Source organism: Talpa europaea, assembly GCF_964194135.1.
Source record: "Talpa europaea genome assembly, chromosome: 8".
Taxonomy (NCBI): Eukaryota; Metazoa; Chordata; class Mammalia; order Eulipotyphla; family Talpidae; genus Talpa; species Talpa europaea.
This window is the reverse complement of record NC_140075.1, coordinates 1,635,456-1,707,544: the sequence shown is the minus strand read 5'-3', so window position 1 is coordinate 1,707,544 and position 72,089 is coordinate 1,635,456. Positions and strand designations below refer to the sequence as shown.

The 72,089-nt window shown below is 42.7% G+C and overlaps 3 protein-coding genes and 2 pseudogenes across 5 annotated transcripts; 3 read left to right on the top strand and 2 right to left on the bottom strand.

The window, feature by feature from the left end:
• The first annotated feature begins 6,889 nt into the window (after positions 1–6,889).
• On the top strand, positions 6,890–8,118 carry LOC311175887 (olfactory receptor 7D4-like; annotated as a pseudogene). The gene has a single exon. The product of its transcript is annotated as an olfactory receptor 7D4-like (transcript).
• Positions 8,119–14,935: 6,817 nt separating this feature from the next.
• LOC311176136 (uncharacterized protein) lies at positions 14,936–23,441 on the top strand (the record flags this gene model as incomplete). Its single annotated transcript, XM_084241454.1, is given in 6 exon segments — positions 14,936–15,875; positions 19,752–19,923; positions 22,463–22,509; positions 22,512–23,002; positions 23,006–23,236; positions 23,238–23,441. Coding segments are annotated over 6 exon segments (2,004 nt in total). The 5' UTR covers positions 14,936–15,016.
• Positions 23,442–26,757: 3,316 nt separating this feature from the next.
• Positions 26,758–27,687, bottom strand: LOC311175888 (olfactory receptor 7E178-like; the record flags this gene model as incomplete). Its single annotated transcript, XM_084241060.1, has 1 exon — positions 26,758–27,687. One exon carries the CDS (start codon positions 27,685–27,687, stop codon positions 26,758–26,760), a length of 930 nt encoding a protein of 309 aa, XP_084097186.1.
• A 10,547-nt stretch (positions 27,688–38,234) lies between these two features.
• LOC311175889 (olfactory receptor 7E178-like) lies at positions 38,235–39,153 on the bottom strand (annotated as a pseudogene). The gene has a single exon. The product of its transcript is annotated as an olfactory receptor 7E178-like (transcript).
• A 5,529-nt stretch (positions 39,154–44,682) lies between these two features.
• Positions 44,683–68,114, top strand: LOC311176135 (uncharacterized protein; the record flags this gene model as incomplete). Its single annotated transcript, XM_084241453.1, is given in 6 exon segments — positions 44,683–44,795; positions 46,740–47,065; positions 47,068–47,667; positions 48,046–48,172; positions 67,146–67,297; positions 67,300–68,114. Coding segments are annotated over 6 exon segments (2,133 nt in total).
• Positions 68,115–72,089: the final 3,975 nt, after the last annotated feature.

Below are 72,089 nucleotides of genomic sequence, written 5' to 3'. Positions count from 1 at the left end.
CTTCTCTCCTCCCCACCCCAGTAGTGTATCCCTGGTTTATAGTTGCTTGTTGATTTTGATTTTTACTTTATTATAAATAGTCTTTTTCCTGGTCTCTTATTTAGGTTTTCTAAATTCCTGCTATGAGTGAGACCATCCAGTATTTTTCTTTTTCTTTCTGGATTATTTCACTGAGCATGATCCATTCCAGTTCCATCTATGTTGCTGCAAATTACATGAATTTATCTTTTTTGATTTCCAAGTAATATTCCATTGTGTATATGTACCACATCTTCTTGATCCAATCATCTATTTTTGGGCATTTGTGTTGTTTCCATAGCTTAGCTATTGTAAATAGTGCTGCTATAAACATAGGGGTGCAGGTGCCCTTCTGAATTAAGGTTTCTGTGTCCTTTGGGTAAATACCTAGGCATGGGATTGCTGGATCACATGGAAGCTCCATCTTTAGCACATTGAGGAACCTCCATACAGCTCTCCATAGTGGTTGGACCAGTTTGCACTCCCACCGGCAGTGCAGGAGAGTTCCTTTTTCTCCACATCCTCGCCAACATTTGTTGTTGCTAGTTTTTTTTTTTAATATAGAAAGCACTACACCTTTTAGAGAGAAAATCAAAGCCCCTTTGATTCACAAAAACCTCACTATTGCCTTGGGGAGCAGCATCATGATCTGCTGTCTTGTCTGAAGTTCAATATTCTTATTTCATTGACCATGTGTGTTTCTCTCTCTAAGAATTCCATCATTATAACATCTCCAAATTCTAACTGAGATGCTGATATTTATAATTTCAGACTATCACCTTTGCTAAATATTCTGGACAATTATTCTCTGCCTAGCATATACATTTTACTTTTTTTTTTCTTTTGTGGATTATCTTTTCAATGTAAGGTCTATTTTTGTCACACAATTTGATGTATTCAAAATTAAACATCTTTTGTGGTATATATACACAATGGAATACTATTCAGCAATTAAAAAGGAGAAACTTATGCCATTCGCAGCAACGTAGTTGGAGCTAGAAGGAATTATGCTCAATGAAATAAGCCAGAAGGTAAAAGAAAAATATCAGATGCCTTCACTTATAGCAGGAATATGGGGGAACCAAGTAAGACATCACTGTAAAAAATATAACAGTACAAAACACAACAAAGCAAAAACAGACAATTATAAATCAGAGACATCCTGCAGGGGAGGAGGTGGGAGAGGGATCAGAGGGAGGGAGGGAGGAGCACAGGGGACAGTGGTGATGGTGCACGCGCGCATTGGGGAAGGAAAGTCTATGGGGACTACACCTGAGGGGGTGGGGGGAAGCAAATAGTGTTGAAAAATGAACAGTGATGTAAAAAATAAAAAAAATTAAAAACAAAACAAAATGAAATATCTTCATCACCTGTAATTTTGTCCTATAATTATAATCATTGTCTTTATTTGAAAATAAAAACTTTTCTACAGTTTACTCCAAAAATTCAATTATGTATTAACAGTTTTTGAATTTACTCCTTTTATGATTTTTCTTCAGTAGGATGTAGTGACTATTCCTCCCCAAAACTACTTTTTCTAATGCTATTTTCCTTCCATTCTCATTGGCTAATAAATGATCCCATTTTTCTTTAAAATTGGTATATAATAATTTTCCATATGCTCTGAATTCAAGATCTGGTCCAATTCCAACTGCCATTTACAACACGTGTTCTCAGTAAACCTCTCAGTTTCTGTTTACTCTATTAATCATCTCGAGAATGGAAATAATAACACCTCAGGAGTATCTGTGCACATCAGTAAGCTAAAAATGTACAGGTTGTGGTGCTCACATTATATTTCTTAGTTATGCCACAGTATTCTGTTGTTCCAGTCACAGCTAATGGGATGAGACGGAGCAGACCCTGCAAAATTGTTAACCAGATATTTTGATTTATAAGCACTAGGTAGCTCATGCTCTAGTGGTAAATTTTTGGAAAGAATGGTACAGTTAGATCATACCTAGGGAAGGTAGAGCTCCCAATGTAAAGAAAACATACCTGAGCTTAAATTTCCCACATAGGAATAAAAGTACAGTTTTCACTTTGTTATGATTCTCACTCAATCTCCCTAGGGGTTAAGTTATTCAGAAATAGATTAACAAAAGAATTTCTCTTTAATTAGGAGGTTTGGAATTCATACCTGGATGTCCCTGAAAAGATAAATGCTCCTTTCCTACCCCTTCACCCTAAACTGACTGATCTAAGACCAAGAAAATCAACAATGTTACTGAGCCTGGTCTATTTACCTCCATAACTAGAGTCATTTCTGTGCCTTTTCTGGGATCCCCCGCACCCTATGTTATCCCACCCATCAACGCCGGGGCTCCTTCTCCCTGCTGTGGTCTGGAGCCATGTTTGGACTCAGTAAGTGTTTGGCAGAGGAGTGTGTGTCCGCGTGTGTGTGACAGGATTCTGCCAGCAGTGGCCCAGGTACAAGGACATGGGTGGTGGCTCCAAAAATCTAATTAAAACTAGTAAAAAGTTTAGGTTCACGACTTTTATTAACTTTTGTGTGGAAGTAACAATTATAAATTATGTAAGGTTCAAGTGTACATCATTATAAACCATACCTGTATATGCTACCTTAACTTCACAACTAAAAGGTGATCTTAGTTCTATCTTATATGGTGCAATGACTTCGTTCCCCTGATTTATTGACCTGACTTCCCCTTCCCTTCTGGATAGGTTTATGATGTTGAAAGGGACTACACATGAAGAGAAAATTCAACATGAAGATGCCAACAGAATTGCTATCTTACTGATAACTTTAATGGTGATGTGACTGTCATTTCATTGCTTGGCATGATATTGCTTATTAGACTAATATGGAATTCTATATTTAAGTAAATATATATTGAGTAAATATTGGATGAAAACATCACATAAGCACATAAGTTTTTGGAGTACAACGTTATAATTCAAGATCTGTACGAAACACTGTTTCTATCCTTATCCATACCATTGACAGCAATTGATCTTTTATCATTTAAGAACATATTGTTTATTAATGTACTTACTTTACTTTATATATTTATTTATTTTATTGTTAAATTTTATGTGATAAATTATTGACTGTAAATAGCCTGTGTCAGACCATAGAGTGGAGTATTTGAAATATCTCAGTAACATGGAGAACACTTGATGGGGATACTGTACTCTGGCAGCTGATAGAGGTGAATCGGTGGTGGTGGTGGGGATATGACCCTCTATCTCCACATCATGCAATGTGTGTAAGCCAGTGTGATCTCAATGAAGAAAAATCTCATTGCACACACAAAGAGCAGTGGTTTGAATTTGCCCTAATTTCCTTTCACATATGTCTTGGTTAGAGAGGAGAACATTTTATCCCCACAACATGAAATTCTGACAATAATGTCATTTTACTTACGTTCCTAGGTGAGTAACATGGCGTAACTGAAGAAGCGCAACTGCTGTGAGTGGTTGTACTGAGTTTTTACCAATGGACAAGCAAGAATGCTGAGATGTGGGTCACCACAGCCTGCCCCACTGCGGGACACTCCACATGGATATCAGGGTCGGGGGTGCCTGTTCATGTGTCTAAGGCTGAGATGAGATGCGTTTCACTATGGCCATCATGGGCTCCTCAGTAAGAGGGGTATCAAAAAAACGGAATTAACTGAAATATGGGCTGAATTTTTAACAATATCTCTTTGAAATAAGCATTATCAATCAGTAGTTTTAGTTTTTGATTTTTCTTTGTGCATAACACTTAACTTGTAGATGTTTCTAATTCTTACTATCTTCCTCAAGACTCAAGACTTCCTGTGACAGATCCCACAGTCTAATTGGAGGCCTTGGTACAAAGCATGTAATGATAATGATGTGGTAAGTCGTACACACACAGAACATACAAACACAGTGACAGCGTTGTGACGTGAGCCAGCTCCCTGGGTGGGGTAAGGCTGATATTCAACAGTTTCTTCCTGAATGCACAGGATTTTATCAGGTTTCTTTTAAAGAAGAAAAAAGTGGGTTGAGGAGTTACTGTTTCAATCTCTTTACATTCATGTGTGTATTATGTCATTATCATTACCTATACTAATGCCTCAGAGAGGATATAACTTCCAAAGTCATAAATCTAAGAAGTGGTGGGTTCACATTTAGGTCCATTGTCTGGATGAGACAAAATACAGTCTTCCTACCCCTGTGAAAGAATATGTTAAAATAACTACCTCTAAAAGATGCAATGTCAACTGGTCAAGGATATTTCTAGAGACCCACATTTTTTAATTGAAACAAAAATCATTTAGAGCATCATTTTTGATTAGATTACAGGATCTCCCCTTCAGGTGTTCTCAACATACCACACCCAGGACCAAAGCTCCCACAGTCCCTGACCACAGCCCATGGGGCTCCCTCCCCACTGCCTATCTCCACCATCTCCCCTTCCCTGTGGTAGCCTGAGTTCTACAGTCAGAATTGTGGGTTGTTACTGCTGTGACTTTAACTGAACATTGCTTTGCTTCTCTATATAGGCCCACCTTTAGTCAATGATTTCTTGAATACAAATTATAGAAGTCAGTAATGCCACCCTCATAAAAAAGGTAAGTTATAGGAGGAATATGTGACAAAGCCAGGGAAAATGGTGAGCAGAGTCTTTCTTTACAGTTCAAGGTTCCTTTCTTCAGTTCCGTGCAGCTCTATATGCTGCAGAGGGCCATGTAAGATTAAGGTGCCTAGTGTAAGGATTTGACTTCATCTGCTGGGAAATGGTCACCAGAATGACTCTAGACCAGCAGGCTTCAGCGACTGATCCCCAGGTTGGAAAGCCTGAAATCTTTCATCATCATCATCATCATCATCATCATCATCATCATCATCATCATCTTTCTGTTCCTGTCTGTTCTACATTGAATCACAGCCAGCACTGTCTGATACCCAAGTCTAAGTGCCAACCTCACTCTCCCCACCTTTGCAGATTATTTCCCTGGTTATCAAATTTATTGAACCATAATATTATAGATTAATGATTTTCAAATGGCTATAAAGTTGAGAAATAACATTGTAGAAGCTAATGAATTTATATATTTATGGATATAAATATATATTTAACTTTATAAAATACAGCAATTCTTCATGTTGAGTAGCTGACATTTCCATCAGTTTACAGAGCTGTCATTTCTTATAGTGACAACCTTTGAGACCTGGTTTCCCAGCACCTTTGAAATGCATGGTCATGGGGTTGGCTGTGATCCCCATGCGTGCAGGAGGTCTCCAGGATTTATTTGGTTCTACTTGCCAGTTGGCGCTCTTTAATGTGCACACATTGTTCTTTAAAACATTAACACATTTAATATTCTCAGAAGTGTTATGCAATAGTGCAATTAATAACCTTATTTCACAACCAGGAAACAAAGGTATTCATAGATTATGTCATTCAAGACCAAGGTGATGTAGACCTAGGACTCGAAGCCAAGTAGTCAGACTCTATGTGAATCCTTTGACCAGGGTCCTTATTGCCAATCTTGGCTTGATGGTTAGTCACTAGCTTAGGGGCCACTTCACAATTCTAGGGAAGGTGTTTCCTCATCCCAGATCTGTGACTGATGTTTCCCATCAAGGATTACCCCTGAGATCATTATCCAGAATCTCAGTGTCATTTCCACTTTCCCAGGGGAAAAACTGTTGGGCCTGGTTGGACCAGAACCACTGCCTGATCCACTGGGAGTGGCACCTGGTGCTATTCCCACCACAGAGCAGAGTATGGTCAGGGTGTCTGCAACGCACAGGAACTGCCAAATGCTAAAGTGTAGGGTGTGGGGAGCAGAATTACCCAGGAGGCAAATATTATCATCATAAAAGGAAACTTTCATCTAGGTCCTGACATGGAGTGATTCTCAACTGGACACCACGGAGGTTGATGGTCTAGCAAATAGATCTGGGAGCAATGGCCAATTTGTGATAAAGGTCAGAGGAAATTTGTTTTCCCTAAAATGCTCATTGTACAAGGTAGTGACATCTGAAACCTCTTTTAGAGAATGACTATTATTAGTAAGTTCAGATTCTAAAGTTTCTTCTAAAGAACATCTTCTCCAATTCTTAGTGCCTTGTTCTCTCTCATTTTAGAATCTCAAACCTCCCTCCACAGGAATTATTTTGTGGGGAATCCGCACTTCTATTATATTATTTTCCATAGCTGTAGACTCTCCTTAGATTGTCTGTGTCCTGTCATTTATTGGTGACTGACTGGTGGTGACAATGAGTATTGAATCACTAGTAAGGCAGAAAGTAGAATCGGACAGCACTTTGTCTAATGCACAGGACATTAAAGGTTTCTTCCTAATGACTGTACTTTTTGATTATATCCCACTATAGTATATACTCATCAGTTAACAGTTGTTTTGACTGGTTTGTTGTTTGATCTCGTGTCAGTAGTTTCATGGAAAAATATTGAGAATATTTCAGATACTCAGTAAAACTCACCCATTTTCTCGTCACATCTAGCATTCTCTTTAAGCATTCAGGAGACTCCTGAAATATAAATTGCAGCGGATTGCCTTAGGTTATTCATGAATGTGACACACCTATTTTAGTGTTTTCACATAATATGACCTTTTGACTCTGTGTTATAATCACCATTAACAATGTTTGATGAAACTGCCTTTGGTTTCCTCTTTTAGTAATGACTCCTATCAGGCTGTTAACTACAGAAATGGGTGTTGCATAAACCGAATGTAACGCTATTGTGATTGTCATTATGAAGTCTCTTTATTGACCTTTATTTATGAATGAATGTGTTAATATCCATAAAAGAACGAAATCAGATCCCCATTCTTAGAACATTTGGTTTAGTTTCCACTGGTTGTTCATCAAACTCTGCTCCTTCTCTTGCAGTAGACACCCCAACTACATGGAAACAGGAAATCATTCAGGAGCATCTCAGTTCCTGCTCCGGGGCCTCTCCGACAATCCTTCCCTGCAGCCCCTCCTCTTTGGACTGTTCCTGTCCATGTACCTGGTCACCGTGACAGGGAACCTGCTCATCATTCTGGCCATCAGCTCTGACCCCCCACCTGCACACCCCCATGTACTTCTTCCTCTCCAACCTGTCCTTTGTTGACATCTGTTTCACCTCCACCACTGTCCCCAAGATGCTGGTGAACATCCAGGCACAGAGCAAAGACATCTCCTACACAGGATGCCTCACTCAAGTATATCTTTTTATGATTTTTGCTGGAATGGACAACATCCTCCTGACCGTGATGGCCTATGACAGGTTTGTGGCCATCTGTCACCCCCTGCACTACATGGTCATCATGAACCCCCGCATCTGTGTCCTTCTGGTTTTGATGTGTTGGCTTGTCATTTTCTGGGTTGCTCTGGTTCATATTCTTCTGAATATGCAGATGAAATTCTGTGCAGGCACTGAAATCCCACAGTTCTTCTGCGAACTAGCTCAAATTCTAAAAGTAGCTTGTTCTGACATGCTCATCAATAACATCCTCATGTATGTGCTTACTGCCTTATTGGTTGTGTTTCCTGCTACTGGGATCCTCTATTCTTATTCTCAAATTGCCTCCTCCTTAATGAAGATGTCCTCCTCCACCAGCAAGCGGAAAGCCTTCTCTACCTGTGGGTCTCACCTCTGTGTGGTCTCCCTGTTCTATGGGACAGGCCTGGGGGTCTACCTCAGTTCTGCTGTGACTCATTCTTCAGAGAAAAGTTCAGTTGCTTCAGTGATGTACACAGTGGTCACCCCCATGCTGAACCCCTTCATCTACAGCATGAGAAACAAGGATGTGAAGGGGGCCCTCGGAAAGCTTCTCAGCAGAGTATCCCCTTGTCCTTTGTGGGTGTCTGGGCTCAGAAGTTACTGAACATTGTGGGTCTTAATGGTATATATTGCAAATCTCAATATGTTGATGGCCCACCCCCTAAAATAGATGTTTATTTCATTTTGAAAATATTTTTTCTCTTACATATATTTTTTTCTTTTTTATCAGTTACTCCTCATTGACTCATTCATTGTTTTTGTTTGTTTGTTTGTTTGTTTTTTCCCTTTATGGATCCAGTAGGTTTACTTCTGGTCAACTTTCCAATGAGATTTACAACCTCTGACTTGAAGCACTGATAGAGAGTGCTGATATATTTTCCCTAATAACTGTCTTCAAATGTTGAAGTTTTTGGCCCTACTTAATAGTACATTTTTCCATGAATAAAAGAATTGAAAATAACACTAAGATCATAATAAACTGCTTACCATTTCTTCATGTGTATTCAAATTTTCTGAACAAGATCTTTGACGTATTTTCTTTACTAACTTCTCTTTTCAGAAGAGTCTAAGTTAATGCATAATAAACTAGCCATTTAAAACTGAGCCTTCAACCTACCTTTGTTCTAATCTTCATGTGAACAGTGAATTGAAATCTCAGTTCCTGCTCCGGGGCAGGAATCCAGATTTGAAAGATGGGTTGTTTATATGTCCCATAGTGTATTCCAACTGGGAGAGCTCTTGAGAAAATAGCTTCATTCTTAGAGATGGTTCTTTTCATCCATTTTTTTTTTCATTCTTCCCTTCCATTTCCTTCTTTCCTCCTTCCTCACCCCATCTTAGATTTAACTTCTTCCAGTTTAAACACATACTGGTCACAAAACAAACAAAAACTGCAAAAGCAGTTCTAAGAGGGAAGTAGATAGCATACAGCCCCCCAAACTGGAAAGAGTCCAAACAAACAACATTGCTTCTCAACTCAAGGAACTCGGAAAAAAAGAACCAAAAAACCCCAAAAATCCAGCAGGAGGAAGGAAATAATAATGATTAGAGGAGAAATAAATGAACTAGATATAGAAAATGCAATCCAAAAGATCAATGACACCAAAAGTTGGTCTTTGAAAAAACAAAATAGACACCTCGACCTAGGCTCACAAGCAAAAGAGGGAGAGAACTCAAATACAGGCTCAGTAATGAAAGAGGAGAGATTACGGACACTGTGGAAATTCAGAGGATAAGAAGTGATTACAAAGAACATTTAAATGCAAACAAATTCAACAACTTAGATGAGATGGATCCAGTCATCCAAGACAAAATAGGAAAGAAACAGAAAACCTGAAAACCAATCATAAGCAAGTAAACTGAAAATAATCAAAATAATCAAAACTCCCTGCTCAGACACTTTAAAAAAAATCAAGAATGAAGGAATTCTCCCAAATACATTTTATGAGGGCAGAAATATTCTAATAACAAAACCATTAAAAAAAAAGACAACACAAAGAAGGAAAAATACAGTCCAACCTCCATAGTTAACAAAACACAAAAGTCCTCACTAAAATCATAGCAAACTGAATACAACGATGGATTAAAGAGAGTATATACCATAAACAAGTGTGATTTATAAAAGGGATACAAGGATGGTTCAACTTCAATATAATTCACATCAATTAAAGAAAAAATACATATGAACATATGAATAGATTCTGAGAAAGCACTTGATAAGATTCATTGACATTTATTATAAAAATCCTGGAAAAATCAGAGTATGTTGAATGTATCTAACATAATAAAAGCCACATATGAAAATAAACCCTTAAAGCTGACTACAGAAGTGCAACATCCAGAGAGGGAGGGGGGAAGAGGTGAGGACAGAGCAGGAAAGGAACACGTGTCTGTGTTGTGGACTCTGGGTGGTTTAGTGCTGGGTCATGACCGTGCTGACCTGAAGGGGAGTCTAAACTCTGAGACACCAGCAATAATGAAACCCAATGTTACCTCAATAAATAAATTAAATAAATACATAAAAAGTAGGTTTTATTATTTTATACAATGAAAAAATTTGTTACCCTGAGTAGATTTTTTCCCTTTCATTATTTAATGTGAGAAATATGAGTAATACAGTAAGTACACACATTCCAACTCCCATCAAAAGCTATATTAACATCTAGAAGTATTTTCCTTCAGTCACTTTTCTCTTTTACAGACTCACTGCACAGGTAGTGTGACAGTAGAGTGTGTCTACATTATGAATCCTTTAAATAAAGCCCAACAGCTTTAGGGAGAAAATGAACTTCCCTTTGAGACACAGGAACCTCACTCTTGCCCTGGGGAGCAGCAGCAAACTCTGCTGTTTCGTCTTCCAGTCCAGGCTTCTTGTTTCATTGACCATGTGTGTTTCTCTCTCTAAGATTCCATCATCCTCATATCTCAAAATTCTAAATGAGTTTCTGATATTTACTTATAATTTCAGACTATCAGCTTTGCTAAACATTGTATGCAATTATTCTTTGTCTGGCATGTATATTTCAATGTCATTTTTTTTCTTTTTTGGTATATCTTTTAAATGTAAGGTCTATTTTTTTGTCACACAATTTGATGAACTCAAAGTTAAAAATCTTTATCACTTATAATTTTATCACCATAATTATAATCATTATCTTTATTGGAAATAAAAAATTTTAACAGCTTTCACCAAAAGTTCAAATATGTATTTACAATTTCTGAATTTACTCCTCTATGATTTATTTTTCTTCAGTAGGAAGTAGCAACTAATTATTTCTCCAAAAAAAAAACATACCTTTTCTATTGCTATATACCTTCCATTCCCAGTGGCTTATAAATTATCTCTTTATTTCTTTCAAATTGTGGTGCAACAAGTTTCTATGGACTATGAAATCAAGAACTGGTCCAGTGCCAACTGCCATTTACAACACATGCTCTCAGGAAATTTCTGTTTCTGTTTACTAAGTTACTCATCTTAAAATTAGAAGTAATATCATGTCAGGAGTGTGTGTGCACATCAGTAAGGCAGTAATGACACACGTTATAGTGCTCACATTGTATTTCTTAGTAATGTGACAGGTTCTTTTATTCCAGTCTCATCTTATAGGACAGGTCTACTCAGGATGCTGCAGAGACTCAGAGACCCTGCCAAATTGTTATCTAAATGTTTTGATTTACAAGCACTAGGTAGTTCACACTCTAGTGGGAAATTTTGTAAAGATCCTTACAGTCAGATCACACCTAGGAGAGGAGAGTTCCCAATGTAAAGAAAACAGGCCTGAGGGCCTCCCCGGTGGTGCAGCGGTTGAGCGCTGGGTTGCAAAGCTGCCCGCAGCCTCTGCGGCGCCGGTTCGATCCCCGGCTGCTCCCCGGCCACCGGAGGAGGGTCCCACATGGCGCGCAGACCTCTCCTGCCGCCCACTGCTCCCCTCAGCAGTGTACTTCGGTCCTTCTGCCTGCTCTGCTCCCCGCTCTGGCTCTGGTGAATTCTCTCACCCTCCCACGTCTGACTGTACCCAGTGCATGTATAAACAAAACAAACAAACAAATAAATAAATAAATAAAACATGCCTCTATTTAAAAAAAAAAAATTAAAAAAAAAAAAAAGAAAACAGGCCTGAGCTAAAATTTGCCACGTGGGAATAGAGAGTATTCTTCCCTTTGTTATGATTCTTGCTCTATCTCCCTAAGGGCTAAGTTGTTCAGAAATAGAGGCCTTTTTTTTTAATTGAAAACTTTGAGAATTCAAACCTGTATTTCCCTGAAAAGATAAATACTCCTTTTTTTGCTCCTCTGCCCCAAGCTGACTGACCTAAGACCAGAAAAACAATAATGTTACTGAGCCTGGTCTATTTCTCTCCATAACTAGAATCATTTCTGTGCCTTTTCTGGGACCCTCTCATCCTCCATCATCCTCTCCCTCAGCACCAGCAGCTCCTTCTCCCTGCTGCCGTCTGTAGCTGCATTTGGACTTAGTAAGTGTTTGGGCAGGGGAGCGTGTGTCCGCGTGTGATAGGATTCTGCCAGCAGTGGCCCAGGAACAAGGACATGGGTGGTGGTGACAAGAAGCTAATAAATATTAATAAAACATTTACATTATGATTTTGTTTTTCACTTTTAATTTTTTATGGAAGTAACATTGAATTATAAATAATCTAAGTTCCATTATAATCCACACCTGCACATATACTACACAAAGTTCACCCCTAAAAGTTGATCTTAGTTTGGGCCTCCCCGGTGGCGCAGCGGTTGTGCGCTGGGTTGCGAAGCTGCCTGCAGCCTCTGCAGCTGGTTCGATCCCCGGCTGCTCCCCGGCCACCGGAGGAGGGTCCCACATGGCGCGCAGACCTCTCCTGCCGCCCGCTGCTCCCCTCAGCAGTGTACTTCGGTCCTTCTGCCTGCTCTGCTCCCCGCTCTGGCTCTGGTGAATTCTCTCACCCTCCCGCACTTCTGACTGTACCCAGTGCATGTATAAACCAAACAAACAAACAAATAATAAATAAATAAATAAATAAATAAATAAATAAATAAATAAATAAGACATGCCTCTAGAAAATTAAAAAAAAAAAGTTGATCTTAGTTCTATCTCCAATCATGCAGTTGGCCCCATTCTCCTTGTTTAAGCACTGCTCTTCCCCTCCCCTTCTGGAGAGGGTTGTGACTTTGAAGGGGATGGCAGACTGGAGAGAAAATCAAACAATTCAACACGATGCTGTCAACAGACTTGCTTCTCTTACTGTACCTTTTATGGTGATGTGACTGTCATTGCAATGTGGTATAATATTGCCTCTTAGTTTGGGATGGACATTATATATTTACATAAATATATTGATAAATATTGGATCACAATCAACAAGCAACTATAAACCAGAGACACACAAACGAGGGTGGAGAGGAGGGATGAGGGTCAAAATAAGGGAGGTGGGAACTGTATGGGGACTATAACCAAGATGAAATACATCCCCTGGGAAGAGGGGGATATTGGGATCTGGTGGAGGATACGGGTGCCTTTGTGGTGTGTGTGGGGTGTGACCCTGTATCTCTGCATCATGCAGTGTGTTGTAAGCCAGTGTGATCACAATGAAGAAAAAAATCTCATACAGTGTGCAAAACCGATGTAAAAATATATAAAAAAAAAAACATTGGGTTATAACATTATCTACGTTTCTGGAGTACAACACTATAATTCAAGATCTGTATAAAACACTAACAGTGTAATTTCTATCTTTATCCATATAGTATTGCCTGCAACTGATCTTTTATCATTTAAGAACACAGTTGTTTCTTAACATACTCACTTACTTATTTACTTTATTTATTTATTTATTTTTAAGACTTACTTATTTTTATACAAGAGCTGGGGTACAGGCCAGAGGCACGGGAGGGTGAGACTATTCACCCGAGACAGAACGGGGAGCAGAACAAGCAGACGGACCGAAAATACTGCTGAGGGGAGCAGTGGGTGAATCAGGAGAGGTCTGCTGTGCCATGTGGGTATCTCTCTGGCCGGCTGGGAATTGAACTCGCACTGCAGAGGCTGCAGACAGCTCCACAGCACTGTGCTCAACCCGCTGTGCCACCAAGGAGGCCAATTTACTTTATTTATTTATTATACTGTATTGTTAAATTTTACATGAAAATTATTGAGTTTTAATAGCCTATATCAGACCATGGAGTGGAGTATTTGAAATATATCAGCAACATGGAGAACACTCTAGGAAGAGGTGATATTGGGATCTGGTGGAGGATATGTGTGTCTCAGTGGTGCGTGTGGGGTATGACCCTGTATCTCTGCATCACACAGTGTGTTGTAAGCCAGTTTGATCACAATGAAGAAAAAAATCTCACTGCACACAAAGAATAGAAGTTTGAATTTGCTTTAACTTCCTTTCCATATCTCTTGGTTAAAGAAGAGCACTCAGTATTCCCACACCGTGAGATTTTGACAATAATGGCATTTTATTTATGTTCCTCGGTGAGAAACATGGCATAATTAAAGAAGCTCAACTTCTGTGAGTGGTTGTACCGAGTTTTTGCCAAAGGACAGGACAGGCAGGAACGATAAGACTCAGGTCACCCCAGCCAGCCCCCCTGAAGGACACTCCACGTGGAAATCAGGCGGGGAGGCCCATTCATGTTTAAGGCTGAGATGAGACACATTTCACTAGAGCCATTATAGGCTCCTCAATGAGAGGGGTATCAAGAAAATGGAATTAATGTTGAAATATGGGCTGAAATGAACACTATGTCTTTAGAATAAGCTCATCAGTCATAGCAGTATTACTTTTAAATTCTTCTGGATGCATAAACTTATCAGTGGTTCTAATTCTTATTATCCTCCTTAATGACAGATCTCACAGTCTAATTGGAGACCTTGTTACAAAGCATGTAATGATAACAATGTGGTAAGTCATACACACAGAATATACAAACACAGTGACAGCACTGCAACATGGGCCACCCTCACGGGGTGGGCTGAGGTTGGTATTCAATAGTCTCTTTCTGAACACACAGGATTTTGTCAGGTTCTTTTACAGAAGAAAAAGGTGGGCTGAGGAGTTATTGTTTCAAGTTCTTTACATTCACGTGTATATTGTGTCATTACCATTACCTATACTAATGCCTCAGAGGGGGTCTGTCACTGGCTTAGGGGTCATGCCTCAGAGGGGGTTAGTCACTGGCTTAGGGGTCACTACAATCCTAGGGAAGGTGTTTCCTCATTCCAGATCCTAGACTGATGTTTACCAACAAGGATTAGCCTTTGATGGGATAATTATGCAGAATCTCTGTGCCATTTCCACATTGCCAGGGGAGAAACTGTTGGGCCAGTTGGGCCAGAACCACTGCCTGATCCACCAGGAGTGGCTCCTGGTGCTGTTCCTGCCATGGAGCAGAGTGGCGTTGGGGTGTCCACAACACACAAGTCCTGCCAAATGCTAAAGACCCAATCAGGCTGCTGCCAAAGAAGTGGGTGTTGCATTAACTGAAGCTAATTACTATTGGTGTTATCATTGGATGCCTCCTCATTGCACTATATTTGTGCGTAATTGTGTTAACATCCATCACAGCATGAAAGCAGATCTCCTTTCCCAGAACATTTGGTTTAGTTTCCACTGGTTGATCATCAAACTCTGCTCCTTCTCTTGTAGTAGACACCCCAACTACTTGGAAACAGGAAATCATTCAGGAGCACCCCAGTTCCTCCTCCGGGGCCTCTCTGACGACCCTGCGCTGCAGCCCCTCCTCTTTGGGCTGTTCCTTTCCATGTACCTGGTCACCGTGACAGGGAACCTGCTCATCATCCTGGCTGTCAGCTCCGACTCCCACCTACACACCCCCATGTACTTTTTTCTTTCCAACTTGTCCTTTGCGGGCATCTGTTTCACATCCACGACCATCCCCAAGATGCTGGTGAACATCCAGGCACAGAACAAAGGCATCTCCTACCTGAGATGTCTCACTCAGGTGTATTTTTTTAATGTTTTTGCTGGACTGGATACTTTGCTCCTGACCGTGATGGCCTATGACCAGTTTGTGGCCATCTGTCACCCCCTGCACTACATGGTCATCATGAATCCTCGCCTCTGTGTCCTCCTGGCTTTGATATGTTGGCTCGTCATTTTATGGGTTTCCCTGGTTCATGTTCTTTTGATTGCACAGCTGACATTCTACACAATTACTGAAATCCCACATTTCTTATGTGAGCTGGATCAGATTCTAAAAGTAGCCTGTTCTGACACCTTCATCAATAACATCTACTTGTATGTGACTTATGCCCTGTTTGTTTTTTTTCCTGCTACTGGAATCCTCTATTCTTACTCTCAAATTGTCTCCTCCTTAATGAAAATGTCCTCCTCTATCAGCAAACATAAAGCTTTCTCCACTTGTGGGTCTCACCTCTCTGTGGTCTCCTTGTTCTACGGGACAGGCCTGGGGGTCTACCTCAGTTCTGATGTGACCCATTCTTCAGAGGAAAGGTCAGTTGCTTCAGTGATGTACACGGTGGTCACCCCCATGCTGAACCCCTTCATCTACAGCATGAGGAACAAGGATGTGAAAGGGGCCCTCGGAAAGCTTCTCAGCAGAGCAGCCTCATGTGTTTTATTGGCCTCTGGCCTCAGAAGTTAGTGAACATTGTGGGTCCAGGTGGTATTATTGCAAATAGTAATATCCTAATACCCCCGTTAAAATATATATATATATATATATATATATATATATATATATATATAGTTTTGTTTTGTTTTGAAAAAATGTTCTGTTCATCATATTTATATGTGTGTGTGTGTGTGTATTTCTATAAGCTTCTACCCATTGTCTCACTCAGTGTTTTTTTTGTTTGTTTTATGCCATTTATGCAGTCAGTTATTTTCTTCTGGACTGCTTTCTTATGAGATTTACAACCTCAGATATGAAGCACCGATACACACTCTTGATTCGGTTTCCTTAATAATTGTCACCAAATGTAGAAGTTTTGGGTTCAACCACAGGTAAAAATAAGGACATAATCACCTTAAACAAAGAACTAGAGGGTATGCATCTCATATATATCTATAAGGATGATATACTTTTTTTTTTTCAACTGCACATGGGTCATCCTCTAGTTTAAACACATACTGGTCACAAGACAAACATCAGCAAATTCATGACAATTGAAATCATACCAAATATCTTTTCTGTTCATCAACATACTTAACTACAAATCAAATACAAAAAGAAAGCCAGGAAATATTGTTATCCTTTGAGAACTGAACAGCAGCCTACTGTGACTGCCGGGTTAATGAAGAAATAAAAAAAAAAAAATACCTCAAGACAAATGATGAAGACAAAATCTTTCAGTACATGTGGGACACAGCAAAAGCAATTGTAGAGGGAAGTATACAGCAACACAGGCCAAATTAAGAAACTGGAAAGAGCCCAAGAAAACAATATTGTTTCTCCTCTCAAGGAACTAGGAAAAAAAAAAGAATAAAAAAAATCCAATATCCAGTAGAAGGAGGGAAATAATAAAAATTAGAGATCAAATATATATATATATATATATATATATATATATATATATATATATGGCAGTGCAAAAGATCAATGACAACAAAAGTTGGATCTTTGAAAAAACAAAAATAGACACGACTACCTTGGCTCCCAAAGAAAAAGAATGAGAAAGCTCAAACATAGGATCAAACATGAAAGAGAAGAAGTTATAAAAAGACACTGCAGAAATTCAGAGGATAAGAAGAGATTACTGAGAACATTTAACACAAACAAATTCAACAACCTAGATGAGTGGACAGATCATTAGAATGATCCATTCATCCAAGACCAAATAGGAAAGAGACAAAATCCAGAAGACCACTCATAAGCAAGGAAATTGAAAGTAATCAAAACTCCTCCCAACCCCCAAAACAAAAGTCCATTACCATATGGTTTCACCAGGGAATTTTACCAAACCTTCAGAGATGAAGTAATATTATCCTGCTCAGACACTTTCAAAAAATCAAGAATGAAGGAATTCTCCCAAACACATTTTATAAAGGCAACATTATTCTAATAACAAAACAATTCATAAAAAAAGACAACACAAAGAAGGCAAACTACAATCAACCTCCCTAGTGAACAATGACACAAAAATCCTCAATAAAATCATAGCAAACCCAATGCAACAATGGATTAAAGAGCGCATATGACATGACCAACTAGGATTTATAACAGGAATACTAGGATTGTTCAACTTCTTGACTAATATAATTCACATTAATTAAAAAAAACAAAAATACATATGATCATATGAATAGATTCTGAGAAAGCACTTGATAAGATTCATCATACATTTATGATGAAATCCCTGGAAAAGTCAGAGTAAGTTGAATGTATCTGAACATAATAAAAGCCATATATGAAAACAAACCCTTACAGCTGACTATAGAGGGGAAACATCTGGCAGTGGGAGGGGGAGGGGTGAGGACAGAGTGAAGGGAGCACATGACTGTGCAGTGGACTCTGGGTGGTTTGGTGCTGGGTGCAAGACTGTGCTGACCTGAAGGGGAGTCCGAGCTCTGAGACACCAGCAGTAATGCAACCCGATGTTACCTCCATAAGGAAATTAAGTAAATACATAAAGAGTAGATTTTACTATTGTATACAATGACAACATTTCTTATCTTGAGTAGATTTTTTTCCCTTTTATTATTTTGAGATATTTTAATATGAAAAAAACAGAGTAATACAGCAAGTATGTACACTCCAACTTGCCATAAAAAAAAAAAAAACAAAAAAAAAACTATGAACATCCAGAAGTATTTTCCTCCGTTCACTTTTCTCTTTAATACACTCACTGCACAGGCAGTGTGGTAGGTAGAGTGTGTCTACGTTATAAATCCTTTAAATAAAGCCCAGCAGCTTCAGAGAGATTTTTATGTCCCTTTGAGCCACAGGAGCCTCACTCTTGCCTTGGGAAGCAGCAGCAAGCCCTGCGGTGTCGTCTTCCAGCCCAGGCTTCTTGTGTCATTGACTGTGTGTGTTTCTCTCCCTAAGATTCCATCATGGTAATATCTCCAAATTCTAAATGAGGTTCTGATGTTTACTTATCTTACTTATAATTTCAGAGTGTCAGCTTTGCTCATTTTATTTTATACAATTATTCTTTGGCATAAACATTTCAATGTCTTTTTTGCCTTTGTGGTTTATCTTTTACATATAAGGTCTAAGTTGTCACATAATTTGACGCAAAGTTAAAAATAGCACCTGTAATTTTATCACCATAATTATAATCATTGCCTTTATTTGAAATAAAAACATTTTACAGGGCCTCCCCGGTGGCGCAGCGGTTGAGCACTGGGTTGTGAAGCTGCCCGCAGCCTCTGCAGCGCCGGTTCGATCACCGGCTGCTCCCCGGCCACCGGAGGAGGGTCCCACATGGCGCGCAGACCTCTCCTGCCGCCCACTGCTCCCCTCAGCAGTGTCCTTCGGTCCTTCTGCCTGCTCTGTTCCCCGCTCTGGCTCTGGTGAATTCTCTCACCCTCCCGTGCTTCTGACTGTACCCAGTGCTTGTATAAACAAAACAAACAAACCAACAAATAAATAAAATAAAACATGCCTCTATAAAAAAAAAAAAATTTTACAGATTTCACCAAAAGTTCAAATATGTATTTATAAATTTTGAATTTACTCCTCTTATGATTTATTTTTCTTCAGTAGGAAGTAGAGACTAATTATTTATCAAAAAACCTTCCTCCATTCCCTGTGGCTTATAAATGATCCCTTTTTACTTTCACTTGTGATATGTTTTTCGTTGTGGTCTGATTCAGCCCTGGTCCAATTCAAATTGCTATTTAGAACACATGCTCTTAGTAAATTTCTGTTTCTGTTTACTAAGTTACTCATTTTAAAATTGGAAATAAGATCATGTGAGGAGTGTCTGTGCACAGCAGTGAGCTAACATGACCCAGGCTGTGGTGCTCACATATTTCTTAGCAATGCGACATGTTCTGTGGTCACCGTCACTTCTGACAGGACAGGTCTGCTTAGGATGCTGTAGAGACTCAGAGGCCCTGACAGATTGTTATCAAAATATTTTGATTCACAAGCACTAGGTAGCTCACACTCTAGGGGGAAATTCTGTAAAGATTCTCACAGTAAGAGCATACCTACGAGAGGAATTCCCAGTGTAAAGAAAACAGGCCTCTATTCCCTGCGTGGGGACAGAGAGCACAGTCTTCGCTCTGTTATGATTCTCGCTCTATCTCCCTAAGGGCTAAATGTTCAAAACTAGAGTAACAATAGGAGGTAACAATAGGATGCTTTTATAATTGGGAGCTTTGAGAATTCAAACTGCATGTCCCTGGAAAGATAAATGCTCCTGTCCCAGCCCTCCGCCCCAAGCTGACTGACCTAAGACCAGAAAAATAATGTTACTGAGCCTGGTCTATTTCCCTCCATAACTAGAGTCATTTCTGTGCCTTTTCTGGGACCTTCCCCACCCTCTATCATCCCACCCCCCAAGCGCCGGCAGCTCCTTCTCCCTGCTGCGGTCTGGAGCTGCATTTGGACTTGGTAAGTGTTTGGCAGAGGAGCGTGTGTCCCCGTGCGTGTGATGGGATTCTGCCAGCAGTGGCCCAGGAACAAGGACACGGTGCTGGGGACAAGGAGCTCATTGAAATGATTAAAAAGTTTAGGTTTGTGTCTTTGTAACTTTTAAGTTTTTTTATGGAAGTAACACTGTATCTAACTTTCAGGTGTGCTTATTTATAATCACCCCTGCATATTATATTCATATTAAATTCACCCCTAAAAGTTGGTATTAGTTCTATTTTCAATCATGCAGTTGACCTCATTCCCCATTCTTCGTGCATACCACTTAACTTGCAGATGTTTCTAATTCTTATTGTCCTCCTTAATGAGAGATCTCACGGTCTAATTGGAGACCTTGGTACAAAGCATGTGATGATGACAGTGTGGTAAGTCGTGCTCACAGAATTTACAAACATGGCAACAGCGTTTTGACGTGAGCCACCCTCCCCGGGGTGGGGTGATGTTGGTATTCAACAGTCTTGTTCTGAACACACAGGATTTTGTCAGGTTCTTCTTAAAGAAGAAAAAAGTGGGCCGAGGAGTTAATAGTTTCAGGTTCTTTACATTCATGTGGCTGTGTCTTTAGCATCACCCATACTGATGCCTCAGAGAGGGGCATGTGCCCACAGTCACAAAGCTAAGAAGGGGTGGGTTCAAATTTAGGTCCAGTGGATCAGAACAGGGGTGGGAATGTGTTCTCACACAAAGACTATGGTGATGTGCATGAGTGAATTGGTGATGGGAATGTCGCGGGCACTGCACCTGAGAGGAGAAAGCTTATGTTGTACAAAAAGGAAAAAAGATGTAAAATATATATATTATAAAAAACAACAACAAATTTAGTTCCATGATCTGGATGAGACAAAATACTGTCTTCCCACCACTCTGAAAGCATAAAATAACTACCTCGAGGGTTACAATGTCAACTGATTGAAGATGATGTTTCTGAAAACCCACATTTTTATTGATGCAAAATATGTTTACGGCATCCTTTATGATTATAGGCTCTCCCCTTCAGGTGTTGTCACCACACCACACCCAGCTCCAAAGCCTCCATAGCCTGTGACTACAACCCATGGTGCTCCCTCCCTATTCCCTTCTCCTCCCCCATGGTAGCCTCAGTTCTACAGTCAGAATTGTAGGGTTCATTACTGGTTTGACTTTATCTGACCATTTGTTTGCTTCTCTATAGAGAACAGTATTTGGTCAACATCTCTTGCATACAAGTTGTAGAAATCAGTAATGTCATCCCTATAGAAAGGGTAAGATTATAAGAAAAATTTAGAAGAATATAAAGCAAAGCAAAGGGAATTGGTGACCAGAAGAATCTTTGTTCTACTGCAAGTCTGTACCATTTAGCGCATGATCCTTTCTTTCGTCTGTGCAGCTGTCACTAACGTCACCGTGACCTAAGATGAAGACTAGTAGAAAAGGATTTGACTTAATCTGTTGGGAAATGATAACCACAATAACTTAGACCAGCAGACTTTAGTGCTGATCCCCACGTTTAAAAACCTCAAATCCATCATCATCATCTCTCTGAGTTTCTCTGTTCTACACGGAAACACACCAAGCACTCACTGATACCCAAGTTTAAGTGTCCACCTCGCTCTCTCGATCTTTGCAGACTACATTCCCCAGCTTATAATATTCACTGAGTCATAATATTATAATCATTTTCAAATGGCTATAAAGTTGAGAATTAACACTGTAGAAGCTAATGAATTTTATATTTATTGATATAAATTTTTAAATTTATATATTACAGCAATTCCTACTCTAGCATTAGCTAAAACCACTCCAGTTCAGAGTGGTCAATTCTCTTATAGTGACAATATTTGAGATCTGGTTTCCTAGCACCTCTGAAGTGTATGGTACAGTGGTGTTGGCTGTGATCCCCACACATGCAGTAGGTTGACAAAATTTATTTTGTTTTACCTGAAAGCTGGCGCCCTTTAATGTGCACACTTGTTCTTTAAAACATTCTCAGAAGTGTCACACAGTAGTGCAATTAATAACCTTATTTCACAACTAAGAAACCAAGGCATTCATAGGTTATATTGTTCAAGACCAAAGGGATGTAGACCTAGGACTTGAGGCCAAGTAGTCAGACTCTATGTCCATCCTTTGACCAGGGTCCTTATTGCCTCACCTGGCTTGATGGTTAGTCACTGGCTTAGGGGCTACTTCACAATCCTAGGGAAGGTGTTTCCTCATCCCGGACCCGTGACTGATGCTTCCCATCAAGGTTTACTCCTCAGATCATTATCCACAATCTCAGTGTCATTTCCACTTTCCCAGGGGAGAAACTGTTGGGCCTGGTTGGGCCAGAATCACTGCCTGATCCACCAGGAGTAGCATCTGGTGCTGTTCCCGCCACAGAGCAGAGTGGGGTGTGGGTGTCCACAACACACAGGATCTGCCATGATGCTTATGAACCAATCAGGCTGCTAACTCCATAAATGGGTGTTGCATTAACTGAAATTAATTACTTGGGTCGTCACTGATGCTTCCTCATTGACGTATATTAGTGAATAATTGTGTTAACATTCATTATAGAGCGAAATCAGATCTCCATTCCTAGAACATTTGGTTTAGTTTCCGCTGGTTGATCATCAAACTCTGCTCCTTCTCTCACAGCAGATATCCCAACTACATGGGAACAGGAAATCATTCAGGAGCATCTCAGTTCCTCTCCGGGGCCTCTCCGACGACCCTGAACTGCAGCCCCTCCTCTTTGGGCTGTTCCTATCCATGTACCTGGTCACTGTGCTTGGGAACCTGCTCATCATCCTGGCCGTCAGCTCTGACCCCCACCTGCACACCCCCATGTACTTTTTTCTTTCCAACTTGTCCTTTGTTGACATCTGTGTCATCTCCACGACCATCCCCAAGATGCTGGTGAAGGTTGAGGCACAGAGCAAAGGCATCTCCTACACAGGATGCCTCACTCAGGTGTATTTTGTAATGATTTTTATTGGACTGGACCATTTCCTCCTGACCCTGATGGCCTATGACCGGTTTGTGGCCATCTGTCACCCCCTGCACTACATGGTCATCATGAACCCCTGCACCTGTGTCTTTCTGGTTTTGATGTGCTGTTGCATCATTTTCTGGGTTGCCCTGGTTCATGTTCTTCTGATTATGCAGATGAAATTCTCTACAGTCACTGAAATCCCACATTAATTCTGTGAGTTGACTAAGATTCTGAAAGTAACCTGCTCCGACACCCTCATCATTAACATCTACTTGTATGTGACTTCTGCCCTGTTGGGTTTGTTTCCTATTAGTGGAATCCTCTACTCTTACTCTCAAATCATCTCCTCCTTAATGAAGATGTCGTCCTCTACCAGCAAGTATAAAGCCTTCTCCACCTGCGGGTCTCACCTCTGTGTGGTCTCCCTGTTCTACGGGACAGGCCTGGGGGGTCTACCTCAGCTCTGCTGTGACCCGTTCTTCAGAGAAAAGCTCAGTTGCTTCAGTGATGTACACGGTGGTCACCCCCATGCTGAACCCCTTCATCTACAGCATGAGGAACAAGGATGTGAAGGGGGCCCTCAGAAAGCTGATCAACAGAGGAGTCTCTTGTCCACTGTGGGTCTCTGGGCTCAGTAGTTTGTGAACATTTGGGTCCAGAAGGTAGTTGCTGCAGTTTCAGTATACTGATACCTCTTAAATATTTTAATTTATTGCATTTTGATAACATAATTATATATATGCATTTCCATTTCTATTAGTTACTCCTGTGACTCACTCAGTGTTTTTTGTTTTATCTTTTTACAGCTGGCAAGTTCTATTTTTGGTACACTCCTACACAATTAATATTTCCAACTTTGGGGCCTCCCTGGTGGCAGAAGGGGTTAAGTCACAGCGCTATGAAGCTATCTGCAGCCACTGCAGCATGAGTTCAATCCCCAGCCAGGGAGCTGACCCACATGGCACAGCAGATTTCTCCTGTCTGCCCGCTTCTCCCCTCAGCAGTGTATTTCAGTAGATATGCCTGACTGCTCCCCACTCTGTCTCTGGGGAATCCTCTCACTCCCACACCTCTGGCCTGTACCCTAGTTTTTGTATGCATAAATAAATAAATCTTTTTAAAAAAGAAACAATCCAAATGCCCAGAAATAAATGACTGGATCAAGAAGATATGGTATATATACACAATGGAATATTACTCAGCAATCGAAAAAGATAAACTCATGCAATTTGCAGCAACATGGATGGAGCTGGAAGGGATCATGCTCAGCGATATAAGCCAGAAAGAAATAAGTCAGAAACCGGATGGTTTCACACATAGCAGGAATTTAGAAAACCTAAATAAGGGACCAGGGAAAAGACTAATTATAATAAAGTAAAAATCAAAATCAACAAGCAACTATAAACCAGAGTCACACTATGGCAGTGGGCAGGAGAGGAGGGAGGTGGGTCAAAATAAGGGGGTGCAATCGTATGGGGAATATAACCAAAATGAAAATGCATACATTGTGCAAAAATGAAATATGATGTAAGAACTATATTAAATAAAAAAATATATATATATTTTGTGGGACCCTCGCTTGTGGCCGGGGAACGAACCTACGCTGCAGAGGCTGAGGGCAGCTTTGCAGCCCAGTGCTCAACTGCTGCGCCACTAGGGGAGGCCCTAAAATAAAATATATGAAAAAAAAAGGATTCCAACCTTAGCTTTAGCATGGGTACAGAGTGCTGATATGCTATCCTTAATAACTGTCCTCATTTGTTGAATTGTTGACCCTACCTTGGTTGTACATTTTTTCCATGAAGAAAGCAAATGCAAATAATACAAATATCATCCCAAAATCATAGCGATGTTTAAGCGTTCTTGAAAATTCCAATGGCAGCGGACCACCTTGGGCTATTCATGAATGGAATGCGACTATTTTAGTGTTTTCTCACAATCCGACCTGCTGGCTCAGCGTTAGCATCACCTTTCCTGCTGCGTAATGAAATTGTGCTTGAGTTCCTCTTTTAGTAAGGACTCCCCCGGGCTGCTGCCTGCAGACGTGGGTGTTGCATTAACTGAAGATAATTGCTTCTGGTAAATGTTTCTTGGTATGTTTTCTCTTTCGCACTAGCCTTTTCAGAAGAGACTGGGACTAGCTTGACCAGAACCTGGCATCTGAAACTGAGCCTTCATCCTCTCTTTGTGCACCATTCCAGGAGGAGACTGGTCTGATTTCAATCTCAAAGTAGGAATGTAGGTTTGAGAGATGGTTTGTTCATATGTTGTATAGTCTCTCCCAACTGGGAGAACCCTTGAGAATTGCTTAGCTCTCTCCACTTTCCTTTTTTCCTCCTTCCCCACCCCACATGTTTTTTAAGTGTTATTTCTTATTGCATTTGTACAGTACAACAACTAAGCTCTGATAACATGCAACAGAATAAAGCAATAACGTGTCTTTCAGTTGTTTTTTTCATTTCTATGGTTCTCTGACAATACCCGCAGAAGGGGCACATACACATTTGCAGCAATTGTTCATCAATTAGTTCAGTTTTTGAGAAGACTGTTGATAGGATTGAGTGTGCAGTGAAGTCTGCAGTCGTAACTGTTTGGAGTAATAAATGCCAGCACATCTACAATTCCCAAGCTCTTCTCTCAGTTGTTACATAAGGGCCAATGTTTAGCACCAGCTGGAACTTTGTTTACCTGACACATGGTGGCAGGAGTGACAGGAAGTACATCCCCTCAGAGACAGACTTTGGAAAGAGATTTGGGGTGGACCAATTCTTCAGTCCCTAATATGGGATGATGCCGAGGTTTCCATTCTTATCATTTTCCAGATCTCCCAAGAGGACAAAACCTGGCTCATTGTCTACTGTATCCCACATAAAAGTTTTCCTTAATGTCTTTCTTTCCTCTTTCCCATTTGTGTTTCTTTCTCCTTTCAATAAAATGCTTGCATTTGAACTTTGCCTCTGCTTTTTGTGTTGACCAAGACTATCACAGAGGATGGAGCCTGTTCAAGACAATATTAGGGAAGGAAAAAGGATCCAGGAAAAGAAACTACTTATGGAAAAAAAAGAACTATGCCTCTCTCCCCTGCTGAATGCTGTCTCTGATCCCCTGGGTGCTCCTTGTTGTACAGTGGCACAGGTGCACTGTCACAGAGAATTATGCTCTCTCCTTTCAGGTTGGAGGGGAATCCTGGGGGATTGCTGGGCACAGAGCTGAGAGCCCTTCCAGTGAACTGTCCCCACTGCGGTCTCTCTGCTCTCAGTTTCTCCTTCCCTTTCCAGTCGTCTCTGGCTTTCATTCTTGCTGTTGTGCTGGTTCTCTTTTCCCAGCGCTGTATCAGACGTGCCTGTCCCTCTGGTGCCTGTCTGCAGTGTTCCTGAGGATCACAGCTCCAGAGTCACGCTGGTCTTTCCCCCCATCTAAGTAGATATTTTTGTAGGAAAGTCACATTTAATAACTTTATTCAAACCAAGCATAATAACACCCCTTTTTAAAATTTTAAAAAAAGCATTTCGACCAAAAGATTAAATAGTAACCCTACCTGTTCTGAATCTACTCATGGTTATTGAAAGACAAGAAATTAGTAGATTGAGTGTTGCTAAAGATAGTGTTTATAACTTTCTAGTAAATATTTTTAAAATACTATGAACAATATGGAAACAATGACTAGTAAGAAAGGGAAAGGTATTGTTATTTCTAATTATATAAATAAGACTGATCATTATTAAGATAGGTGGGTAGTGGACGAAAATAATGAGAAAACATACTATGTGACTTTGTCATAATGGGGAGTCCAGAATGAAGAATTCTGTTAGAACTATGCTAAGATAAATAAATATGTACACAAACATCAGAGTCCTGTGGGTTATACCAGGTGACTGCGGGTTCGGGAATTTTGTTTCCAATGTTTTCTGTCACTGCCCTTCTCAGTGGCTAATCCAGAAAGACGGCACAGCTAGTGATGTCAGGTTATTCTGCTGACAACCTTCCCCAGGGCGCTCTTGATGTCTTTGTTCCTCAGACTGTAGATAAAGGGGTTCAGCATGGGGGTGACCACAGTGTACATCACAGAGACCACTGCGTCCTTCCTTGGGGAAGATGACACAGCTGAACTGAGGTACACCCCAAGGCCTGTTCCGTAAAATAAGCAAACAATGGACAGGTGAGAGCCGCAGGTGGAGAAGGCTTTGCACTTCCCACCTGAGGATGAGACCCTCAGAATGGAGGAAACAATCTTAGAGTAAGAAAAAATGATTCCTGCAATAGGAATAAAGCCAGAGATCGTCCCGACAAGGAAAATGACAATGTTGTTGGTGGAAGTATCAGAACAGGCAAGATTGAAAAGTTGAGGAACATCACAAAAGAAATGAGGGATTTCCACATTTGTGCAGAAGTTAAGTTGTGACACCATCCAACAATGAATCTGGGAGTCCAGAAGGCTGATCAAAAATGACACCAAGACCAATAAGCCACAGAGGTGGGGGTTCATGATGACCCGGTAGTGCAGGGGGTGGCAGATGGCCACCAGCCGGTCATAGGCCATCATGGCCAGGAGGAGACTGTCCAGACACCCAAAAAGGAAGAAAAAAGACACCTGAGTCAGGCAGCCCATGTAGGAGATGGATTTGCTATTGGTCTGGATGTTAGCCAACATCTTGGGGACGGTGGTGGTGTTGAAGACGATGTCAGCCAAGGACAGGTGGGAGAGGAAGAAGTACATGGGGGTATGCAGGTGAGGGTCAGTGACAACTGCTAGGATGATAAGCAGGTTTCCACACATGGTGACGAGGTACATGAAGAGGAACAGCCCAAAGATGAGGGGCTGTAGTTCCAGATCTTCTGAGAGTCCCAGGAGGAAGAGCTCAGAGAAATGTGTTTGATTCTGTAGTTCCATATAGTTGAAAGCCCTTATTTTTAAAGAAATAGAGTGTTGGAATAAACTAAATAAGTATGGAGGCACACAGCTACACATGTGTATTTTTTATAAACAAATTAAAAAATCTTTTTTGAGGAACATAAGCATTTAGCAATATTTCTCAATCGTGGGAAATTCATTGTTCCTAGACTGATGCCTGCGACATCACTTGTTTCTATGCAGTCATGTTAGATCATCTGAGGCACAGATTATTAGTGTGACAAGGATGTGTTAAGGTAACAATTCCAAGAATACAGTGAAATACAAGTTTTGTACTTTTAAAGGAAATGTGTACAATTACTGGTAGCTGGGAGAGAAAAACAGTCATTGTTTTCAATGACTATAATGGGTTTTCAAGAATGTGTGGTTTTATACATCAACATTCCAGGGAGCTAAGTGTTCATTCAAAAATGCTTGTGTTGTCAGGGAAGTATTTTCAAATAATCACAAATATATAAATGATTAATCCTGGTTAACTTGGCATGTTAACTCAATAGATATATTTTTACTCAATACATTGAATCACACAGCATTACCTATTCTGAAGATTAATTTATAATGCACTGATGATAAAACAGTAATTGCATTTTGAATGCTATCATTTTAAATGTTTTTCAGTATTATCTTCAATTATAACACAATCCCAGGAAAACCTCTGAGATTGAGCTTATACAGTAAAATATTTGTGTTATATTACATGTAAATTATTTGCTCTTGCTCACAACTGCCTAAATATATTTTAATTATAAATATTGGCAAAGTATTTTTTTTATCAAGCCTAAACTTCTCAATTTTATTTAAAGAATGTGTTAGCTTGGATATCCCAAAGCCGGATTTAAAAACTTTCATTGTTCCTTAAGGTGGCTTAAGACATCTTAAGGTGTCTTTTTGCTGAGTTCAAGATTTATTCCTACTACTCTTTGCATATGAAAGGTTTTATTTTATTTACAGTCCACACATGAGTGAAACCATCCAATATCTCTGCTTTACTTTCTGACTTATGACACTCAACACAATCGCCCCAGGGAACGGGGTGAGAGAGGAAAGGGTGGGGGAGGGAAGAAGATGGGTATGAGGAAGGACGGTTGGGTTGGGTGAAGGATGAAAGAAAAAGCATAACAGAATGCCTGACGCAGTGTTTTTTGGAAAATAGATACTTTCAATACCATCTTGAACTATTTGGTAAATGTGAAGTAACCAAATGGAAGTCTTAAGGGAATTAATAGAAAAAGTAAATTAATTAAAATTAAAAAAAATAATTTTCAAGTCAGTATTTTCTCATAGGGGAATTGAATTATTTTATATTTAGCTCCCTAATTTCAACAGGCCTTCACTGTCTGATGGGTAAAAACATTATTGAGCTCTGGAAAAATTAAAAAGGAAAAATGAGAAGCAAGGAAGAATAAACACCTGGGTATTTTTCTCATAACTAAATGAGTAGATTAATTGAACCTACTGAACGGTCCCAGAATATATCACCCAAAACAGGCCACTTTGGCATAAATATTGAGCTAAAAGGAAATTGAGAACAAAAAGATATTTGAGAGAGAGAGAGAGAGAGAGAGAGAGAGAGAGAGAGATTTTTATCCAATCCAGTTTTCCTGTATCATTTTTTTTTTTAAAATATGACCTTCTCTACCAATTTTTGGATAATATTATCATGAGGAAAAGAGAATCTTTTTAGTGTAGTCAAGCTGGCTAAAATTAAATGATTTACTCATTAATTATAAGGTTCAACATTTGAGATTTTTATATTGATAGTGTCCCTATCAAACTAGAAATTCATTTTCTTCCTATATTTAAAGGAGATTCTTGCATCACTGTAAACTATTTTTTTCTAAATGTTATGTGGTTCACCTGTGTCTGATTCTGTGTCTTATCAAAATAATTTTTGGATGTCATGTTTTCTTTATCGTGTCTATGATTACTTAACAAAACCAAGTCTTCTCATTATTAAAAGAACTATTATATTTTATTTTCTCAAGTTTATTACTTCCTGTACCTGTCTTTAAAATATTTTGTAACATTGGTAAATGGAGGGGTATTCTTCATAGTGACCTGCCCATTTATTTGGTCAAGAGTTTTAAACTTTGGATATTTGTAACAGTGTCCCATGATAAATTTGTCAACAGAAATTTTTTAATCTCAAGTTGACTTAGGATTTACCAGAGAACTTCTGAAAAATCTCAAAGAATCTGTTCTCTCATCTTGCAAAAAATTACACTTCTGAATGTGTTATATTACAGGTAAAATATTTGCAAATAGAAGGTAATGTTTCATATAAAATACATTTTTATAAATATATGCTATTATTATATTTCAGAGGCTGTGTAAAGTCCATAGTAATTTCATAATGTCTTTACCATGTGTGTTGTCATTAATAATCTCGTTTATTACCTCGAAATGTTGTATGTCACAGAAATGCCCGGGTTTTCTTATTGATTATTTTGTCATATTCCCTACCCTGGCCTTCTTAACTATGGTCATTTTAAGTTATTATTTGTTTTTGCTGCTGAGGCAACTGTCATTTGAAACCTCAAATCCAATCACAATCTAAGTTTTGCTTCATTTTTTTTTTCCTAAAGGGCATTTAGTTGCATTTCATTGTGGCTTTAATTTGTATTTCATTAATGATCTGTGATGTTAAACATCTTATTGTGTGCTTATTTTACCATTTCATTTCTCTCTCTCTTTCTCTCTCCCCCACCCCGCTTCTCTCTCACACAGACACACTTTGTTGCCACAATTCTTTAAAATTAAATATTGTAGATTCTGTTCAATGGAACATGGTGGGTCCTTTAGAAGATCTGTGACATTAGATACACAAAGAACTGATTTATTTTTGTCTAGTCCTCAAGAATATCCCTTGAAAGACATGAAATTACAGGTAGGACGATTGAGTGTTGATAAGGCACACCGATAACACTCTCTTTCTGTGAATCAAGGAACAATCTATTTCTTTAAAGGATTTTTTTCTAACCTATTCTGCGCCAAACATAATATATGCTCTTGGAACCAGAAATAAATAAGACAATGGAAACTACGCAGTTATTTAAAAAGATGAAACCTTGCCTTTTGCCACAGCATATGTGTGACTTTGAGATAACAACCCCAAGTGAATTAAATCAAAAAGAGAAAGGCAAATATTACACAGTTTTACTCACATTACAAATTTAAAGAACGAAAGCACACTAGGCACACAGCTCAACAGAAAGCACTGTTAGACCCTGACTACAAAAATGTGGTTAGGGGCCTCCCCTGGTGGTGCAGGTGTTTGAGCACCGCGCTGTGAATCTGTCCTCAGCCTCTGCAGGCTGATTCGATCCCCGCCAGCTGGCGAGGGTCCCACATGGCACAGAGACCTCTCCTGTCACGCCCGCTGCTCTGCTTAGCAGTGTATTTCATCAGTCTGCCTGTTCTGTTCCCCGCTTTGGCTCTGGTGAATCCTCTCACCCTCCCATGCATCTGGCCTGTACCCTGGCTCTTTTGTAAATAAATAAATAAATCTTTTTTTTTTTTTAAATGAGGTTAACAGAGAGGAAGGGGGTGACTGGAGGTGTGAATGGTGCTGGGAGATATTGTTTTGTAAACCAATGGTAAATCAATAAAAACAGTTCATATGAGAGAAAAATAAATGCTTTCTTAGTCTCCAGAGGGAACAAAGTTGCGACTTACATTATAACCTAGGTGATAATTATAGTATCAATAACCTGAGATTTCCCATTACTCCATGCACCCACCACACGTGTAGCCACGGGCTCAGTCCCCACCAAGCTACATTCTTGTGCCATTGTCCCGGCTGCACATCAACTCACATGTCAATGTTGAGGCTGAGAGACAGAACAACGTGCTCAGAGTCACACAGATAACAAATAGAACAAGAAGATGCAAGATTAAGTGGGGGCCACAGTGCCTTGGTGGAGGGTGTGGTGACACCCTTGGTGCAGGGTGTGGTGACATCAGGGTGTGGTGATACCTTAAAGGCATGACCCTGTCAATCACACACAGCCCACAAACCAATTAACAATTAAATTAAAAGGAGAAAAATTCTGAATGGACCAAAGATTTAAATATGGAAAAACCTGTAGGCCTCTGAGGACCATGCACTGAAATTTTTCACTGTTTAGCAATAAGGGTTCAAACACACCCAGAAGTCTATTCCAAACTTGCTCATGTCTGCTATTCATCTGTTTTCTGAAAGAAAGACTGGAAACTAATACTGTGAACCTAGCACTCCCTTAGACCAAGACGATAGATGACAAGAACTAACGAGGAAGTGGAATAGCTGAAGGCAAGTCAAGAATGAGGAAATGCCCCCTGAATCATCGTGTGTCAGCAATTTCTGTGACTCCTGCTTATGATCTCAACCTGCTGACCCCTGATGCAGGAAGAGCCCGCTGGCCACTGTGGGTGCACTAACCCAAGGGAAGAGCACCATGGTGTGGGGATGTCAGTTTGGGCCAGAGAGGAATGGACAGAGGAGCCCACCCAGGAGCCCTGGGACTGGAAGAGACAGCACCCGTGTTCAAGCTGACTTCCGCCTGCTGTTGACCCAGGATCTGGGAACTAATATTACATGAAAAATTTGACAACCCCCCTTCAGCTGCCACATGAAAATACATGTTTATATCCTGGGGGGAAATAACACCAATAAAAGTTAACAAGGTGTATGATGAATAAGAAGCTTCTGCACCTGGAATGTGCAGGGGAAGGTTTGTAACATTGTGCGACTGGGATATTTCCAGTGTTATAATCATCACCACCTTCCTGATCTGTTTTTCATGTTCAGGAACAAACCTTTGGTGTTATAACCAGTGTAAACAAAAAGCAGGCTCCTGGATGAGAGTTTTGGGAACCAAGAATTAAACCATAGGGCTGTTCTAAGCTAAATTTTGCTTATCAGTACTTTCCTATCGGTTCAGTCCAACTCTCCTATTCGTCTAGAAACAAAGCACTTGACAGTCCGTTCTCCAACCAATCTCTCCACGGTACTCACAGGGCTGCCCTGTTTCTCTGCTGGAGCATGACAGAGAGCAAGGTCCTAACTCACCTGCCCGGCAAGCAGCGCGGCTTCAGAATCTGTTCTCAGGCCTGGCAGGAGTATGAGAGCATCACTGACTACTGAGGTGGATGTGACTCTTCTTCTTGGAGAAAACACAACTGCAACCTGTGGCACTGGGAGCAGGACCTGCACTGTTGGCTGCACAGCCTGGTTATTTACAGCAGTATGGCTGTAAGAGCTCAATGCACAGAGGTTGTAATTAATGAAATTGGTCCCTGTTATCACAATCTCAGAGGACTTCATAGTATTAATGAAAGAGGAAAAGTGAAAAGTGAGTGTATTTGGAAGAATCTGAATCCTCCCTCTGTGTGTGTGTGTGTGTGTGTGTGTGTGTATACATATATATTAAAAGTCAGTAAATAAACTTACTTGTTAAAATAGGTCCTGCTGAATTTTCATTATAATAAGTGCAAGCCATATATTCACTCAAGACTCTATACAGAAATATGTCAAAAGTCCAGTGGTTCTGGAAAGAAAGGAAATACTAGATGTATCAATGTGAAATGCCTTTCACCTGCAAGATAATGAATAATTCAAAATTTTATAAGGGAGAGGGGTCTGGCAAGAAGGCCACAGATTGAAGACACCAGACTCACCTCCAACAAAACAAACCCAACAAAACTGATGCAAAAAAAAAAAAACTCCTGAGGGAAAAACTAATTATTAGCATATACAATAGGAGCATCAGCCCAACTGAGAGGGGAAAGACAAATGCTACATGAATCTTGTTTAATGTAATAAATGGAGTAGTTCAGGCAACAAGAGGGAGGAGTGACAGGGTACAGAGCCCTCTGCAGCTATAGGGTTGGGCACATACAAATATCAGAGCTTCTAATACCGACACTGCTGGATAAGAGGGTACACAAGCAGACACCCAGAATGGAGGGTGCATGGAAGGAGGGCTACAGTGTTTAGGACACAGTGAGGACCACTGGCTCACAGCTGAGACTCATAACTCACAACAGCTATGTCCTGAACCAGGTCGGATCACACAGACTCCTTTGTAGAAAAGGCTACTACCAAGTCCAGGCTGAGATATCTGAAGTGCCTGCCACCCCAGCCCAGGCTGAGACATCCAATCACCTGCCACCCCCACACCAGGCTGAATATCTACAGCACTTGCCCCACCCACCACAAAGAATTCCTTTGCAATAGGAATTTCTAATTTCAAAGACAAAACATCACACAAATAAGAGAAAATTTCAAACCAATATCCCTGGTAAACATAGATGTCAAAATACTCAACAAAAACTTAGCACATTTAATTCAACAATGCAGTAAAAGTTTCATATATCATGATCAAGTGGGGATTACCTACACATACAAGCAGCACTGTTTACAATGGCCAAATCATGGAACCAAGCCAAGTGCCCTTCAACTGGTGAATAGATAGAGGGACTGTGGATCACACATTCAATGGAATATTACACAGCTGTGAAGAAAGATGAAACAGTGGCATTTAGGACAATTGGATGAATCTTGAGGTGATAATGTCAAGTGAAATCAGTGGATGACAGATGTAGGATGGCCTCACTTATCTGTGGAATATAAATACCCCCAAAACAATTACACACAAATAGAAGAAATAAAAATTTGCTTGATCTTATGCATGGCATTAAGAACAAGCCTGTGAAGCCTCAGCCGGTATCTTGCATTTGCACAGCTACAGAAGTCAGAGCTGGGTGTTGACATGTCCCCAAGGCAGTTGGCATCTGGGAAGTGGTACCACATGGGGGGAAATGCTGTGACTTCTGTAGAGGGTCTTTGTGACTATTGCTGATCTCAGTAGTAAGATCTCCTTTGCAGAGGTGGTGACTTGTGGTCAAAGTTGCTTCTTCTCATGGCTGGTATTGGTAGTCCTGGTCTTCTTCCTTGTTACTAGCCATGTCTACATGGCTGTTTGCCATCCTTGCTGGACTGAGACTGAACTGAGTTCTTCTTGCAGTATACTGAAAGGCCAGAGAAACAAGTAACAAGCTCCTTCTTCCTTTACCTCTGTGGGAAAATCTAGCTGTTGAGTTCCCTCTGGCTGCTAACAGAGCTCCCCTGAAGGGTGGGATAATAAAGTCAACATGAAGTTGTTCATTCTTCCCTTTTTGTGAAATTACTCTCAACTGTGTTCTTTTCCTCAGTGTATTGCTAACATTTCTCATGTGCACTCCTGGGGGCATCCGGAGCTGTTATTATTCATGTGTAGCTACCTTGTTTTGTATCTTTGTGGGAGGGGCAGCATGTGAGGTCTCCTACCTCATCATCTTGGTGATGTCAAATTTCCTTGATATCAGTTAATGACAAAAACTCTGAGTTCCATATTCAGGGAATTCTGACCAAGGAGGAACACACAAGCAGATATGAAAAGTTGCAAAAAACCATAATTTCCCTATAATTCACTTTTTTAAGCTAGAAACAAAGACAGCAAAAAGCACACATACCTGAACTCCAGAATCTTGGAACACAAAATAACATAAAAAAATACATTCTCAGTTAAGACATATGTCTCCAAGAAGTTCCTTATACCCTTGTTTCATGGTGTGCATCTCTGTCCGGGAGATATATTTTATCACTGGAAATGGATATTTTTGCCACTTTGAATGACATCCCAGGTTCTAATTATTCTATTGAACTGACAAATGTACATCCAACAATTTGTTTTCATATATTTATCAGTAAATTGACAGTTTTTTAAAAATACTTCATGCATGTGTTCTCATGGATAACAACATTAAAAATGCAGGCTATTATAGCAATCATCTCAAGTACAATTATGGCAGGATTTTAGCAGTTTTATAGCTGAATACTATTCCATTGTAGATCATAGATAGCACATCTACTGTATCCAATCATCTGTCAATTTGCATTTGGGTTTCCAAATCTTGGCTGTTGGTGCACAAATCTCTTCAAATTAGTGTTTTAATGTCTTTTCAGGGAAAAACCTGTGAGGGGAATAAATGAATGATATGGAATGTCTATTTTCATTTTTTAAAGATTTATTTACTTATGCATACAGGAACTGGGGTACAGGCCAGAAGTGTGGGGGTGTGTGAGAATATTCACCAGAGACAGTGGGGAACAGAACAGGCAAACTGACTGAAACACACTGCTGAGGGGAGCAGCATGGAGACAGGAGAGGTCTGTTGCACGATGCAGGTAACTCCCTGGTTGGGGATCGAACTCATGCTGCAGTGGCTGCGATAGTTTCATGGGTTATGTCTCAACCCCTTGCGCCACCAGGGAGGACTTATTTTTAATTTTTTGAGGAATCTCCTCCTAACAACATTGTGCAAGAATTCCCTTTTCTCCATTTCCTACTCAACACTTGCTTTATTTTGTCTGTTGGATAAATGCAATCGTCACAGGTGTGAGGTGATTCTTCATTTTGTCAATTTTATTTTCATGAGTAATAAGAGATGATGCCCATTTTTCACCTGTCTTTTTGAGTCCCAGTTTCACTGCTTAGTAGTTTTATAGCGCAACTTCCTGCATAAATGTGAGGGATTCATTTCTTTTGTGATGTTACTCAACTTCTTTACCTTACTTATTCTGATATCTCCTCAAAAAGAGTAACTTATTTTTACTTTTTTTTAAATTTTATTTTTATATTCCCCATATAATTGCAACCTCTTATTTTGACCCCAACCCCTCCTTTCCCTGCCCCCCCCATAGTGTGTCTCTGGTTCACAGTTGTTTGTTGACTTTGATTTTTTCTATCTTACAGTTATTCTTTTTCCTGGACCCTTATTTAGGTTTTCTAGATTCCTGCTATAAGTGAGAACATCCGGTATTTTTCTTTTTCTTTCTGGCTTATTTTGCTGAGCATGATCCCTTCCAGCGCCATCCATGTTGCTGCAAATTGCATGTGTTTATCTTTTTTGAATGCTGAGTAATATTCCATGGTGTATATGGACCACATCTTCTTGATCCAGTCATCTACTTTTGGGCATTTGGGTTGTTTCCAAAGCTTAGCTATTGTAAATAGCGCTGCTATAATCATCTTTGTAGGAATTCCATTCACAGGGATCCACTACTCTACATTTTTTTGGTTTAAAAAAAGAAAAGATTTATTTATTTATTTATACAAGCACTGGGTACAGTCAGAAACGCGAGAGGGTGAGAGAATTCACCAGAGCCAGAGCAGGGAACAAAACAGATAGACGAAATACACTGCTGAGGGGAGCAGCGGGCACTGCTGGAGAGGTCTGCCCACCATGTGGGACCCTCGCCAGAGGCTGGGGATCGAATTAGTGTTGCAAAGGCTGTGGGCAGCTTCGTATTCCAACACTCAACCACTGCACCACTAGGGGAGGCCCAGGGATCTACTACTCTTATACTCAATTTGTTTCCTCCATTAGGACAGTTCCAACATTGGTGGAACATAAAAATATTTTCTAATTGTGTTTCTTACATCTTAGATGCTAACTCATTTATGGAAAAAGACATGGGGCTTATGTGTGTTTATCTGCATCACTTACATGTGACATGCAATACTATAGGCACACTAGACCCTTTCATTTAAAGTCCTAGAGTCAGAGGCATCAAGAGGGCATGGAGGAGGATTATAGCAAACACCCTAGTATCAGTATCTGTGTTACCTTGTTTTGATTGGACTGAGAAATACAGAAAAATGAACATGCACAAAAGAAATTCTGAAATGAAATTACATATAACATATATTCTGTAAGTTCTTTTGTGCATTTGTATTTCATTATAAAGAATCAGTTATGCTAGATGGATAAGTTGTAAAGACGAGCTGTTTCACACAATGTTTATAGGTAATAATACCATATGCAATATTTTTTGCATACCATACATCTGATAAAAGGTTAACTTCTGAAATTTACAAAGGACATATAAAATGATACAACAAAGACGCAAATGATCCAATTAAATATGGGCAAAGGAATTCAACAGGTACTTCTCTAAAGAAGATATTCACATGACGTACAGACATATGAGAAAAAGTTCAACATTATCTATTACAAGAGATAGACTGGCCCATAGGAAAAAAGAACAGAATAAATAAATGTGGCAAGTTTGCAGGGAAAAAGGAACACTCATGCACTCCTGCTGGGAATCCAAACTGAGAAAGACCCTGTGGAAAATGGTACAGAGATTTCCCAAGAAATTGATACTGGAATTCGTATGATGCAGCAATAGCACTATTAGGTATTTATACATAAAACATCACGAAAAGTGTAAATGAAAAGATCTGTGTACACCTATGCAAACAGCAGCACTACCAACAATTGCCAAATAATGGAACCAACCTAACAGGTTGAGTGAATAGAGAACAGGTGAATGAATAGAGAAACCATGGAACAAATATTCAGTGGAATAATATACAGCTGTGAAGAAGATGTAACAGCCGTACATAGGTCAAATAGATGAATGTTGAGGTGATTTCTGAAAACACACATGGACACTAGAAGTACTGGCATCATAGACAAAAAGGAGGCAGGTGCTGAGATTAGACTTTTCTGCTGAGAAGCCTCTGCAAGGCCGTCTTGATATCCCTGTTCCTAAGGCTGTAGATGAAGGGGTTCAGCATGGGGATGACCACGGTGTACACCACAGAGGCCACCACACCCTGCCCAGGAGAATGGGGGACAGCTGAGCTGAGGTACACCCCAATACCTGTCCCATAAAATAGACAAACAACTGACAGGTGAGAGCCACAAGTGGAGAAAGCTTTGTACCTGCCACTGGTTGACGGGACCCTCAACACTGAGGAGACAATCTGTGTGTAAGAGAAAAGGATCCCAGAGACAGGGACACCACCAATAATAGCCCCCAAGAAATACATGACTGTGGTGTGGAGGGAGGTGTCCTCACAGGCAAGCTTGATCAGTTGAGGGGGTTCGCAAAAGAAATGAGGAACGTTGACATGTGTGCAAAATGTGAGCTGTGAGATCAGCAAGCAGTGCACCTGGGAGTCCAGAAGGCTGACCGAAAGAGACGCCAGCACCAGCAGGCCACAGAGGCACGGGTTCATGGTGGTCAGGTAGTGCAGCGGGTGGCAGATGGCCACAAAGCGGTCATAGGCCATAACGGCCAGCAGTGCACTGTCCAGACAGCCAAAAATATACAAAAGGGATAACTGAATGAGGCAGCCCATGTGGGAGAGGGCTCTGCTGTGAGTCTGAATGCCTGAAATCATCTTCGGGACAGTGGTAGAGGTAAAACCGGTCAGCCACAGACAAGATGAACAGGAAAAAGTACATGGGGGTGTGTAGGTGGGGGTCAGAGGCGATGGCCAGGATGATGAGCAGGTTTCCCATCATGGTGACCAGGTACATGGACAGGAACACCCAGAATATCAGCGGCTGGAGTTGGGGGTCATCGGAGAGCCCCAGGAGGAAGAATTCCACGACACCTGTGTGATTGCGTGGCTCCCCCAGGCAGTGACAACTTTTGGAAACATAAATGACAGTGGACCAAAGTGCCGTAAGTGTGTGTACACTTTGGCCTCAGCTGCCGTGAGCTCAGGCGAGAACTACACACATTTCAGTGTTTCTTGCTTGTGGCTAACCAGTACCTAGACTCATTTCTCTTTGTCTTGCTCCCATCTCTGCTGGGTCATGCGTGGACGTAATATATCTTATATATATATTCATGTTTACACAAAACACATGGTGGGGAGGGGAGAGAGAGAGGGAGAGAAGAAGGAGGAGACAAGACACAGAGAGGCGAGGAAAGCAGCAGCGAGCAGGTACCTGTGGCTGCACTGACACTAGAGAGTGCAAGACCTCCTGCCCCTCTGCTGCAGCTTCTGATGCCTTTTCACAAGGAGCATCCAGAAAGATGGGGTTACAGGAACAAACACCCATGCAAGGAAAAGGGTGCATGTGAACTACTTTAAGCAGAGGCTGCATAATCCACAGATGTGAAAAGCACATTATCATGTTTACTGACTTGCTTTCCTTTTTAAAAATTTAGCTTTATTTATTTGTGCATACAGGGCTGGGATGGAGGGCAGGGGTGCGTGGTGAGAGGATTAACCCCAAAAGAGTGGGGAGCAGCACAGGCAGACTGACAGAAACACATGCTGAGGGGAGCAGGGAGACAGGAGGGGTCTGCTGTGCCCTGTGGGGAGCTCCCTGGCTGGGCTGGAGCTGGGTGGCAGGGGCTGGAGAGCTTCCTGGAGGTGACCCTTGAGCCCTTGTGCCACCAGGGCGGCTGATTCTGATTTTATTTGACTGGAGGAAAATATGAAAATGAACAACATGGAAATAACCTCCCTTCAATGGTGTCCAGGGAGAGAAATGAAAATATAAAGAAGGATACAAGAAGGAAACCTGGACTTGGGTGAGGGAATGAAATGAAAAGAGGCCACAATGGGACCCACCTGGGGCTCCAGATTGACAGAGGAATTTCCAGAACACAGACGACAGGCTCCTGAGCATAACGGGGCACCCGCACCCCACTCACCTTCCCGCTGGGACACCCCAGAGCCCCTCTCCTCGGGCCAGGGATGGGCCTGGTGCCCTGGTCCGGAGTGACCTGCCAGCTGTGCCCTCGGACCTCCCGCTGGGCCTCAGGAGCTGCTGGAGAAACCCCTTCACTTGGGACGTTTCTGGTGGCCAAGGCAGGGAGTGTCCCCGCCCCAGCCGCTCTGACCCGGCCTGGTCTCGTGCTGGCCGCGGCGCTGGGCGGTGGTCAGCACAGCAGGCCCCGGGAGGGGAGTGGCGCCCCGCCCCAGACCTGAGCCCCAAGTAGCCTGTCCCCAGTTGCCCTCAACTTCTGTCCAACTTGGGGCGAACCAGAAGCCGCGCCAGCCCTTGTCGGCGATGATGAGCCTGGACCCTGCACAGACCCCTGAGGGCGCTGACCCGCCAGGAGTCCCAGGCCCGCCCCCTCTTAGGAGAAGCGCCCGCGGGCGCAGGTTTCTGTGCAGCCGCCTCAGGTGCAGCCTCCACGGGCGCCTGACAGCAAGATGGACAAGCGGGTGTCCCTGTGGACCCGATCCCGGCGACCTGAGGGGAACAGGGAACCCTGGGGCCATCAAGCGCCCATGGCTGCTTAAGCCCACGCCCTGTGCCTCCCCTGCGCCCCGGAGCACCTCACCTGCTCCCCCAGACGCCAGCAGGGCGGCCTACCCAGGGTGGACACAGGCGGGGCGCGCCCGCCCGCAGGGCCCCCACGAGGAGCCCTGGTCCGCGGGGCGGGCACAGCTGTCCTCACCCCTGCGCAGTGTCCCCGGGTCTCCAGATTCGGGGCAAAGGGAGGCTTGGCACATCCATCCCCCTCCCTGGAGAGGTCCTTGGGCTGGGGGCGCTGGTGGGGCGCCGCCCCAACGCGGAGTCCACACCCTGGGCAGGACAGAGCCCGGCGCACAGGAGCCCGCACAGCCCTGGCTGACGCCCCCTGTTTGCCTCGCGCCTGGGCCTGGGGCGCAGCCTGAGGACCCGCCCCAGCCGCCCCGCCCTGGCCACTCACTGGTCTGCGCCAGGCCCTGGCGGCCCCCTGGCGGGCTGTGGCTCCAGGGCCCCTCCCGGCGGGGGCGGGCTGAGCACAGAGGCTGTAGGCGGCGGGGAGCCGGCCTCGGGCATCCTCTGGGCAGGCGGGATGCCGGGTCCAGCTGAGTCTGCCTCGAGCTGCCCGGAGCCCAGGCCTGGCTGGTTATCGCCCCCGGTGGCCGCGAGGGACCGAGGATGCGGCGCGCCCTGAGCCCGGCTGTCCCTGGGTGCCCGCGCCCTGGAGACACCCTGGCGGTGCAGAGGGGGGGGCGGCGGGTGCCCGAGAAGGGCCGGGGCGCTGCTGTCCCCCAGGAGCGGACCCGGCACCGGCCTCTGACTCCCCGTGTCAGAGATTTCAGCAAAACACCCTCTGTTTTAAGTGGAATTTATGGTCTTTTGACTAAGACATCTGGAATATCACTGAGTTCCTCATGGAAAAATTTTATTTTACTTTTTTTTTTTTTTAGTATATGTGCTGCCAAAGCAAGAACATTTTTTATTTTTTAAAGATGATTTATTTTTGTACAAGAGCTGGGGTACAGGCCAGATACCTAGGAGGGTGAGAATATTGACTAGAGACAGAGGCGGGAGCAGAACAGGCAGACAGACCAAAGACACTGCTGAGGGGAGCATCGGGGGAGACAGGAGAGGTCTGCCCCGCCATTTGGGAATCTCCCTGGTCAGTCAGGATCAAGCCCACCCTGCAGAGGCTGTGGAAAGCTTCACAGCGCTTTGCTCAACCCGCTGCCCCCCCGGGGAGGTCCACTCATGTAAAAATGTTAAAGTATTTTACAGTGAGAATCTGAAGCAAATTCCACCTTTTCATTTAAAATTGGGGTCAACGTGTTTATTTAAACGACAGCCACCTCTACTGCCGTGCTCTGTCACTGAAGTTGTGGATGAGGAAGATGTCTGCCCTGACACCCCCATTTCGAGCTTCCTATGATTCCGAGAGGGCCAGAGCGTGCACATGACCCTAGTGAGGCTGCGGCTCGGGCAGGGGCTGCAAGCTTTGGTCAGAGCCTGCCTGCGCCCTCAGGTACGGGGGGAGGACACAGCTCATTTGCTGGGCCAGCCAGAGCATCCTCCATTCCTTGCCACACGGACTCTCATGGCCAACTGGACGCATGTGGTTGTCCCCACTCAACAGCACAGGGGACAGGTAGAAATAAGGTTTGCCGCACTTCTTCCTGCGTCCGCAAGGGTCAAGAAGAACGAAGTCTCAGGTTTTTTAACCCCTAATTTCAGAAGAATCATCGTTTTCCTGAGCTTTTATGGGTGGAGAGACCCCTAGATCTGGGCACAGCAGGAGCGGGGTCTACATGGCAGGGGGAGAAGAGGTAGGCCATGGTGAGCACACCGAGTGGCCCGCTTGGCAGGATTCACCATGTTAGAACATCTGGAAGCATCACAGGTGCTGGAAAGATGAACCCCTATTTCCCAACTCGGTCCACTATCCATCAAACCGCTATGTTCTCAGCAACATGTCCCTGAGGAGGCCCTGACTGAGGGGTAGAGATGCCCCAGATATGGTTCTTCTGGGTTCGCAGCACTTTGTGTTCTGACACGCAGGCAGGAGAGGCATGCCTGTTCCTGCCACTGCACCCGCCTGTCCTGGCCCCGCCGGGGGAGCTGGTCTGCGCCCAAGTGTCAGTAGTCTCCCGGGACTTCTGATCTCTGCTTTTCATGAAGAGCTGCTCTTGTTCCAGATGTTTTTCTTTAGATTATTTTGTGCTTACAGATCCTAATCTCAATTACTTTGCTTTTGACCTGTCTTCCCCAGCTTTGAGCTACCAAAATTAGGGTTGTTCACAGCCTGTCCCGTCCTAGCTATGTGGCCTCCTAGGTCGGAGGACCCCAGATGAGTAACAACATTTTCGTATCTTAATGTCTCCAGATGGGGCGGCAGATGCTTTGCTCCTCAGAGAGTAAATCTGGCATGAGGGAGGCCGCAGGTACATGGAATATGCTCGAGATCGCTCATCACCAGAAAGATGGAAACCAAACCCAAGAAAAAGAAATAACCCAAAAGACACACCACTCCTTGATGACAGGACGACATTGGAGTCGGCTGTCACTTAAATAAACTCATCAAGACTAACATTAAGTGAAAATATGGAATTCATTTCAGACTCTTACTGTAAAATAACCTGTTTTAAAACTTTTCCATGAGGAACACAGTGAATTTCCAGATGTCTTAGACAAAAGATCACAAATTCCATTAAAAATAGAGGGTGTTGTCAATAACAAAAACAAAGAGACACCCCACCGACTGGGAGAACAGTTTTGCACACAACACTAATGATAAAGGACTGATCACAAAAATCTGCAAAGAGCTGATGAGACTCAACAACAACAAAGAAAATAATCCAGTCCAAAAATGGGCAGAAGAGCTAAAAAGAAACTTCTCCAAAGAGGAAATGCAAATGGCCAACAGGCATATGAAAAACTGTTCAACATCACTTGTCATCAGGGAAATGCAAATCAAAACTACCATGAGATGCCATCTTACACCAGTGAGAATGGCACATATTAAAAAAACTAGCACCAACAAATGTTGGCGAGGGTGTGGAGAAAAAGGAACTCTCCTGCACTGTTGGTGGGAGTGCAAACTGGTCCAACCACTATGGAGAGCTGTGTGGAGATTTCTGGACCTACTAAACATAGAGCTTCCATAGGATCCAGCAATTCCACTCCTAGGTATTTACCCAAAGGACACAGAAACATCCATTCCAAAGAGCACCTGCACCCCTATGTTTATAGCAGCACTGTTTACAAGAGCTAAGCTTTGGAAACAGCCTAAATGCCCAAAAATAGATGACTGGATCAAGAAGATGTGGTACATATACACCATGGAATATTACTCAGCATTCAAAAAAGATAAACACATGCAATTTGCAGCAACATGGATGGCGCTGGAAGGGATCATGCTCAGCGAAATAAGCCAAAAAGAAAAAGAAAAATACCGGATGGTCTCACTCATAGCAGGAATCTAGAAAACCTAAATAAGGGACCAGGAAAATGAATAACTGTAAGAAAGTGAAAATCAAAATCAATAAACAACTATGAACCAGAGACACACTATGGGGGGTGGGGTGCGGGGAGGGGAGGGATTGGGGTCAAATTAAGGGGGTTGCAATTGTATGGGGAATATAAAAATAAAATTTATTTAAAAAAATAGAGGGTGTTTTGCTGAAATATCTGACACGGGGCGTCAGAGGTCGGTGCCGGGTCCGCTCCTGGGGGACAGCAGCGCCCCGGCCCTTCTCGGGCACCCGCCGCCCCCCCCTCTGCACCGCCAGGGTGTCTCCAGGGCGCGGGCACCCAGGGACAGCCGGGCTCAGGGCGCGCCGCATCCTCGGTCCCTCGCGGCCACCGGGGGCGATAACCAGCCAGGCCTGGGCTCAGGGCAGCTGGAGGCAGACTCAGCTGGACCCGGCGTCCCGCCTGCCCGCGAGGATGCCTGAGGCCGGCTCCCTGCTGCCTGCAGCCTCCGTGCTCAGCCCGCCCCCGCCGGGAGGGGCCCTGGAGCCACAGCCCGCCAGGAGGCCGCCGGGGCCTGGCGCAGACCAGTGAGTGGCCAGGGCGGGGCGGCGGGGCGGGTCCTCAGGCTGCGCCCCGGGTGCGAGGCAAACAGGGGGTGTTGGCCAGGGCCTTGCGGGCTCCTGTGCGCCGGGCTCTGTCCTGCCCCGCGTGTGGACTCCGCGTTGGGGCGGCGCCCACCAGCGCCCTCAGCCCAGGGGCCTGTCCAGGGAGGGGGATGGATGCGCAGAGCCTCCCCGCTCCCCGAATGTGGAGACCCGGGGACACTGAGCAGGGGTGAGGACAGCTGCGCCCGCCCCGGGGACTGGTGCTCCTCATGGGGGCCCTGCGGGCGGGCGGGCCCCGCCTGTGTCCACCCAGGGCAGGCCGCCCTGCTGGCGTCTGGGGGAGCAGGTGACGCGCTCCGGGTCGCGGGGGAGGCGCAGGGCTTGGGCTCTGGCAGCTGCGGGCGCTATTGGGCCTCAGGGTTCCCTGTTCCCCTCAGTCGCTGGGGGCTGGTCAGCAGGGACATCCGCGTGTCCATCTCGCTGTCAGGCGCCCCTGGAGGCTGCACAGGAGGCGGCTGCACAGAAAGCGGAGCCTCTGTGGTGCTTCTGGGGCGGTGGGCGGGCGGGTCAGGACTGCGCGGGGCGGGTGGGGGCGGGCATGGGGAGGGTCAGTGCCCTCAAGAGGTCTCTGCCTGGTTCCTGCCACATCCATTCAGGACTAACGCTGGGGGGCTTCTGGTTTGCCCCAAGTTGGAGAGAACTTGAGGGCAACTGGAGACCGGCTACTTGGGGCTCAGGTCTGGGGCTGGGCCTGCTGTGCTGACCACCGTCCAGCACCGAGACCAGCGCCTGTCCGGGCGCGTCAGAGCTGCCGGGGCGGGGACACTCCCTGCCTTGGCCACCAGAAACGTCCCAAGTGAAGGGGTTTCTCCAGCAGCTCGTGAGGCCCAGCAGGAGGTCCGAGGCACAGCCAGGCAGGTCACTCCGTCCAGGGCGCCAGGCCCATCCCTGGCCCGAGGAGAGGGGCTCTGGGGTGTCCCAGCGGGAAGGTGAGTGGGGTGCGGGCGCCCCGTAATGCTCGGGAGCCTGTCGTCTGTGTTCTGGAAATTCCTCTGTCAATCTGGTGCCCCAGGTGGGTCCTATTGTGGCCTCTTTTCATTTCATTTCCTCACCCAAGTCCCCGTTTCCTTTTTGTATCCTTCATTATATATTCATTTCTATCCCTGGACACCATTTAAGGGAGGTTATTTCCATGTTGTTCAATTTTATATCGTTTCCTTCAGTAAAGCTAAAATCAGCATCCATAGGAATTAATTTTTAACACACAGGGTTTATACAGCCTAAGCTTCAATGAACAACTTCCAAATGTGCAGCACAGTATTAGCTGTCATCACCAGCTGTGGGCACCTCTGCATTCCTTGTTTCATAGCTGTAAGATGCAGTTTCACATGTAGCCCAGCTGTTGGGTTGAGGGGAACAGGAAATGGCCTGACTTACAACCTGTACCAGCCAAACATCCCATAGAAGAAAGTAGAGCCAGTTGCTTGGTTCCAGAGATCTTAGGGTGCTCAAAAATAATCCAAATCAAGAGAATTAACTGCTTTGCATTTGCATAAAATAAATTATTTGTATCGCATTTAGTGCCCTGTAGTTAGAAGAGGCAATTTAAAGGGATAACCTGGTAGATTCTGCTCTGTCTGTTTCCTTTAAAGGGGTGCACAGATTTCTCAGGGTGACGTTGGGTTTTTTTTTAATAACTCCACATCACCTGTTTCTCTAATTTCCTTAGCCCATTCTTTCCAAAGTAGTCTCATATAGCAACAGGTGAATGGGAGCTAGACAAAGAGAAATGAGTCTAGGTACTGGTTAGCCACAAGCAAGAAACACTGAAATGTGTGTAGTCCTCACCTGAGCTCACAGTAGCTGAGGCCAAAGTGTACACACACTTATGACCCTTTTGTCCACTGCCATTTATGTTTCCAAAAGTTGTCTCTGCCTTGGGGAGCCACGCAATCACACAGGTGTCATGGAATTCTTCCTCCTGGGGCTCTCAGAGGACCCCCAACTCCAGCCGCTGATATTCTGCGTGTTCCTGTCCACGTACCTGGTTGCTGTGACGGGGAACCTGCTCATCATCCTGGCCATCGCCTCTGACCCCCACCTGCACACCCCCATGTACTTTTTCCTGTGCATATTGTCTGTGGCTGACATCGGTTTTACTTCTGCCACTGTCCTGAAGATGATTTCAGGCATTCAGACTCACAGCAGAGCCCTCTCCCACATGGGCTGCCTCATTCAGTTATCCCTTTTGTATTTTTTGGCTGTCTGGACAGTGCACTGCTGGCCGTTATGGCCTATGACCGCTTTGTGGCCATCTGCCACCCGCTTCACTACCTGACCACCATGAACCCGCGCCTCTGTGGCCTGCTGGTGCTGGCGTCTCTTTGCGTCTGCCTTCTGGACTCCCAGGTGCACTTCTTGCTGATCTCACAGCTCACATTTTGCACACACGTCGATGTTCCCCATTTCTTCTGCGACCCCCCGCAACTGATCAAGCTTGCCTGTGAGGACACCTCCCTCCACATCATAGTCATGTATTTCATGGGGGCTATTTTTGGCGGTATCCCTGTCTCAGGGATCCTTTTCTCTTATATACAGATTGTCTCCTCAGTTTTGAGGGTCCCATCGGCAGGTGGGAGGTTCAAAATTTTCTCCACTTGTGGCTCTCACCTGTCAGTTGTTTGTCTATTTTATGGGACAGGTTTTGGGGTGTACCTTGGCTCAGCTGTCTCCCGTTCTCCTGGGAAGGGGGTGGTGGCCTCTGTGGTTTATAACGTGGTGGTCCCCATGCTGAACCCCTTCATCTACAGCCTGAGGAACAGGGATATCAAGATGGCCTTGCAGAGGCTTCTCAGCAGAAAAGCCTAATCTCAGCACCTGCCTCCTCTCTGTCTATAACTCGGCACATCAGCGTCGGCGTGTGTTTTCAGGATACTTTGGCGCTGATCAAACCTCACTGAAAAATGCCGTGTGGCAGGACAATTGCCGTGAGGTAGGACACCTGCCGTGGCCTCAGACTAGACCCACCCAGGACGCCTCTGAATGGCCTTAAACTCCTTATGGCAGATACCGAGGTCAGAGGAAGTCCTGCTCCTACTGGAGGGTGAAATGAGCCTTGAGAAGTTGTGCTTCACCCCACGCTGGGCTAACGGGTAGCCACAGTTGAACTTGAATTTTGCCAGGCCTTCCGTTCAAATATGACTGCATGTCTTGGGTGTTTTGCCTCTGTGAGGAACTCCTGAAGATCCAGAGAGCTCAGAGCGCATAAGGAGAAGACGTGAAAGAGGCGCCTTATCATCGCCCCATGAGACCACGCAGTCTTCAGCCTTACTGCCCACGCACCCCGTCCCTCCACACCGGCGGGGATCATTCGCTGGTGTTGCAGATGCTGTCTCTCTGCTCCAGATTCGCTCCCCTGCATTTCACGCTGCTGTGGACAGGACAGGCGGCCCCTGCTGCCATGGTGGCTGCCACTTGACCTGTTTTCAGGGTCTTCAGGACTGCTCCCCACACGCTGCCCTGCCGCCTCGCCCCCTCTTCCTTCTGCTGTTCCCTCAGGTGCCGCCACCACAGTGACTTCATGCCCTTTATCTTTCAATACCTGTTGATCTAACCTGTGTCCTTATCTACCCTACAAGTTGTAGTCACTGCATCAAGTGTGCTTTTCTTCCTTGGTTGGCTGTACTGAGAGAGTCTAGGAATTTAATTAGTGCTGCCGGGAGGGCCTGCAGGAGGAAGTGCCCGCGTGTGTGGCTGCCACTGTCTGCCCTGTTCTGGCTTCACAGGGGGTGTGAGCGGTGGAGCCATGGTCAGGTACTTGCGTTCTTATTGTGGCTCTGGCCCCGTGAGTCACCCCAGGGTTGTGAGTAAATCACCTTGTCCTTCTCAGTCCTCAGTGACAGCAAAGCCCTGTGTCTGCAGTGCAGGGCAGGTCTTTCCTCTCACCACCAAAAGCCTCACGAGGACTCTCCCTTGTAACCATGCTTCCTGCCCTCCTTCGTGGCCACCTGCCTTTGGGCTTCTTTTGCATCCTGGTGCACGCCCATCATGCCCTCTTTCCTTATTTTAAAAATCCCCTCCACCCCCCCCAGGTACCCTTCCATGGACAAAGGGATAGGAAAGTTGTGGATTATAGACTCAGTGGGGGCTGCACAGATGTGAAGATGAAATAGTGGTATTTGGGTCAAAGTGGATGGAACTTGACGTGATTATCTTTAGTGAAATTAAGTCAAAAAGTGAGAGATATAAGATGGTTTCCTGGACTATAAATATAAAACACATTCATACACAAAGAATAGTCTAAATCCTGAACTCAGCCAAAAGAATATAATGGTTACCAAGGGGGACAGGTGGGCATGGAGGACAGGGTGGAGAGAGAGGCAGAAGGGGGCACAGCAGGCGGTGTGGTGGAGGGTTAAAAACATTCTTGATTTTCAGGGAAATGCACATCAAAACCACATTGAGATACCACCTTACACCAGTAAGAACAGCAGATATCAAAAAAAAAGCGTGCCTCCCTGGTGGCGCAGCAGTTGAGCCCTGGGTTGAGAAGCTGCCCCAGCCTCTGCAGAGCTGGTTCAATCCCTGGCCACCGGCGAGGGTTCCACACGGCGCGCAGACCTCTCCTGCTGCCTGCTGCTCCCCTCAGCAGTGTACTTCTTCATCAGACTGCCTGTTCTGCTCTCCGCTCTGGCTCTTCTGAATTCTCTCACCCTCCCAGCTTCTGACTGTACCCATTGCTTGTATAAATAAATCTTTAAAAATCAAAAAACAAGCAACAAGAAATTTGGCAAGGATGTGGTGAAAAAGGAACTCTCCTGCACTGTTGGTGGGAGTGCAAACTGGGCCAACCACTATGGAGAGCTGTGTGGAGATTCCTCAACCTGCTAAAGATGGAGCTACGCTATGACCCGCAATTCCACTCCCAGGGATCTACCCAAAGGACACAAAAACACTGATTCAAAAGAACACCTGTACCCCTATGTTCATTTCAGCACTATTCACAATAGGAAAACCTGGAAACAACCCAAATGCCCAAAAATACATGACTGGGTCAAGAAGATGTGGTCTATATGCACAATGGACTATTACTCAGCAATCCAAAAAGATATACTCATATCATTCGCGCAACATGGATGGAGCTAGAAGAAATGATGCTCAGGGAAATAAGTCAGAAGGAAAAACAAAAATATCGGATGGTTCCACTTATAGCAGGAATATAGGGAAAGCAAATAAGACATCAGTGTAAAAAAATAATAACAGTACAAAACACAACAAAGCAAAAATGGACAATTATAAATCAGAGACATACTGCAGGGGAGGAGGAGGGAGTGGGATCAGAGGGAGGGAGGGAGGGAGGAGCACAGAAGACTGAGGTGATGGTGCACGGGTGCAGTGGGGAAGGAAACTCTATGGGGACTTCACCTGAGGGGGTGGGGGGAAGCAAATATTGTTTAAAAATGAACAATGATGTAAAAATTAAAAAAAAATAATTTAAAGGCCAAAAAAGTTCTTGATTTTCCACACTGACTTAGGATATATTGGATTTTAACTATATTAAATCTTATTTCAAGAAAGAGGTATCAGTACAAAGATATATTTAAGAGACCTATGGGGACTACTGTGATGTAAGAAAAAAATTAATAAAAAAGAAGACATATTTAAGAGCAAAAATACATTGAGAACATGCTATTTCAATAAACGTCAAACTATCACAGTTATTATACCAACATTTCACAAGTTCAATTCAAATCAATATTAAATAACAGGATACAATCTAGCAGATGCTTCTTAGAGCTGTTACCTTGTCCTGTAATCCAGCAATGTACACACTGTGTAGACAGAAAACTCTGTATAAAAGTGGACTGAAAGTTTAATAACTACAGTGTTTTGCATCCTGTAAATGTTCCATGAACACAAAATACCTGAAGAAACATGAGGGAAAAAAAACCACCAAGGAATGTAAAACCTAAACAGTCAAAACTGTTACATATTTTATTAAAAAAAATAATTTTCTTAAAAAAATGACATAAAATCAAAAGCAGTAGAAGGAACACAATGATAAAAATTAAAGCAGAAAAAAAAAATGAAATAGTGAGACAGTCCAGAAACTTAATCCAACTAAAACCTGGTTCTTGGAAAAAATAAAGTCAATACACAAACTGTTAGCTAGAATCACTAAGAAAAGAAGGGAGAAAACTCAAATAAATAAATTCAGAAAATAAAGAGAAGAAATTGCAACCGACATCTCAGGTATTCACAGAATTATACGAGATCACTATGAACACTCCTAAGCCAGTTAGTTAAATAACCTAGATGACATGGACAAAGTCCTAAAAATATATACAGCCATCTAAGACTAAGTAGGAAAGAAATTGAAAACTGAACAGAAAAATTACAAGCAAGGAAATTGAAACAGTAATCTAGACTCCCAAGAAACAGAAGTCTAGGACCAAATGGCTTCATGAGTGGGTTCTCCCAAGCCTTCCAAGATGAGCTAATACCTATCTGGTTCAAATTCTTTCAAAAATTTGAGAAAGAGGGAAGACTACCAAACATTCGATGAGGCCATCATCACCACAGTGCCAAAAACGATGACACCCCCCATATGAAAACTACAGACTAATCTCCCTAATGAACACAGATGCAAAAGTCCTCAACAAAATCTTAGTAAATCCAATTAAATAATGTGTTGAAAAGATCATGCACCACCACACACCACAGCCATGTGGGATTCATACCAGGGAGTCAAGGATGGTTTGAAAATCAAGCTATGTAATTCAGTGTACGTAAAAGGTAAGATGCAGCCATATGATCATATTAATTGATGCTGAGAAAGTATTTGAGAGGATTCAACATCCATTGTGATGGAAACTCAAAAACTGGGGGCTAATGGAACATATGGCAACATAATAAAGACCAGATATGACAAACCACAGGGAACCCACAAGGGGGAGAAAGGAAGAGCTTTTCCACTAAGATCGTGAGCAAATCCTGTGTTTCCAATGAGCAGCCTGGTCATGTGGCTAATGATACTGTATTCTGTATCTGAAAATTTCTAAAAGAGTGTATCGTACATGCTCTCACGACAAACACAGAAATAGTGGTTATGTGACATGATGGACTAACTCTTCGTGGCATCTCTTTGCAATGTATCAAATCAACACGCTGGGATCACTTGGAGAGCTGACAATGGAGCCAGATGTAGGACTTTCCTCCAATAACCAAATCTGCACCAAAAGAACACTCTAGAAAATCAGTTCTGTGTGTGTTGGTCACACCAGGACGTTCCTGAGGGCAATGGAGGTTACTGCCAGGCACAGCATGACCAGACAGGCGGACTGCAGAATTTATTACCATTCCAAGAAGCCCACAGGAGAGCGGTTAACCTGGACACAGAGGGTTGAATTGAATCCAAACAGGACTTTATAAGAGTCTGACTAGATGGGGTAAAAGTCAATGTTTTCAATCTATTTTCTCAGCATTACTGGAGTGAAGAATTGCTGCTTCTTAGAAGGGCCATCTCATTTCCATGACTCCCAGCTTTATTACTCAAAGCACTGAGAATTTAATTGGAGAACACTGACGAGGACTCAGTTTCTTCATGTATTCAGTTTTTTGTTCATAACTGCAATGAGTGTTTTCCACTAACTTAACACAGCTCTAAGGAACCCTCCAGCTCCTGTGGAAGTTACATACAGACCATGAGAGTACTTATTAGTCACAGCCCAACCTGTGCGACCTTAAGCAAGTTTATAAAGGAATGTAAGAAGTAGGAAGTTGCCACGGCATTAAGAGTAATCGAAGCAACTTTTTTTTTTTAGATTTATGTATTTATTCAATATAAGAACCGGGGTACAGGCCAGATGCGCAGCAGGGTGAGAGGATTCACCAGAGATAGAGCGGGGAACAGAACAGGCAGACCGACGAAATACACTGCTGAGGGGAGCAGCAGACGCAGCAGGAGAGGTCTGCCCGCCGTGTGGGATTCTTGCAGGGCGGCCGGGATCCAACCGCCGCAGAGGCTGGGAACAGCTTCACAGTGTGGCACTCAATCGCCTGTGCCACCAGGGGAGGCCTGTAAGCTAAGGAATTTATGACGTCACTCTTTAGGGAATAGAGGGCAGGCATGTTCTGGATTTGCCTTTGAATGATGGTGCCAACATGCAACTGGACTGTTGGCTTGGTATTGTAAAACTATTTATTATTATTATTTTAAAGATTTATTTTTATTTATTTATACAAGCACTGGGTACAGTCAGAAGCGTGGGAGGGTGAGAGAATTCACCAGAGCCAGAGCGGGGAGCGGAGCAGGCAGAAGGACCGAAGTACGCTGCTGAGGGGAGCAGCGGGCGGCAGGAGAGGTCTGCGCGCCATGCGGGACCCTCCTCCGGTGGCCGGGGAGCAGCCAGGGATCCAACCGGCGCTGCAGAGGCCGCGGGCAGCTTTGCAACCCTGCGCTCAACCGCTGTGACACAGGGGAGACCCTATTTATTTATTTTTTTTAAGATTTATTTATTTATGCATACAAGAAATGGGGTACAGGCCAGAGGTGCGGGGGTTGAGCGGATTCACCAGAGACAGAGTGGAAACAGAACAGGCAGATTGACTGAAATCCACTGCTGAGGGGAGCAGCAGTCAAGTCAGGAGAGGTCTGCTGCGCCATGTGGGTCAGCTGCCTGGTTGGGGATCGAAGTTGTGCTGCAGCGGCTACAGACTGCTTCACAGGCTGCGTCTTTTAAAAAAAAATTAATTAGTTAATTTATATAAGAACTGGGGCACAGGCCAGATGCGTTGGAGGGTGAGAGGATTCACCAGAGACAGAGCGGGGAACAGAACAGGCAGACTGACAAAATACGCTGCTGAGGGGAGCAGCCGGCGAGACAGGAGAGGTCTGTGCACCATGTGGGACCCTCGCTGGCTGGCCGGGATTGAACTGGCGCTGCAGAGGTTGTGGTCAGTCCCACAGCGCTGTGCTCAACCGCCTGTGCCACCAGGGGAGGCCCACAAGGCACGTTTTAACATCTGTGCCACCAGAGAGGCCCCTTGTAAAACTAGTTTTATGAAGAACCCGGTTATTGTCCTGTTGCTCATTGTGTTGCAGGCCTGGGAGAGCCCAGTACTGGCCTTAGCATTAATTGAAGGCGGAATGAAGTATTACGATGCAGTAGAGTTAAGAAGACAAAAGGAAATTTTCATGGCAAGCAAGTTTCATATTTGAGCACTAATGGTATAAAATGCAATTGTGTGTCAAAGCTTTCAATGTTCATGGAGACACTCTTGTACTCAGTAAATCCGGGGCACTAATGCCATTGCCTGAAGAAAGGAACTTGAGACAGGGACTAATTTGTCTTACAATTAGCCAACCTGTTGCCTTAGTGAGTCTATGTAGAAAAGAAGTTTTACTCGGCCACAAGCTTGACAGCATTGCCACCTCTGTATTTGGGTTGTGATCAAACTATTTGGAAACTTAGCAAAAGAACCTTGCTGTTAGCACCAAACGTGCTTTTTGCATGTACTAACTGACCTTTCCTGAGGCCGCACTACTACGCTATGTCTTCAAATCCATTCTTATGCCAGAATCTTATCAACATATCAGAAATTTAGGATTAGATGTTAAAAATCCAGCATAATATCTGTATATTTTCAGTATCGCACAGAACTAAAATCCCAGAAACAATGAACACTCTGGAACTTATGTGGTTTACTCCTTTAGTCAGTTTAAGTACAGAAAGCAGAGCTGTACGGCTCCTTTCCTGCTCACTTTATGTTTATACCTCCCACATCTGCAACAGCAACACATCAGCAACTCCCCTTTTTTATACCAAGTCACTCAGCAGCCAGAATGAGGGGTACTTTGGAACCCCGAAACCTATCTACTCCAAATGGGTTCTACCATCCACCACATAAAGAGCATAAGACCTTCAGTAGAACAGAATTCTAATACAGTTAGCGTGCAATGGAGAGAAGCAGAGAAAGAATATAGTTAAAATAGTCTCCCAATCAAACCCCTAAGTTCCCACCCCCTCGTGGGTCAATGCCCAGCCATACGGGGCTGGCCAGAGTGGACAGCTGAGGCCCGAGAGCTGCCACAAGTTATATGGTGGGAACCACAGGAAAGGGGCAGCAGGTCTGGAAGGAAAGGAGCAAAATCAAAATTCAAGTCAAGACAAAGTCTGCCACTGTCAGCCTCCCAGGGCTCTCTCCCAACTTCTCCGTCTCTTTCAAGGGTCTTCTCCCATGCCCCCCAAGTCCCTGGCACAAGACCAAGGCTGAGAAGCAAGTGCAGCTTCTTCTTTACAGCCACGTGCCTCCTCCAGGTATTCTACCAGCTTCCCTCCCTCCTCCTCCCTTCCCTCCCTTGTCCCTCCCTCTTCCTTCCCTCCCTCCTTCCTCCCTCGCCCCTCCTCCAGACTTGGCTGTAAGACCACATGCTATAAAGTACATAGAAGAAAACCTATGGAAAATACCCCATGACATAAACTTCAGAAATATTTTTGTGGATTCATCTCCAGTAGCAAGGAAAACAAATGAGAATATAAACAACTGGAACGACATCAAACTGAGAAGCTTCTGTAAGTGAAAGAGATAATAACCAAAATGAAGATGTACCCAACTGAGTAGGAGCAATATTTGCACACCTTACACCTGATAAGTGGTGGATATCGAAAATCGACAAAGATCTCATACAATTCAACAAAAAGAAAACGAACAACCCAATGAAAAAATGGGCAGAAAAGCTAACGAGGCACTTCTCCAAAGGATACATGTGCCAAAGGGCACATCATCAAGGAAATGCAGATCAAAACAACAATGGGATACCACCTCATACTGGTGAGAATGGCCCATATTAGAAAAAAAAAAAAAAGAAGAAGAAAAAGAAAGAAACAAGAAATACTGGCCAGGGTGTGGGGAAAAAGGAACCCTCTGGCATTATAGGTGGGTGTGCAGACTGGCCCAGCCCCTATGGAAAACAGTGTGAAGATTCCTCAAAAGGCTGAAAATCAATCTTCCATATGATTCAGCAATTCCACTCCTAGGTATCTACCCAAAGAACAGAAATATCTAATCCAAAAGGAATCCTGCACTCCTATGTTTACTGCAGCACTATTTACAACAGCCAATATAAAGAAACAACCTAAACGTCCTAAAACAGATGAGTCAATCAAGATGTGGTATATAGACACAATGGAATACTACTAAGTCATCAAAAAGATAAACTCTTACCTTTTGTGGCAAGATGGATGGAGCTGGGAGGAATTATGCTAAGTGAAATAAGCCAGAGGAGAAAAATAAATACCAGATGGTGTAACTTACATGTGGAATATAGAGAAACCAAACAAAGGATCAACTAAAGAGAAGCATTAAAACCAACCCTTGAAAACTGACTATAGATCTGAGGCATTCAATAGGGGAGGGGGATAAGAATGGGGTCAGAGAACAGTGGGCTGTGGTGGAGGACTATGTGTGCTTTGGTGGTGGGAGAGCTATGATGACCACACCAAAGAGAGAAATCCTATAATGTCAAAATATTAACAAAGTTGTAAAATAATGGTACTCTATTAATAACAAATAAATAAATGCATGAGTTTTAAAATGATACACTATGTGAACATTGTCATTTAGTGAAGTTAATGCTGAAAGTCTATTTTTCTGTATGAAAATTTCATCAGTAGAAACACTGAGCTGGCTTATTAATGTGGTGAATGTGTAGTGTACATTGTTGATCCATTAATAAGCCCTAAAATCTGTTCTGATAAGTACTTTTCATTATCTCATTTCAACTACCTTCTCAGCTTAAGTACTTCTGTTATCATGATTCTACAGATGATGAAGTTTACTAAAAATATATTTAATATCCTCAGGATTGCTGTTTGATGACCAGGACCTCTGCATTTACCAGATTGCCCACAGGCTGTCCCATTTGTCTGCCCTTCCCTCATTACTTGTGTGTGTTTGCCACCTTACCCTACCATCTCACATGTAGCTGAAGTACATGCATGTCCCCTGATCATTACATGTGCCCATCTATGCTTCTTGTAACCTCTTTTAGACTGAAGTCTATTTTACCTGATATAAATATGGCTGCCCCTGCCTTCTTTTGGCATCAATTGCTTATAGAATTGTTTCCCAACCCTTTACTTTCAATCTATGTTTATCTCTGGAACTGAGAGTATTTCCTGGAGGCAGCAGGGGGTTGGATATTGTTTTCTCATCCAATATACTATTCTGTGTCTTCTTATTGGTGAGTTTAGTCCATTAACATCTAGGGTAATTATTGATATGTGAAAGTCTGCTATTGACATTTTATTCATCGTTCGTGGTTCTATTCAATGCCTTGTTTAGTTGTTCATGTTTACCCTCTGTTGGTTTAGATGTTAAATCTTCTTTTTGTATTTCTTGGAGTGGGGGTTTACTGTTAGCAAATTTCTGATTTTGTTTGTCTGAGAAGGTTCTTATTTTTTTCCCTCATAAAGAAAGGAGAGCTTTGCAGGACAAAATATTCTTGGCTGGCATTTTTTTTTAATTGGAGTTTTTTTTGAATATGTTATTCCAGTTTCTTCTTGCCTGCAGTGCTTTTCCAGAGCAGTCCAATGAAAATAGGGGGATTGCTAAATAAGAGGAAACAGGCCCAACATGGAGTCACTTGTGCTAAACCCCATGTAAACAAAATCAGATATAATACCTAAATTAATTGCAGTTTCAAACCTTTCCAGGAATGTAATATCTGATTATGCTCTCATTGGACAGTAAGCCATCCATCACATTAGCCACACTTATAACTGAAAAATTATTTGTATAATTATGGTATTAGTGACTGCCTCTTGAAAACCTCCAGTTTAACTTTGACTCTGTCCTTTTTAACTTCTGGGGATATCTATACTACTTTCCTTTCTTTATCATGTATATTCCACTACTTGTATGAAATATTATAATTTCCAACATCATGGGAATTTGGAACATTTCCAAATCTTTGAATTAAAATGAAACTTACCCAAAGATCCATACCAAACTTTTAAAGATTTGGTCTATCCTTGCTACTCCTGTTTCCACACTCTCACTCTCTTTAATCAACTCATCAGAAGTTTTTCTACCACCATTACAATTGTTTTTCCTCATATCTGAGTAAACTGAAATTTTCTGTAAATTCCAGGAGATATTTACATCCTCCAAAATCCTTGTTTCTTCAGTAGCAATGTCAATAATGCAAGCTTTCCCTTTCTTAAAACAGTGACCTTTCTCATGCATGTAATTTCCTTACAATGGGATTCTGAGGGTCAGTGCTATCATCTGTTTGTAACATTAGCATATCCCTCAGGGAGAAACTATTAAAAACTTTTAAATAAAACTGTTATTCTATAATTATAATAACAATTAGGACATCATCTTAAGAAGTTCTGGAATACTTCCTTCAGTGAGATAAAGGAATTTATTAATCCTAATGAAAATGACTTTTTGACTATAAATGTTTGAAATTACCAGATAAAGAAGGAATAACTGAAAGAAATTTGCCTCTCTCTGTGTCTGTCTTCAGGGAAACAGTAAGTGGCATTAGTTTTGTTTCTATTATTCTCTTCCTACTCCAGGATGCCTAATTGATTAAAGAGCAGAATGAAAATAGAACAATTTACTTAATGAGGCATGCTGACAATTTAGGCTTCAGGTACTGAAAACTTTAAACAACACTCAGTGTATCCAAAGCAAACAAACATGGGTCTCTAAGAATTACAGATTATGAAATCCTCACTGGAGCATTTCCCTTGTACTTTCTGAGGGAAAGTCACTGAAGGAGAGAGCTCCAGAAGTTACTCAGGGACTTTCATGATGACATCTGAAGAAGCCCGTGTCTCCTTGTAATGATGGTGGTGGTGAAGGGATGGGGGCGGATAATTAGACTACTGTGATTAGGTAGGATACTAGGGACACAAAAGCAGTATTTCTGAAAGTGTAGGCTCCACATCTGCAACATCTACATCTCCAGGGATCTTGTTAACCTTGTAAATTCTTGGCTTTCATCCCAGATCTTGTAGACCAGAAACTTCAGGGTCAGGCATAGCTATTTGAGTTTAACAAGCCACCCAGGTTAAACTTAAGCATTTTTTAAAATTTAAAACAACTGCCCTAGGGGATTTCTTGACATTTATGATGAAGGACTCTTTCAAGATTGTGTCTTCTGAGGTTTGAGGGCTTTCAATCTGCAGCATTTAATCTACAAATAATAGTGTCTTTTATTTTAATTTACATTGCTATGCCTCTTTCCGTATTTCACCTGATGTATTTGTTTGAATTATCAGAATAATATTAAATAATTATGGTTCATAGTAGCAATCCTTGTTAGTTCATTAGTTGGTATTTCTTAATGGTATCATTTTCAGTTGATCACTACATCACTTTGAAAAGACACTATTTATTACTTTAAAGATACATTCCTCCCACATAAATATGTACAAACCACCATTTGCATCAATAATTTAAAAATTATCAGATGAATTTTTCTTATTATTGAACTCACCATTTTTTGTTTTGAGATAGCTATGCAATAAAGAAATATAAATATATTTCCTAAAATTAAAGCATTTAAAATTCATAGGATAAGATCATGTAATTAATGCCACTAAACTGCACATTCAAAAATGGATAGAATGGTAAATTTTAAAGTATATGTTTTTATCACAATTATAAAAATATATTTTTTTCTTAAAAAGAAAGAACCAGGTATTTTGTAGTTCTGAAAATCAAAATGATAAATGAAGCTTAAGATTTATGAGAGTGCTAGGGAATTTGCATGAGTATAAATTTGAAAGGGCCAACTGGGAGAATGTGGTAATGACGTTGTAAAGGAGATGCCTACATAATATGGGATTTAGTCTCAAAAACTCAATTTTCTATGAAGTAACTGTCACAGATAAAGATGAAGGAAATTTACCATTTTGCTCAGAGAAAATAAATTTTGATTATAAGACCAAAGTAGGACATACATTACTTGGGTTAAAATCTTGGACAAAATTGGGCCTCCCCTGGTGACACAGCATTGAGCACTGGGCTGTGAAGCTGCCTGCAGCCTCTGAAGTGCCGGTTCAATCCCCGGCCACCGGCAAGGGCCCCACATGGCGCGACAGACCTCTCCTGCCGCGCCCGCTGCTCCCCTCAGCAGTGTATTTCTCCAGTATGCCTGTTCTGCTCCCCACTCTGGCTCTGGTGAATTCTCTCACCCTCCCGTGCTTCTGACTGTACCCAGTGCTCATATAAATAAATAAATAAATCTTTAAAAAATTAAAAAAAAATCTTGGACAAAATAATTCTGCATTAGGGACCATAGTTGACTATTAACAATGCTGTGTTTATATCCCCTTTCTCAGCAGACACACAGACATCTGGGAGACAGAAACCAAACAATCTTTTGTAACCCACCCCTAAGAGCCAAAGTCTCTCCTCTTTGGAGTGTTTCTCTCTTTATACCTGGTCAAACTGCTCAGGAAGCTGATCCTCACCCTCATGATCATTTCTAGCTCCCACCCAACTCTTATGTACATTTTAGGAGAGACTGTCTAGATCCTTCTTCCATCCCTTTATTTTCTCCTTTGTAGACATCTGTTTCACTTCCACCACCCTCACTAAGATGTAGAATACATCTAGGCATGGAGTAAAAATACCTCTTATCTAGACTATCTCACTTAGGTGTACTTTTTAATATTTTGCGGGACTAGACAACGTTCTTCTGACCTTGATGGACTATGAACAATTTATGGTTCAACATCATCAAACAGATCAATGTAACTTACCACACAACAGAAGGAAAAAAAAATCATATGATCATATTAATGCATGCAAGAAGAAGTATTTGACAAAATTCATCATCCACTGATGATAAAAACTCTTTAAAAATGGGGACAGAAGAAGCATATCTCAACATAATAATGGCTATATATGAGAATACCACAGCTAAAATCATACTCAATGGTGAAAAGCAGTAAACTTTTCCTCTAAGATCAGGTCCAATATAATAATGTCCACTTTCATCACTACTATTTAAGATAGAATTGGCAGTTCTAACTAGAGCCATTAGGCAAGAGAAAGATATAAAAGGAATAAAGATTGGGAAAGAAGTAAAACCATCATTACTTGCAGATGATATTATAATGTACATAGAAAACCCTAAAGACTTCACTAAAAGTACTATTAAAAACAAAATAAATTTTGTTTTCACTACAGCAGTGTCAGTTACAAAAATCAATGTATAAAAATCTATTTCATTTTTACATGCAAACAACTGAGATGATGAAAAAAATCAAGAAAGCAATCCCATTCATAATTGCATCCAAAACAATTAAATATCTGGAATTAACAAAGGAGATGAGAGACCTCTACAATTAAAATTATAAGACATACTGAAAGAAATGCAAGAAGACATAAAGAAATAGAAAGGCATCACTTTCTCATGGTTTGGAAGAATTAACATTGTCAAAATGATCATCTCATGCAAAGTAATATACAGATTCAATGCAATTCCCATCAAAGTTTCAATGACATACTTCAAATAGAGACAATATAACTGAAATTCACTTGGAAACACAAAAGACCCCAAATAGTCAAAGCAATCCTGACATAAGGAAAAGAAAAATGAAGGTACCGCCCTCCCAGACTTTGGATTATACTACAAAGCTATAGTAATCAAAATAGTATGGTATTGGAATGAAAACCGACACACTAACTGTCAGAATGGAAGTGAGAGCTAGAAGCAAACCCATAACTTATATGGACACTTAATTTATGACAAATAAGCAAATGGAGAAAATAAAATCTCCTCAACAGCATTGGGAAACTAGACAGCTACATGCAAGAGAATGAAACAAACCATTAACTAATATCACATTTAAAAATTATCTCAATAATGATTAAAGCTTTGAAGGTAGGACTTGAAATGATAAAATACATAGAAGGAAGCCATAAAATACAAAGATTTAAAATACAAAGAAAAAATTCTCCACAGTGTTGTTTTCAGTGATATCTTTGGGGACTTGATTGCAATGGCAAGGGAAACAAAAGCAAAAATAAAACAAAAATAAAATCTCCCTCCTAAGTGGGAGAAAATATTTGCTCACCATACATAGTTTAGATCTACAAAGAAATCAAACAACTCATTAAAGAGAAAATAAATAACCCAACTTAAAAAAATGAGGAAGAGATAACACAAATAGGCAACAGACTTCTGAAATATATTGCTCATTATAACTTATCAAAATCACAGTGAGATACCATCCCACACCTTTGAAAATTACCCATATCAAATAGGCCAGAACACGTGTTGGTGAGGATATGGAGAGAGAAAATATACTTGTGCATTGTTTGTGGTAATGTAGACTGCTTCAGTCACAATAAAAAAACCAGTACAGAGGTTTCTCAATGATTTGGAAATAGATATATCATCCAGTGATTCCCCTCTAGGTATCTCCTTGAAAGCTGCAAAAAGATAAATATATAGTAAAAGTATTGGATCTATAACTTACAAAGGAAGCATATATATTAAAATACAAATGTAAAATTAACAAAAACCATAAGAATTTGTTAAATGAAACACATAAGATGAAGATGTAAAATGAGACAAAAAATATGTTGGAAGCAAAAATGCAAGTCTTTGGAATATGTCTAAATTTAAGTAGTTAGTACAAAGCAGAACATAATACACAGTTTGGGTTTTGAATGAAGACTAGACTTTCACTAGCAACCAAAAGCAGCCTATACAGGTGTTGGAAAATAAAGGTGTACACCTGAGACTTACAGAAAATAAAAGCAAATTTGTAGATTAAGGAAACAAAATGGCAGCCACCATAGCAGAAGGTGGATAGTGGTGAGCAGATCGGGTGAGGGGGCAACTGTATAGTGGTGGACGAAACTAGGCATATGTTGGAGATCATGATGTGCAGACACGGAATACTATTCAGCAATCAAGAAAGATAACCTCATGCCATTTGCAGTAATGTGGATGGAGCTGAAAGGGATTATGCTCGGTGAAATGTCAGAAGGTAAGAGAAAAATATTAGATGGTTTCACTTATAGGGGAAATATGGGGAAACCAAACAAAGTATCAGGAAAAAAAAAAGACAAAACCAGCAGGCAAACTATAAACTGGAGACATTCAGCAGGGGAGGAGGAGGGAGAGGCATCAGAACAGGGGAGGGAAGAGCACACCTGTGGTGATGGTCACAGGTGTCTTGGAGGAGATAATTTTATGGGGACTACACCTGAGAGACGAAATCAAACATTGCACAAAATGAACAATGATGGAAATATATACATGTGTATACATATATAAAAATATATATTTCTCACTATAAGAAAAAAAAAGTAGTCATATGTTGTAATGGATATAAACTAGATTTACTGTGCTGATTGTTTCCCATCAGATACATATATCAAGCCAGCTTGTTGCACACTGAAACTAATAAGGTAAATGTCAATTCTATCTCAACATTTTTAGTGTTGATCCAAATAACTCAATGGATGGACTGTATGAATGCTGAGCTTCATCATCCAAATTCTCCTTCAGAATTAATAGTTTATTCCAGGGGCAGGGAGCAGGGCACGCATATTTCTTGCTATGGGCAGCACAACTGGCAGTCAGTGACCCCTTCCCAGCACGGTGCTGCCCTGGAGGCCCTTGGGCTGCTCGCAGTCACAGACTTGAGCACGGCGGGTATCAGTGCATGCCCATGGCCGGGGGACACGGTGGCATTTATGATCAGGGTCAGTTATCTTGACCAGGATGGTGGTGCCTCAGCTTGGCATGAGGAACTTTAAGTGCCAGGCCCCAGCAGAGCTTAAAGGTCAGTGGGGTTTGTCCCATCTCCAGAAGAGCTCTCTCTTTGGGAGTGAAGATTTCTAAAAGCGCAGAGACCAGAGTCACAGGGCCTGGAAGCACAAGCTCCCCCAGTGGTTCACTGGGAGCCATATAAGCTGGCTCCGCTTCTGCTTCTAACCCTTGATTGATGAACCCGCAGAGCCCATGAATTGGAAATATAGGCAATTGATTGTTACTGATTCAGAGCACACGCGTCATGGTATAAAATAGGTAGACATTTCTTGTATATTCAAATGCCCACGCTAAATACTATCATTCTTTTTGAAATTATTTCTGTTCCCATATATTCAATTACTGATTTTTAAAAACTCTTCTGTAGTTCATCTTCCCTTTATACTATACTTTTGCTCTCTTCTCCCTTCCCTGACATACTTTACAGGTGGTTTATATTTGCCATCTACAGTTCTCCAATACTCACCCTTCCACCCACTGTACCTGGATTATTTATGCCCCTACTCCTTTAGAGGACCCCCCCACCCTTAACAACAAATGCATCCATATCGCCAGCAAGTATCAAGAGCTCTCTGGCCTCATTTTGGGAGTCTTTTGAAAATGAAAACTAGCAACATCTCTGCTTTTATTCAAGTAGACCCTCTTCCCTCTACTTGGCGGACAATTGCTATAAAGTTTCCAAAAGACTTCAAGGGAAGAATGTAACAGGAAGTTGATGTGAGTTTGGTTCCTGTAGAAATTGAGCTTTCCCGATGGCAATGCCTTGTAACTTTTTGGACACTTTCTAACATTTGAGTCAAATCCAAGAAAGAAAAAATTCTCCTTAAAGGAAATAAATTTATTTCCCCCTGTGGCTGCTTGCACAGGCATGACATTGGCTGAAAGTTTTCCAGTCCTTTCTATTTTGAACCCAAGGGAGGAGAATTATTTAGAGGGTGGAAAGACAATGGGGCAATTTATTTAATTAAGAGTTCTGAAAATTCCAACCCCTGAGACTGAAAAATTTAAATGTGTTCCTTTTACCCCAATTTAAAGTCTGATTCCAACCAGATGGAAGCACAGTTGGGCTTTCAGAAGCAGGACCGAGGACAGTTGCTTCTGGATTAGCCAGCACTGGGTGAAGATGCCTCCATGAGGGGTAACAAGAAGTAAGCGGGGGAAAGAAAGTAGATGCTGGACTTGACCTCCAGAGTGTGACTTCGGGACAGCCCCACATTTGTTTAGTCTACAAAGGGGTATCTGTGCTCACTTTCTATTGAAATCAGCCTTTTCTAGCTCTTGTTGTTTTCTTCTTTACCTGGACCCTAGAGTACCTCACCATGAAGAGTGATTTTCCAAAAAGTATTCACCTGTTCTCTGCCCCTTCTCATAACTGTAGGCTCCTACCAGGTTCCCTACGCCCAGCCAATCATTCAGCAGTGATACGCCAGGGATGAGGTTTTCTGGTGCATTCCTATTGTGGTGGCATTATTCTATTCTATTCTATTCTCTGACTAATTTTTCCAGACTTAACCTGCTGAGTGTGTAACTGTTCTGTCTTGACGAGGTGTTGCTCATTCACCTTTGTATTCATAATCTCATCTTTATTATGACTTTTTCCAGATGTTTGGTACTCAGGACAATTTTCTTTTCCTATTCTACCAATCTCTTTCAATACATTAAATGGTTAAAGGTAGTGCAGTGTGCCTTGGATTATTTATACACTTAGTGCACATATTTCAGTGTTTTAAGGTATGTTATGCTGTTGACTGCAATTTTAAACCAACCATTCTTTACTGGGTTTAGAAGCTGTCTTTAAGCTTCCTCATCTGTTGAGAAGTTCCCCCCTGACTGCTAACCACATTGATGGATTATATTTTGTCAGATGCATTTTACTATTGGTTAGTATTTCTCCTAATTGACCTACTTTTCTGATGAGCTGTGCTAACATACGTTGTAATATTAAAACAGCTTCCTATTGCTAGAATGGTTATTTCTTGTTCATGATGTATTATTCTCTTAAAATAGATACATATGCATTTTATTTAATTTTTACTTTCTATTACTGGCCTCTCAAATCAAGTCCACAGTGCACAGGACAAAGACAAATTATGCTATCTCAGTCCAAAATATTCGCCTTTTCCTTATTTACTCTGAATAACAATTATTCAACCTTTTCACAGTGAAAATAATTATATTTCTCAGAAGCCAATTTTGGCCCAACTCATCAAGAATAAATTAGTCCTCACTGATTTTTCTTTATTTATTATAATTCTACAAACACTAACACCATCATACCCATTTTCTATCATGCATGATGTAAACATTTATTTTCTATTCCTATATTGGCCTTTGAATTTTTAGGATGATTTTTTGATTTATGAAATTTTGAATATTTTATTGATCTGTCATTCATAATTTTTTCCATTTAGCTCCAGTGACTTTGATACAGAGTATTCACACTCAGGAAGATGGACCCTCGAGCATAGACTCTCATGATGCTGTGTTTTACTTTAATGGTTGTGTTTCCCTCTCTTATTTATGTGGTCCAGATACTTTTCCCTTTGTTTTGGAAGAATCCACCTGTCTGAAGTCTCCAAAGAGGAATTATTGGAATTCCATGGCTTTCAAGCAGGTAACACACCTGTTTTGTGTCATCCACAATGGCTGCTCCACGCGATAAAATATTGACACGGGATAGCCACACAGGACAGAGTTACTGTGGTGTTAACAACAGAGGCTCACATCTATCAAGAGTTCACTCTATGGCATAGGAACTCTGCCAGGAAAACCACATAGATCATCTCAACTCATTCTTTCATCGTCTTACAATGTAGGGTATGATGGAGGTGATGTGGCTGCAGTGAAGTGAGGTTAAATAACTTTCTTCAGGGCACAGAGATAGTTAGTAGACTGTCATTCTATTCCCAGAAGTCAGATTCAAGTTCACATTTGCTAAATCATACTTTATGCTAGACTTTAGGAGAGTTACATATCAAAAGTAATTATCATAAAATAACAATTAGATTAATAATAATAGCATAACAGTTATAGTAATGGTAAGTGTTACTACATACTGATTTCCTACTGTACATGGAGGCATTTTTAATTTCAAAAAGAGAAAACCACATCTTTTGGAAGATAATAAGTTACAAGAGACAGCACTCACATGAATAGGAATCATCAAGTCATATAATTAAGGTTCTTGGGGTTGAAAACCCAGGTCTAAATCATGTGACAGAGTTACTGAATGATGGACTCACAGAGATGATCATGGAAAAGACCTCAACGGTTTGTATGATTTCAGAAGGGTTATAGAAAAGAAGTAAATGGTTGAGGTACATAGACTCATATGGGAGAATTATAACCAGTGAGCATAATCAATGGGCAGTTAATGAAAGAGAGAGTGTTGTCTGCTAAATCATAATAGCCCAAATTATATAAATTTAAATGGCTGGCAATGACTGAGTGAAGACCAAAGATGTGATTAGCTAAGGAGCCAACTGACTGTTGATTGAACATGCTTTTGCCTCTCTCCTCAGAAATCACAGGAACTACTTGGAAACAGGAAACCACACAAAAGCCTCACAATTCCTGCTCCTGACTTTCTCTGATGACTCTGCCCTGCAGCCCCTCCTCTTTGGGCTGTTCCTGTCCATGTACCTGGACACTGTGCTTGGGAACCTGCTCATCATCCTGCCATTGTCACGGACCCCCACCTGCACACCCCCATGTACTTCTTCCTCTCCAACCTGTCCTTTGTTGACATCTGCTTGACCACCACTATCATCCCGACGATACTAGTGAACATCCAGACACAGAGCAAAGACATCTCCTATACAGGATGCCTAACTCAGATGTATTTCTTTTTGCTATTTGCTGGACTGGACAACTTCCTCCTGACCATGATGGCCTATGACCGGTTTGTGGCCATCTGTCACCCCCTGCACTACTTGGTCATCATGAACACGCGCCTCTGTGGCCTCCTGGTTTTGTTGTGCTGGTGCATCATTTTATGGATTTCCATGTTTCATGTTCTGTTGGTAATGCGACTGACATTCTGCATAGACGCAGAAATTCCAAATTTCTTTTGTGATTTAGCTCAGATTCTCAAGGTGGCCTGTTCAGACCCCTTCATCAATAACATCTGCTTGTATGTGGCCACCGCCCTGCTGGGCATGTTCCCTTTCACCAGGATTCTCTTTTCTTATTCTCAAATTGTCGCCTCTTTAATAAGGATGTCCTCAACTGGTGGCAAGTACAAAGCCTTCTCCACCTGTGGGTCTCATGTCTGTGTGGTCTCCCTGTTCTACGGGACAGCCCTGGGGGTCTACCTCTCTTCTGCTGTGACCCATACTTCCCAAAGAAGCTTAATTGCTTCAGTGATGTACACAGCAGTCACCCCCATGCTAAACCCCTTCATCTACAGCCTGAGGAACAAGGATGTGAAGGGGGCCCTCCCTGGTGGAGCTGCTCAGCAGAGCGACCTCTTGTCACTGACAGATCCCTGACCTCAGAGCCAGGAGGGCACTGTGACCCCCCCAAAGGTAAATAATGCATATTTTAATATACTGATTTGTTTTGCCCCTAAAGTCCTGTTTTATTTTAGTATTCCCCAAACACATATGTCTGCTTTTATTTGGTTTTGTATTAGATTCTTTTAAACACCTTCAAGGATCTCATTGACTTTTCTTCCCCATATACTATTCATAATTTCCCATCATTGTTCAGCCTCTTGCAGCCGTTCTAAAGTTTTCTAACTCGAGATTCAAAGCACTTATTATACTAGGTGCTGACATCCTTCCCCCAGTGAATAACCTTTCCAGTATTTGATTCTTTACCATCATTTGCTTGTGCATTGTCTTTCCAGGAGAAATAAGATGAAAATCACACAGTGACCACAGTGGCCATCAGGACAGTGTTTGTTCTGCACAGGTTTTTCAATTTGGAAATATTTCTTTCTGGTGTTTTCTCTAATTCACCCCCCACTTCAAAAGAAGAAACAGAGGTTTTTTCTTTTCATTTATATTTGAATCTAACCCATCTAGCTGACATTCACTTTGCGATCTGACATTTCATAAGAATTGTGATGTTGGTTCCTACTTCAAAACAGCAATTTAGCTTTGAAAGGCAGTTTGTGTATGTGATTCATGGTAATATGCCACAAAGAAAAACACTGAGAAGTTATTTCATTAGTTTTGCTGCTTTATTCCTTCCTGACTTCTTTCTTTCTTTTATGTCATTATTTTACTTGATCTTTATTTCTCATCTCTGCACATTAAAGAGATACCTGCCAAGACCCTACAATATGGAGTGGTGAATTCTATAGAATAAAAGTTGTGCTCTTATTTGATTTTCTTCTGTGACTCTATAGAGGCATGGTAGTCACACACTGGAATGCGCATAGAACTTAGCTCACTTTTTAAGAAAAATGTGGATAGAATTGAGTCTGCAGTTAATGGAGTAGTAAATGCTGTCAACATTCCTCCCATGTCCACTGCATGACTGCTATCGTCCAATGCCACGCAGAACTTAAAATGTTCAGTGCCTGGTGGCAGATGTTATAAGGAAGTATCCCCATCAGAGACAGCTCTTGCTGATGATATGTGGTATACAGCGTGTCTTTCACCCTTTAATTGGGATAATTATGAGATTTGGATATTGTGTACCATTTTCTAAAATTTCTCCAAAGGATGAAAATGTTCAATTACTGTGTTTGCTGACTTAATATGCACACTTTATGGATATATATTCTTTGCTGTATCCGTTCCTCTCTCTCAACAATGTTCTTTGTTCCTTTCAATAAATTACTTGTACATGAATCCTTGGCAAAGCGTCTGCTTTGATGGGAACCAAAAAAGAATAACAGATGGTTAAGACTAATGTCTATTAAGAAAATATCATGAAAGGAATTAGACTTAGAAAGGAACTGATTAAGACAGAGTAAGGACTGTGTGAATCACTCAAAAACCTTAATTTGTTGTAAACTAAAGACTTTTCATGTGGCCTCATTTCACTTTGTTTCTTTTAAATTTAATCCAGAGCGCATATAGTGAGCCTACCAATATTGGCATTTTGTACTGATACTGCTGAAAAGAAAGGCAAATGCTTTCAGCTTACATTGAATAACCCCAAGAAAAATGCATGTAAACTTAATGGTTTAAAAATCAGATTAAGGCATGACTAACATAAATGAAACTAACTCTTTCATAATATACATTCAATGATTCCAGTCATCTTTAGCGTTATGCAAGCACCATCACAACACCATCTGAAGAAACTTCTGTCCCCTCAGATAGATCCTTGTGCCATTTGCAGTTCATTCCCACCCCCATCTCACCTGCGGGTGACCACTTGTCACTTTCTATTTTTTTAGAAATCACAGAAGTGACACCAGCCTTGCCTTCCTCTGAGCAACAATAGCATAAACATATCTTTAGAGCAAGGTAATAAGGGACACGAGGTGTATGAAACAAGGCATATGATCAAGTAGATGAAAACATGTTCAACATCACTTATCAGGGAAATGCAAATCAAAACCACAATGAGATACCACTTCATACCTCTGAGAATGGCCCATATTAAAAAAAAAAAAAAAAACACAGAAAAAACAAGTACTGGCCAAGGTGTGGAGAAAAAGGAACAGTCTTATACTGCTGGTGGGAATACAAAGTGGCCCAGCCACTATGGAAGCTGTGTGGAACTTCCTTGTATGTGTGGAGGTTCCTACTGAAAATGGAGCTACCTTATGACCCAGAGAGCCCACCCAGAGAGTCCTACCCAAAGGACACAAAACACCCTGTCATAAAGAAACCTGTACCCCTATGTTTATTGCAGCACTCTTCACAGCAGACAAGATATGGAAACTACCTAAATACCCCAAAACAGATGAGTGGATCAAGAAGATGTGGTCTATAGACACCATGGGCTACTACTCAGCTAGCAAAAAAAGACAAACTCATTCCATTTGCGACAACATGGACGAAGCTGGAGGGGACTGTGCTCAGCCAAATAAGTCAGAAGGAAAAAGATAAATATCAGGTGGTTTCAGTTATATGCAAAATCTAGAGAGACCAAGCAAAGGGGTAGGAAAAACACAAAACTTGCCAGCAGACCACAGATCTGGGGCGCACAGAATGGAGGCCGGGGAGGCTTCAAAATAGGGGCTAGAAGAGCACAAGGGGCTGAGAGATGGATCAGCGGGCTGCGGCGGTGGGAGAACTCCGGGGAGTACACTGGAGGGGAGGAATCCAATACTGTCCAAAAATCAACAATGACATAAGGAAAAAAAAAAAAACATTGCAGAATAGACAGCCAGATGTTTTTAGAAAGTTAAGTAACTAAGAGCTGTTGTTGCAAAGCAGCCAAATGGGTATCAATTCAACAGAGGCATGGACATTTGATAACTTAGATTACAATATATTGAATGTCCCCATAGCCAGTGTCAGCTATTGGTTTGCCCGTTCACTTCTTTTTAAAACGCTGAGCTGGGGCTGACGTGACGCCATGCCAGCCGCGACACGCCACGCAATGACTTAATCTTGGTGGACGGGACGCCAGGCCGAGGCAGCAGGTCCGTCCGCTAGCGCAGGGCTGACGCTGCCCGGGTCGGCGCCCACGGCTGACGGGGACCCCGGGCATCCCGCGACGACGACGGAGGATGACGACCGCGCAGATCGTTTCTGACGCCCAGCGCGCGGCGGCCTGGCCCAATGGCCGTTACGGAGTCAGCATCAGAGCAAAGGAAGCGCGCGCGGAAAGTCTCCTCTAGACGGGGCGTCCAGAACAACCGGCGCCTACGAGCCTTGGTAACTGCACCCCCCAAGTAAAGGGGCGCCCCCCTCCCTGCCTCGCAAGGGGCAGCCGCCGCGGGGCGAGGGTTCCTGCAGCGCTGGGCCGCCCGTTCCTGGGGTGACGTTCCCGCGGACGCGCCGACGGCCGAGCGGCTCCCCTCGCCGCCAGGCACCGTCTAGCGACTGCGCCCGCCGGCCCGGCCGCCTCCGCAGACGCTCCCGGCTTGGTGATGGCGCCCCCGGGCCCCGCCCGCCGCCGCCGCCGCCGCGCCGGGGAGGCGGAAGCAGACGCGCCTCTGCGCCTGCGCGCCGGGGGCCCCGCCCCCTGCGGGAGCCCCCGCCCCCCGCGGGAGCCGGCGCCTCGGGCCGCGCGGGGGAGGCCGGGCCGGGCCGGGCCGGGCCGGGCCGGGAGCGCCGTCCCCTATCGCGGAGCCGCGGCCGGCCTGGCCGCCCCCCTGCGACCGGGCGGCCTCCGGGCACCCGGGCCCGCCCCGACAGGCAGGGCGGCGCCCTTCGGCGGGCGGGTGACGCGCGGCCCCGCAGCCCGCCCTCCGGGGCGGGGAGACCGTGGTGCCCCGCCCGCCCCCCACCCGGGTGCGGGCGCGGGGCGCGGGGCCGTCCCGGGGCTGCTCCCACCCCGGCCCTCGCCGAAGCCCCGCGCTCCCCGCAACCCGCCTCGGGCCCGGGCGCTTT